The following is a 72,089-nucleotide window of genomic DNA, read 5'->3' on the forward strand; positions in this document are numbered from 1 at the left end:
GCACGACCCTTTTAAAAAATTTTAATATAAAAGTTGGCGTGTTCCTTAACCGATTTCGTTAATTTTGCTTGCCACACCAATTTTAAAAAAATGTTTAAAATTTTTATTAAGACTCTCAAGATCAGTCCACATGTCAAATTTCAACATTCTAGGTGTATTATTTACTAAATAATCAGGTTTTTTTGTGTTTTCCAAAATGTTATATATATAAAAAGTGGTAGCGGTTATCATTCGATTTCGCTCATTTTCAATACCAATCTATTATGGGTCCAGATAAGCTCATGTCACAAATTTGGTGAAGATATTTCAATATCTACTCAAGTTATCGTGTTAGCGGACCGACGGACGGATAGACGGATGGACATGGCTCAATCAAATTGTTTTTTCGATACTGATAACTTTGATATATGGAAGTCTGAATATATCTCGATTCCTTTATACCTGTACCACCAACCATTATCCAATCAAAGTTAATATACTCTGTGTGTAAAGCACGCTGAGTATAATGAAATATGAATATGTAGTGGAGATTTAATTGTTAGTCTGACACTACGGACTCGGGAACGAGGCAAGTAGAGGGTGCTTGATGCTGAATATGTATTAAGAAATTTCCAGCTAAAAGTAAGCACAACATACGGTTTTTAATCATCAATTAAATGCAGTGATTTGAAGTAAACGTTTCTGGATTTTTGTTCACCTAGTCCGTATCAATGCCTGTATTAAGATCAAAGAGCTTGACAATAAGGGCTCTTCTATTATTTACATTGCTAACACGTAAAAAATCACAATTTGGGAGCAGTACTTCACAATTATACTTCACAACCAATAGCGTGTTTAAATCAAAACTGATTAGTTATTACTCATCTGCGCTCCTTTTATACTCTCTGCTGCCTCGTTCGCATATTTCTACAAAAGGTATTAACGTTTCATCTTCTAGAACTGTTGTATCTCCTGCTTGGTAATTTAGTTATATGCGCGTGTATGTATGAGTAAGAACTTCGGCTGATGACTAAATGTGTGTGTGTGAGATATCTCTTCACTTGGAGCTGCTGGTTATGCGTGTACATGTAATTCTCGTCGTCTTCCATGTATGCGTGTAAATGATGATTGATGTGTTCATGATTAATGTGGCTTGCTTTAATGTTGATGTGTTGTGATTAATTACTAACAACTTAGTGTTGCTAAAATTCGCTATAATACGCTCTAGATTCCAACGCGATGAGCACGCTCCCACTAGACCGCGGCGGCCGAAAACATGTACAATCAAACCATTGAGCAGTACAAGGATTGGAGACAAAACCGTAGTTTAGTAAGGTAAGGTTAAGACGGCAAGTATGGAACTTGGCCGGAGATATATAAATGTTTATTGGAGATGTCCTCAATGAGTGCCGGTATTCTGCGAATTCGTCCAACCCAATTACTTGCTGTTGTTGTTGTTTTATTAACGTTAAAGGCAATCCTCAAAGGTTTTGGAGAGTGTTATCGATATTGATGGTCCTTTGCCGGTTATAGACCCGGTACGTTCCGCTAACAACACACCATTAGCCCGATCATACCGGGAACGATTAATATGACCAAACGACCAAATTAATTTCGGGTCGCCAGGGCCTCGACTATTAAGGAAACAGGTCGCCACGGGTAGGTGAGGTTGACAATTGGGTTGGAGAACCTACAAGTTGCATTGCGATGATACCCGTAAGCACTATCACTGCATTTTTGTTTGGCTTGAGAAAGCAGCTACTCCTTTCCTATTCAAACATGGCCGTAAGAACTGTGAGATTTCGGAATCATCCCGGAGAGTCCACTGAAAGTCCATTGTTTTAATCTCATATATCTCGAACAGCAGAAAATCCAGCGGCGGTCGTACGGAGCTGTCCTACTCGCCTACATTCATTTCAGAATATTACCTGGCTACCTTATTCGCGAATTCATTGCCTTTAGTGCCGCTGTACCCAGGGACCCAGCAAAAGGATACATTGGTATGCTTTATGGTCGTACGCAAGGCGTGACAACTCCGTACGATATTCGGATTTATCGTTGATTATAATAGCTTGAGGAAAGCCATATTGTCGACAATGATCGTAGCATTGGTGTCGGAGTGTCCTCCATTATCAGACATGTTACTTTTTCTATGGCATAGACCTCCGCGTGGAAGACATTGCATGACTCAAGAAGTCATTGCGACTGATGTAGCCGTGTACGCTTTGAGTACATTCCAGCTCTATTTCTTTTGTTCTACTCGATGAAGGTTACAACCGCTGTGATATTGTCTGTGTCGGACGTTGAGTAAGTCATTTTCCCGTTTAGTCGTCCACATGCGATATTGTGTAATAACAGCGCGTGCCCGTATGTAGTTGATTTCCACTTGTTGGGTACTCTCAGTCATGGAGCCCTTTTCATAGCCAATCGCTGCCCGAACACCTGTTGTGGCATCGAGTGAAAAATTACGTTTAGGGTTCGTGAGGTAGGCTGTCTAGTGCGCCTGATGTTCTCAACACTCTGCCGGTTTTGTTTTTGAAAAGCGCCTTCTATCAGATAAAAGCTTCAAACGCTGGTATCGGTCGCATCACTGTATTGTATATTCTATGGATGACATGCGGTCCCTATTTTCCCCCGGAAACTCTTTCGCTGGTGTGGAATGCTGCCAAAGCTTTCTTTGATCTTACTTCAACGTTCTTTTTCCAGTCTAAATTGACATCGATCACTATGCTTACAATTTTCCCCGTTATGGGAAAAGCTCAGTCAACTTGGTTTTCAACCCCGTCTTATAATTCGGATTTTTTCGTATCTTGGTAATCGCACGCAAAAAGTAATCTTTAAAGATACATTTTCTGGGGTCATCAATGTTTCTTCTGGTGTTCCTCAGGACAGCCATCTTGGTCCGATTTTGTTCTTGTTGTGCATAAACGATTTATCCAATACAATAAAATACCCAAAAATCTTGATGTACGCTGACGAGTAAAACTTTTCAAATCATGCGCGTGTTGAGGAACATTCCTTGCTTCAAACGGATTTAAATCACTTGCTTACTTGGTGCAATGTAAATTATATGCCGCTCAATCTTAAAAAATGTAAAGTTATGTATTTCATGTGAGTTTCGTTTTTCCGCATTTAATGTTTGTGTCATGATTTAACAATGTTTATGTTCCAACTTGTTTTTACAAATTTGTCTTTGTTATTGTTACTGTTTTTAAATAAAGATGTCCAGCCCCTGAGGATGCCAAGGAGCTTGGCGAAACGTCGGGTTTATAAGTGTAATATGTATGTATAAGTTTAATCTTGCACTGTTCAAATATCTGACCATACAAGCCTATAATAATTCTGAATTTAATAAAGTTATGTTTTTTTCTCGGAGAATGTCGCCGTCAGCTTCAGATACAATTAAAAACTCGAATCAATACAAAACCAATTTTGACTATTTGTCTTAAGGAATTTTCAATGTGACTCTTTATATAATCTTCCACCTTATAGCAATCGATAATATTTATGACAAAACTTTTAAATGGATCAATTTAAAGCCAATTCCTTCCGAGTGAAGTGCGCTTTTGTGTTCGCTTTCGGACTTCGAGACATTTCAAACCTCTCCTGCTGAAACAATGTACAACGAATTTCGAACTAAATGAACCGTTTCGGTGTTTATGCCAAGATTATAACTCTCACTCAAACACATTTGATAGCTCGGACTCCTTTTTTTCTATAAAAAATACTGTTTTCACCACTCTTAATAATCTGCAATATAAAAATAAGTCGGGTTTTCCTTCCTGACGCTATAACTCCAGAACGCACGGACCGATTTCCACGGTTTTGCATTCGTTGGAAAGTTCTCGGGCTCCGTCAAGTTTCAGCATCGACGCACAGGGTCTCAAGATATATGCCAAAACGTGGACCCGGGTACCCCTAGAATGTGTTTATAGAATATGGATATCAATTGAAAGCTGTTGATGAGTGCTTTAGTAGAGGGTAATTTTCATACACCTGGGTAACTAGGGTCCCGAGATATAGGCCAAAACGTGGGCCCGCGAACGCCTAGATATTGTTTTTACATTATGGGTATCAAATTGAAGCTGTTGATGAGTTCTTTAGTACAGGGTAGTTTTCATACCTATTGTTGACTAGGGTCTCGAGATATAGGCCAAAACGTGGATCAGGGTAACACTAGGATGTGTTTTTACATTATGGATGTCAAATTGAAGCTGTTGCTGTATGCTTTAGTACAGAGTAAGTTTTACACCGCTGGGTGGCTAGGGTCTCGAGATATAGGCCAAAAGATGGACCCAGATACCCCCTGAATGTGTGTGTATTACGGATATCAAATGAAAGCTGTTGCTGAGATCTTTAAAGCAATTTTCATTGTGATATTCGATTTAGTCGCATCAACCTGGCAAAACTGATAAATATGCATGCGAAGCCGAAATAAAGACATGAATTAATAATACCCACATACCTATTTACATACGTCCTATTCGATTTGCCTAAAATTTGGTATATAAATTTGCCTATATTAATATTTACGATGCTTTTTTCCGGGAAGTAGACCAGAGAGGGACAGAGACTGGGAATAGGACTAGGACAAGGACTGAGCCGTGACTCGGAGTGGGACTGAGACTAAGACTCGGAATGGGACTGGAATAAAATACGTACCACCCTCTGGGACTGGCAATAAGATATGAAGAAGAACGAGAACAACTTGAGAGGAGAGAAAAAGAGAAAGAGAAGGAGACTGAAAAAGGGATAGAATGAGACGAAGTTGGAGATAGATGAAGCGAAATATACGGAGGGAGGAGTGAATACATAGATTAGGAAAAAGTGTAGAGGGGCGAGGATAGTGATAGACGGAAAAAGCTTATTAAAATGTATGCAGATAGACGAAATTTAGGGTAGAACAACGTCTGCCGGGTCTGCTAGTTAATGTATAAAACGATTGCTTCTGTTCTCTTTAAGCATTACGCTTAGCTGACGATATCTCTTCTGTAGCTGAGCAGTCCCAGATCTCGAAGCTTGACAAACCGCTGCGCATCAAAAACTCGGCAAAAAAAAAATGTTAATCGATCGCGTGAACAGGATTAGCCTGGTTTCATTGGGCTACTTGAGGGCAGCGCGCTGCCACGACGTCCATTAAAAAAATAAAAAAAAGGTTACCACTGCCAAACACTATGCACACGCTAACTATGCTGGATTTTAATCCGGTATACTCCGCTAATAGTACCTTCAGATATTAACCCGATTGCCCCGGCAACGTTTTTTTTATACCCCTCGAACTTTTGAGCCTGTGAATTTGAATCGTCACTTACAACAGGCAAGCCTACCGCTGGATTATTCTTAGCCCCTTACCCTGACGCGTGGTAAGGCAATGAATCTTCTTAGATATTGTCCAAGGAATTTTCAAGAGGTCCTTAATTTCAAATATGCCCATTTTCTGTAATTTGCTCTTTAAAGATTTATATAATCACTTTCGTTTTGCTTGCTGAAAAGTTTTGACATATTTGAATGAAAGTTCATGTCAATGATGAGTTTGACGTTATATAAGTTGAACAAAAAAAGGGGCCCACCCATAAACCAAACACACTTACCAATACACATACAAAAACACAATGTCAATTATTTTGCTGATTTTTTAATTTCGTTCAAAATTATTCTACCACCCAATGGCACTCCAAATTCCGTACATTTGAAAAAAAAAATTGTCAGAATTTACAAAAGAATAAATGTCAGTATTAAGTAAATAAGTTAAATAAAGGAGATGGTTATAATACGGCTACTACGGTTGCTACAGTAAAGTACGCATAAATAGCTTATGAAACATAATAGCATTATTGCTTTTGTTACTTTTTTTGCTTTCATTATTATTGTATAATTCGTACAAATGTATGTATTTTATGTTTGGGTCAGTTGACTGTTGGTGGGCAGTTCAGAGGCTCGTTTGTCCCTTTCAGATACAGTTGTACTTATGCATATTCAACCATGTATGTATCTGTGTGGATGTATTCGTATTATGTCTATAAGAATGCTGTATATTAAGCTTGTTGACATGCTTATATAGACATCTACGTGCCCAACATTCAAGTTTGTATCTATGCAATTTATATATACACATACACAGTCATATAAACGCTTGGGGTGGTACAAGTAATGCTGACTTTTGAACTGGGCCTTTGTTTAGGTCAGCGATAACATATTTTCTTCTTAAATGTTATATTGTTATTGTTGTCAGTGTTGTTTTTTGGTTCTTGACGATAATAATGTGAATTTAATTCTATGTAGAAGCGTGATTTATGGTGACGAAAATTTCTTTTATTATTCTATTGGTTGCTACTATAGTGTTAACTACTTTGTACTCTTTACTTTAATTTTTAAAATAATTTTAATTGAGTTTTCGTGTTAACTTAAAATTTTGAATAACTTCAAAAAAAGAAAATTCTAATTAGTTAGAAAATATCTAAACTCAAAAATAAACAAAATATAAATTTTTAAAAACAAAATCAAAATAAAAGATTTTTTAAATATCAACTTGAATGTTGATATATTGGCGATCCTACCAACGGACCTAAAATTATTTGAACGTGCATACTTGTACAACGAATTTGGACTTAAATTAACGTTGTTAAATGCAGAACTAGTGAATTATAGATGTTAATGTGACTATAATTATCACATACATGTGCTTACACAATGATACGGAAATGTGATTAAAGAAAAGCCAGATCATTAAGGCAGTGATTAGTTTAAAACTCAAAGACTATTTTATATAGGAATTTGATTAACAGAAACATATTCTAAAATAAACTAAAAATGTGTATAGTGTAAAAACATCTAAAATAATTTAGACTATTATTTACAAAATAGTTTATGTGCAAAATTTTCGCTTCAATATCATTAAATTAATTGAACAAGAATCTTTAAATTTTTAATACAATAATGAACAAAAATAAAACAAAATTAAATTCTCTACTATTACAATACAATATCTATCAACAATCCATTATAATGTACATTGCCTGAATTGCTTCAACTTCTCAAGGACTGTGCTGGTGATTTGGTGTTTGTCAAGAATCAACTAACTAAAGTACCAGCATTTGTATCTCTATTTACACGCCTTACTTTGCTGAATTTGTCATGCAATCAACTTTCCGATCTGCCGAAAGAATTGGGTGTCTGAATACTACGCGCTGAAGAATTAACTAAATAAAAAATTTAATAAATAGCACTATTGAAATTCTTGTGCATATAATTTAACTATGTTTGTGTTCCCTATACATTTGTGAACAGGAAGCAATACAACAACATTCTGTGCAAATTTCATATAAAAGTCGCTGTAAATTATATATACGAAACATTAAAACAAAGAATAAGTGTTGAAAATCAAATTAAAAACATAAAAGTACGTATAACAGAAATTTACTAGTAAGCATTCTATGAATTTTATGCAACATAAACAAAATACAAAATAAAATTTGTTTACGATTTGTTAATTAATAAAGAACTCTAAAAACGTGTGTGTAAACAAAATAAAAACATTTACAACGATTGGGTTATGCAAGCCACAACAACAATTTTGCACGCAATACACACAAGAACAGATTAAAAATGAAGACATCACGATGAAAATTAAGAGATTTACAAAGAAAACAACAAAGCCATTGCATATTTTAAAAGCATTACGATATCAAATAATAAGATATTAATTTCAAGAAATTTTTAAACAATCATCAATCAACTACTTATTAATTTTAATATTTTTTTATTAAATTTAATTTTATGTAAGTATAATTTTTATTTTAATATTAAATTTAAAATTTTTCAATTACAATTAAAATTAAAATTTTAAACCTTTTAACTTTCAAATTTATTTTAAGATTATTTTTATATTTTAACAATTTTAATATAAATTATTTAAATTTACTTATTTTTTTATATAAAATTAAATATTTTATTTAAATTGTTAACTCCCTTTCCAAAAAAATCTTAAATATTTTCTTATTTTCAAATTTTTCATTTAAATTTCTTTTCATATGGTTCTACGTTCACCAATACGAACTCGTAATTTTACAAATTCAGAAAGTCAAAATATCAACCATACAAATAACATCATGACTCACAATACAACTCAAAATTCTAACATTAATACAACACAAAACAACATCTCTAAAACAACACAAAATACTTCAACACAAGATAACTTTACAAATTTTCATTCTACTAAATCTATTAAATTACCACAATTTTGGCAAGATTGTCCTGATGCCTGGTTTTTGCTTGTTGAAGGACAATTTGAAATTAACAATATCAATGATGATAATTTAAAATTTCAAAATGTTCTAATTACTCTTCAACGAGATACTATTTCTAAAATTTTAGATGTTATTAACCCTCCTCCTTTTTTTAATAAATATGATACAATCAAAAAAATTCTATGTGAAAGATTTTCTCTTTGCGAAGAAAAACGATTAGAACAATTATTTTCAAAAACTGAACTTGATGATCGTTTACCATCTGAATTATTCAGATTTATGAAATCACTTATAGGTTCTGACTCCATAGTTAGCCAAGAATTACTCTTTAAATTGTGGATTCGTAAATTACCACAAGAAATACAAATTCATTTGACTTCCAATAATAATCAAAACAGAGATGAAATTATTATTTTAGCTGACAAAATTTTTGATTTAATCAATAAACCTCACTCTTCCAAATCTCCTGTAGTCTCAAGTATAAATAATAATATTTTAGAACAATGCGTTAAAAATTTAACTGAATTAACCACGGCTATTTTTCAAAATTTAAATAAAATTTCTAATGATATTAATCAATTACAAATCCGTTCAAGGTCTAAAGATAGAAATAGATCTAAATCTCGAAATTTTTCAGGATCAAGAAATTTTTCAAACAATCGTAATTTTAATTCACAAACATTTCTTTGTTGGTATCACAAAAAATTTAAGAATAACGCTCTTAAATGTATACCCCCATGCAATTTTAATCAAAATCATAATTCAAATTGCGAACAAAATTTAAACTGAAACGATCCATTATGACGGTGACGGATAATGGAACTATTATTAAACCTACTCGTCGCCTATTCATATTTGATAAATTCAATAAACTTAATTTTCTTATCGATACCGGCGCAGTTGTATCAGTTATTCCTTTTTCTAAATTTAAAATTTATAAAAGAAATTCGGATCTTACTTTGACCGCAGCAAACGGTTCTTCAATTGAAACTTTCGGTACAAAACTACTTAAAATTGATTTAGGTTTAAGAAGAGATTTTGAATTTCCATTCATTATTGCGAACATTGATACACCCATTTTAGGAGCAAACTTTTTAGAAAAATTCGGAATTATTGTCAATATTAAAAATAAAGAAATAATGGATTCTACCACAAAAATTAAAGTTGCTGGATCTTCTGGATTTTCTGATATTTTCTCACTCAAAATTCCTATTGTCGAAAATAAGTTTTCAAAATTACTTAATGAATTTCCATGTATTACCTGCGAACCAGATTATACTAAAAAAGTTAAACACCATACGGTTCACAGGATAGAAACAAAAGGTATTTTACCATTTTCGAAACCCAGACGTCTTGATCCAATCAAACTTAAAATTGCTAAAGTTGAATTTGAATTTTTAGTTAAAACGGGTATATGCAGACCCTCAAATTCTCCTATTGCATCTCCACTTCATCTCGTTCCTAAAAAAGAACCAAATGATTGGAGACCTTGCGGAGGCTATCGAAGACTTAATTTTATTACTACACCAGATCGGTATCCTTTACCACATATTCACGATTTAACAATTGATTTAAAAAACAAACAATTTTTTCCAAAATTGATCTTGTGCGTGCTTACCACCAAATTCCAATGGCAGAAGAAGACATTCATAAAACTGCAATAACTACCCCTTTTGGAATGTTTGAATTCGTAAGAATGCCCTTCGGTTTACGAAACAGTGCTCAAACTTTCCAACGCTTTATTAATGAAGTATTTTCTGATTTCGATTTTGTATTTACATACATTGATGACATTCTTATTGCCAGTGATAATGAAGATCAACATAGAAATCATTTAAAATCAGTTTTCAAAAGACTTGAAGAATATAATTTAAATATTAAACCTTCAAAATGTACTCTCGGTGTAAATAAATTAAATTTCTTAAGTTACGAAATTTCAGGCGAAGGTATTAAACCATCTTTAGATAGAATTGAAATCATAACAAATTTTGAAAAACCAATTTCTATAAATAAATTACAAAAATTTTTAGGTATGATAAATTACTATCACAGATATATTAAAATGTTAGCAACAGAACTTAGTCCTCTTCATGAAATGTTAACACATGCAATTAAAAACAAACTCAAACAATTAAATTGGACAAATGAAGCCACAACAGCTTTCGAAAATGTTAAAAAACTTTTTGCTAAAAATACTTTACTTACACATTTCGACAAAAATGGTACTTTATCATTAGCAGTAGATGCATCAAATGTTGCTATTGGAGCAGTTCTTCAACAAACTAGCAATAATATACTAGAACCCTTAGCTTATTTTTCAAGAAAATTAACTACAACAGAAATTAAATATTCAACATTTGATCGTGAACTTTTGGCAATTTATAATTCAATTAAACATTTTAAACATTTTCTTGAAGGTAGAACTTTTACAATTTATACTGATCATAAACCTTTAATTCATGTTCTAAATTCTAAAGTAGATAGATCTCCTCGTCAACTACGTCATCTTGAATACATTGCTCAATTTACAAATGATATTCAATATATACGTGGAAAAGACAACATAGTTGCCGACACACTTTCCCGTATTCCAGAAATAAATGCAATTTCAACTCAAGATATAAATTTAGAAACTTTATATAAAGAACAACAAACTGATACATTTTTACAAAAAACCATTTCTGATCAAAATTCTAAAAATAATTTAAAGGAAATTCATATTCCAGTTATTAATTTAAATATATGGTGTGATGTTTCTCTACAACCTTTTCGACCTTATGTTCCACATTCTATGAGAAGAATTATATTTGAGAAAATTCACTCATTATCTCATCCAAGTATAAGAACAACTAGAAAATTAATTCAAAATAAATATTATTGGCCTAACATGCGTAAAGAGATTAACGATTGGACTTCATCTTGCATCAATTGTCAAAAATCCAAAATTTCAAGACATACTAAATCTCCTATCCAAAAAATTCAAATACCATCAGGCCGTTTTGAACATATTCATATGGATATTGTTGGACCTCTTCCAGTTTCAAATGGAAATTGTTATATTTTAACAATTATTGACAGATTTTCACGTTGGCCTGAAGCTTATCCACTTAAAGATATTTCAACAAATACTATAGTAAAAACTTTTATTCAAAATTATATACCACGATTTGGTATACCATTGAATATTACAGTAGATCAAGGTTCACAATTCACCTCAACATTTTTTACGGAATTAACTAAACTTTTAGGTTCTCATAAAATTCATACATCTCCTTACCATCCCCAAGCAAATGGCATGATAGAGAGATTTCATCGAACTTTAAAAGCAGCAATTATAGCATCAAACGACTCGGTTCATTGGTCTGACATTTTACCATTCATTCTACTTGGTTTACGAACTTCTATTAAAGAAGATTTAAAATGTTCATCTGCTGAACTTGTTTATGGCCAAACACTTAGAATACCTGGTGAATTAATTATTTCAAATAGTAATAAAGAACATGATTTTTCTAATGACGCTCTTCATAAAATAAGAGAATATTTTTCGCTTGTTCGTTCTAAAGTTTTTCATCATAACAAAGAAAATTTTTTCGTTCCTAAACAATTAGAAAATTGTGAGTATGTTTTTGTTAAAGTTCTTCGTAAATCTAATTTAGGATCACCTTATGAAGGACCTTTTAAAGTTATCTCTAAGAAACAAAAAACATTTACAATTCAATACAATAATACTATTAAAAATATTTCAATTGATTTACTTAAACCAGCAAACATACTTATTAACACTAATTTAAATACAAATACATTAAACAACAAAAAACAAAAAAAGGTTACATTTAATATTAATTAATAATTTGTTTGTTTCAAATTTTCTTGGAGGGGGAGTAAATATAGTGTTAACTACTTTGTACTCTTTACTTTAATTTTTAAAATAATTTTAATTGAGTTTTCGTGTTAACTTAAAATTTTGAATAACTTCAAAAAAAAAAAATTCTAATTAGTTAGAAAATATCTAAACTCAAAAATAAACAAAATATAAATTTTTAAAAACAAAATCAAAATAAAAGATTTTTTAAATATCAACTTGAATGTTGATATAGCTACCCAATTAGATAAGCTTTAAAAGCAAAAAATTAAACTAGCTCCAAGGAAATGTTGTACGTACTGTCACAACTGAATTTGTAGCAAGCATGCAACAGTTTGTACGTTTGTAGTTTTATTTCTACGTGTATAAAACTAATGTTTTTTGCAAGTTAAATCTTCAGGTAGATTGGGTTGAACTGGCCGGTCAATAAAGACCTCACATAGACTGAATGTGTCCATAGTATTACCAAAATTTGTTTGACGACTAACGTCAAAACCCCAATCAGGTGTCAGGACCTATGTTATAGAATAACTCCGCCTTCTTGGCAAACACTAGAAGTGCTTAATTGCTGCCTTGAGATCTGGGAGCTCTGCCGCCCGTAACAGCTGAAGCCTTGATCTAGCGAGCGCAGGACACAAACACAGAACGTGCCCAAACATTGCTTCCTGCTGCTTGCACTTCCAACATCTTTTGTTACTGACGAGGTATAACTTAAAAGCATGCAATACCAGCGGGCAGTGTCCAGTTATTATGTCCTATTATGCTCTATTTAGAGATATGAGTCACTTTGTGTGTCTTATATCGTAGGATTTTCACCTGGTCTTAGACATTTTTAGGCCTGCGCTTCACGCCTATCCTGCTTGATGTATCATATGCAACTCCTATCTTCTTTTGATTCCTCCCAAACGGATTGAGGCGTTTACCGTCATTTGAGTGAGCGCTGCACCCTCCTTTGTCAACCCGTCGGCCTTTTCAGTACCTGCTATCCTTTTATGACAAGTACCACAGTACAGATGTATGGTCTGGCCTTAGCGAATTTTTTTTTAAAGTTTCTTTGCATTCCTGATGAAGTGCTGTGTGAGATAATTGACTTAATTGCCGCCCGACTATCAATATATACACATTGACGCAACTGCAGCTTAAGCATGTTTCCTCAAAAATGTCTACTGCTTTCTTCACGGCTTTAATTTTCGGCTGAAAGACGCCGCTATAATCTGTTAGCCTGTAGGGTATTCTTATTTCTGTATGGACACAGTAAAAGACCAGATATGATACCTTCCGCTAATTGGGAACCATCGGTATATATGTGTATAGTATGTTCTGTCATTTTGGCACCCTGACGCCAAACCTTCGGTTCAGTTGAGGCCCCCCAGAAGCTACAGATAAAGGTGGGCATAATTTTACCTTACCACTCTTGCTACTTTGGCGCTCAAAGGTCGAGCTAAGCTCGAGTTAACTGAAACATTGCGGACAATGTATAGGATGAGCGGGTTTTTCTCGTTAAAAAAATAGGGTTCGTTTCGTAAGTATCGATCTTGTGCCAGTTCAATAGTAATGCGTGTTTGTTTCATTCTGCCGTCGAAGCTTCTTCCGCCTCATATTGGTTGCTGTACCGAGGGTTCCTACTTCCAAGGGATTGAAAATGCTGCACTGTACTATCGGAGGGCTCTCTGTCTGACCCATATTTCTTTCCAATCTTCTTCTCTGATTGGATTCACCTGCCAGTCCATCACATAGCTGATTTAATTTCCGCTAATTTTGCTCGTATAGTCTGAGGCATCGCTTTTAGCGCTTTTGTTTTCTCCCGCTAGTTACTCTATGTCACGCTCCCAATACAACTCCCTCTTGCACTCTCATTCCCTCTTAATCTCCTCCCATATGGAATCTATATATCTATAATCGAATACCAGCCTAATCTGGCCAACCGATTTTAATATCTTTGTATAATACCTTACAAAACTATATGAAACTGACGCAATTTTGAAAATGGTTTTAATTTTTTTTATAAATAAGATAAAGATATATAATTCAGCGTTCTCCTGTCCCGTAATATTCCTCCTTGCTATGTTATTACTCTACCAGTAAACATAGGCATTTGCCATATTACACCTTCTGCAAAAAAAGGTTAACTTCTTACTTCTTTCCATATTTGAAGCCGGTCCTTCCTCCGTATCTTCTAACATTTTCTCATCAAAATTCCCGTATGATTCTCGATCTCCTTCCTTGGCCATGCAGAAAGCTTTTGAAGTATAAAGCTTATCCAAGAGGAACCCCCGTATTAGATTTCAGGCAAAACGCATCATACATACGATATTTTCAAAAAGGTCGGTTCCCGGTCCATTTCCCGCAAAGAAAAGGTTTACAAAAAATAAGCTATTCACGGAAGAATGTGACAATGATTTCTCTTAGACAATGATTTCTCTTATTAAATTATTCTAATTTTTGTATGAGTTAATCGGGGATTGCCCGTATTGCTTTAAATGTATGAAAACATTTATTTCAAGCAATTTTTAATTTTATAATTTATTTAGTAATTTGGGAAAAATTTAAACAACGTGACATCAGGACGGACAAGGCGACAGCAATTTCGATTATACCTTGTAAACCTCAACAACACCAAGTTTCCCTGAAACCGCCTTACAAACATGCATAACTTCAACACATAATTACATATGAAGTATATGATGTGTAGAAGATTAATATATGCAAAAGAAGGCAATTGGGAAAAACTTTACAACAACTTGGGCATGACGTAGCTGAATGCGTTTGTAACCATTTCAACTATCGTAGGAGTGCGGGTTCGAATCCCACTCCCGGGAGAAAAGGCCTTGAAGAGATATACAAAGTATAATCGAAACAGCTGTCGCCTTGTCCGTCCTGATGTCACGTTGTTTAAATTTTTCCCAAATTATTAAAAAAATTCTAATTTTTATTATGGTGGAAAAACTAAAAGGAATTAAACATACAGACTCGAGCCCGGGTTGGGATATAATTTCGAATTTAAAAATACAAAGATATCTGAAGAGGTCTTTGGCTGGCTGGAAATAGCTATAATATCAGCCAGTATGTTTAATTCCTTTTATTTTTTCCACTATAACAAAAATTACAATAATTTATTAAGGGTTTTGGAATAGTATGGTCCTGGTCCACTTCCCATACCGAATTGTGAAACAAAGCGTCCTAATATCCCGTTAAGCACACATAGACAATTTCATCAAAATCGGTCCAGTCGTTTAGTAGGAGTGCGATTAAAAATTTTCTTTCCTCAGTTGAGAAATAACTGCTAGATTCTGGAAAGTAACTCACAAAATGCAGGTATTAACAGGTTGAAAAGTAATGCAGTTTGAACAAATCGAACCAAAATAATTTTAAGACGAAAAGTTATTTGTGAAACACAAATTTCGAAATACCAAAAAAAAAATATTTATTTATTATTAAAAAAATATGAAAATTAATTCTTTCCCACCTTCATTCACATATGTATGTGACCCGGCCTATAAAAAGGTGGCTTATGACTCAAAAAAATGTTTCCACTTTTTTTCTAGTTTCCATAGTTATTGAGACGCTCTTTCACGTGGTGAAAACTAGAAGTTCCTAACTTGTTTAGAAGTGTTCTGGAGATGATATTTTCACCTTCTTCCATTTGATCTTCAGTTTGAAACAATGCTTGTAGTTCGTCCTCGTAATTGATGTCAATATCATCGAAAGAATCATCATCATTCTCTTCGTTTTCACAGAAATATGTTTGAAAAACTTTGCTAAATTTTTCTTCAACAGATATTATTCACAAGCGACACACGTCCTACTCGTTCAGCATTGCTTTTAAATCTGAGCACACACACGATTTTTTTTCGGTCAGAAACTGGCTTGTGCTTTGCATTGAAAAAAGCATCGAGCACACGAACTTTCTTGGTTGCCTTTTGGGCATGACTGTTCATAATGCAAAAGAAAAACTACTAAGGCACTGAAGAGATGCATTGTTTATTTTTAACAGCTGTTTCTCGCAATTTCTTTTTTGAGTCATAAGTCACCTTTTCATAGGCCGGGTCACATATAATTTTATGCATCCCGAAAAAAATCGGTCGGTTGTTGGCTTCTAGTGTGTTTTATTTTGTGATGAATTGCAGATCGGGCATGAATTTTGGTGTAATAGTTGGCAATAGACTTAATCGTATTTAACAAAAATTAGTTGACTATTAATAAGTTGACAAGTAGTGCAGAAATAACCACCTTTGATTTTTTTGGGGTCATTGCCATACAAAATTATAATACTTTTTTCAAAGATATTAAGCTGAGAAGACACTTTAGTGGAAACCAAATTGCAGGTAGTTCGTATAAAGCTTATTTTCTCCTGGGTATTTAAGCAAGAAACCTGAAGAATGTAGTACCAGGGACAGCATTGTAGCACGAGCAGATCTTCAACTTTAAATTTTATTTACATCTAAAAAGAAAGCGACTTTTAAATGTGAGTGAAATTGTGCAAAATGACACAAAAAAAAAAAAAAACACTTCAAATTCGCCAGCAGCATTTGCAGAAAATTTGATCTAATATATTGTTTGACATTGGATGTGTAGCGTAGTAGCCCTGGGACATGTTATATTGATTGTTGTAAAAAAATTTCTCGCATTAAATAGCTAGTTTAGGCTGTTGTTGTTGTTATAGCGATAAGAACACTCCCCGAAGGCCTTGGGAAGCGTTATCGATGTTGATGGTCCTTTGCCGGATGCGAATCTGGTAGTTCCGGTAACAAGCGCCTATAAGGTACTAGTCCGATATCTTGGAAATGATTTGGCATGACCACATGAAACCTTCTAAGCCATCCCGGCCTTCCACCCCTACATCCATGAGGAACTTGGGATCAACAGAAGCTCGGCTATAACAGAACTCGCCACGTGCAGGTGAGGTTGAAAATTGGGTTGGAGAAGCTATATATTGCGCTGACAACACCATAAAAGGATTGCGCTAGTCAACCCCTTGAATCAATTTCGTATTTTGTTCGCCTCTTACGACAGGCATACTTGCCATGGGTATATTCTAAGCCCCCTAATCTGCTAGGGGTTAGGTTCTTGTGGCTTTTAGCGCTATCTATATAAATAGACGTGTCCACTTTTAGTTGTTGAATCATGATCAATTGAAATGTAGTAAATCTAAAAACGTAACAATACAAAAACTCAAATATATTTTCTAAAATAGGAAGATATATAACAAAGAAATTGGTCAGAAATTGCTCTTATAGACGCACTGTAGCAAAATATTTTCCATGACAGAAGTCAACTCTTAAAGCTCATGAATATATATGTTGATCCGTACCACACCCTGTACAAATTAAAATGATTGTTGTTGCTGTTGCTGCTTATATGCCATTGAACTACAAATAGTAGCTTTAGTAAAATGAGCGAACCACTAAATAAAAAGCTTAAGGACAATTTGTATGCTATTATATATACAAGGAGGTGTACTTATATGCAGTAAATTGGTGTGCGTTACTTATTAAGGCATTAAGGATATGCATGCTGTGTGTTTTTTTTTGCTCTAACTGTGAGCTTTACGCAGTAAAGTGAAGCACAGTTGGTGGTTGCCACCGAGACGATACGTCATTCAATGCTGTGATATTGATGCTGTGACTGTCTTTGACACTTATAGGGATGACAAAAAATAAATAAGTATGAGTCATTTAAATATATACATATATGTATGTGTATAAGTCTGTTTCGAAAAAAATACACAAAAAGCTGCCGTTAAGTTGCAAGTTTATGTTGTTTTCAAAAAAGTGTTTTATCCTTGTAAATAGCGCTGAAATATTAATATGATGATCTCAAATCTAGTTTCTGAAAGTAGCATACGATTTTTTTAGTCTTGAGAAACTTTTTAATTTTTTTTTTCAAACATTCACCCTCACATTTGTTTTTGTGCCTTTTTATTTAAAACAAACTTCTATAGATATATATTATATGTTTTCAATCCTAAATTGTGTGGAATATTTTTCGGCACGTTCAACATAACTTGATCACTTATTTTAGATTTATAGTACTGTATTTTATCTACTGTATCGTTATTGTTTTTATGTATTTGAATAGCAAATTAAGCTCGTACTACTTTTTAATATTGTTTGCTGTTGATATTAGAGAAATACTACAAAATTTGCACAAGGCGATGGTTACTGGAACATTTTTCTCTGTTTTCACTTCTTCATTAGCCAGCTTTTGGGTGCTGAGTTTTGAGCTCAAGCTCACCTCCACTCACACTGCCGTTAAGGCAGATTACTTTTATCCACTCCCTGGTAAGCGGCTTAGAATATACCCGCGGCATGTATGCCTGTCACAAGAGGCGAATAAGAATACCCAAGTAATTCATGGAGTTGTGTAGCACAATTCTTTCAAGAAGTTGTCAGCACAAATTACAGGTTCTCCAACCCAATTGTCAAACTCACCTAATCGTAGTGAATCCTGTTTCTTAGCAGCCCAGGCTCAATTGATCCCAAGTTGCTCATGGAAGCAAGGGCTCGAGGGCGATGTGCATAGAAGATGCAATGTAGTCACAGCAAATTGTTCTCGAGGTGGTCGGGCTTGTACCACTATGGTGCTTGTAGGACCATCAACATCGATAACAATCCCTAAAGCCGGGGTTGCTTATCGAATTTGTTCATTTTCACATTTCAAAAAAATCCTTTTGTGTCTTCGCAGAATCTTGTCAAAGCATCCCCTTTGGCCAATCTTGTCTGCACTTCAATTCTCTTGGCTTTATTCGAATTCCTACGGCTGTAGAAAGATTCCGACCACCAAGGGGGCTTCTCCTTCTCCTTATGGGTATTCATCGGGCAGGAATGTTGAAAGGTGCTGTTGCATGCTGCTTTCTACCAGAACGCCTAACGCAGTTTCGGACACGTTTTTATTTAGGGCAGTCGTCGCAGGTAATATCGCCCTGGTTTCAGTAGTACAGCATGGCTTCTAAAAGCTTTATTTCTAGGACACTTCATTCACAGAGAACAAATCGGTGATCAGAGACGGTGTGCCCGATAAGAACCCTTCAACCCGGTATCTAATATAATACTTCCATACTAACCAGAGTAAAATCGGCACCTCAATTACCTCCGAAGTAACAAAAGTTGGGATATCCTCCTATTACATATATGGAGCCCTTCATCTACAAAAAAAGTAAATAAAGACTTACCTCGAGTATTGCTATCCGACCTACCCCAAATGATATGCTTGTAATTTGGTTCTGTGCCCAATCATTGGCGATTACTCTCTGCTTTGCTTCGGCAGTGATTTTTTGATCCCTTTTTTATAACCATTGGCCATGTAAATGTAAAATATCCACACAATGCCGTCGCCCAGCCCGTGACTGAATTTTTAGTCACCGCTGTTGCTGCAGTTGAAAAACAACAAAATCCCTGTACACAGCACAAAGATACCTAGCCTTGCACCCTTCTCATGCCTCGTCCTTAATCCAGAAATTATCCACCTTACTACTCTGTCACGGCTCCTTCATAAGGTAAATATACATTTCGGCTCTTTCAAGGTAGAATAAAAGCTGAGCGGAAGCCAACTAAAGTCCTAAGATTGATCTGTCAGATATCCATCATATGAAAACTCCTCATCCATTCTATCTTAAATATGGCAACCACTGTTGACAGATCCCGCTGTCGAGGAGATGCCAACAGTGTTTAGGCTGCTTAAATTAGCGTGCTCGGCAATCAAATTCGTGAGTGCTGGCCCCCTCTCAAACGTCTGCACCTCCCGATAAGCCTCTGTGGCAGTGATGCCAATACCCCGGACAATAGAAGATAGCTCCCCTCACCTTGTTCAATATAAGCTTAAAATTTATTGGCGGTCTTTTCAAAATTCTTTATTTCATTTAGTGTCGAACCCGTCTAATGGATATGTAGAGCGTACATACAGATGCTCGTATATACCTACGATGGTGTTCTTAAGACAAGCGATACTGATAAGAGCACATATATATTGACGTATTCTTTTCTATTAGATTTCACATGAGTACACTTAATGATACATATGTACGTATGTACTCATGCATACATATACATATGAACATGCCCTCGTTTATGTAAATGCGTTTCTGTTTCATAAAATTCAATGTCGACACATCTACCTAATTTCATTTCATGTTCTTGCTCTCATTTCATTAGATGCGACACTCACACAAATCGGCTACCCATTCTCTATACACATGAAAAGCGTAGATTTCCCCTACTTTCTTTACTCTTGCCTGTATTGAGTCCTAAAGGTGACTTTCTTGCTGTTGTTGTCATGTCATTTTGGCCAATTTTTTATTCTTATTCTTGTGGTTCTCGTTTGTTATTTTGCTTGTTTCTGTCAAAGTGAACTTGTTGTTTTTACCAATGCTGTCATTGACATGTTTCGCACAGTTTTTTTTGTTTGGTTTGTTTTTATTCTTGTTCTTATTATGGCATTGCCCATTCTAGTCGTAACTTATAACGATCGACGGGTGGCTCAGTCGAATTCCTTGCATAAATTGATGTGGCATTCGCGGCTAAGCAAGGAATTCGTTGTTCTTTACTTTAAATGTCGGATAATTTATGTCTGTGTTTCGTGTAAAAGTATTCCCTTTGGTTATGCATCGATGTTACCGTTATTATTTATTTATTTAAAGCTTTCTTAGTATTATTGTATATCCTGTAGACACGATATTTTTAAACGGTTTTATTTAGCTTGACTTGACAGGGTGGCTGGCTGGCTGGCCGGCACGAATTATATAATTGAAATTTAAGTAACTTCCCGATAAGCTACAAGCTTGAAACTTGGAATATAGTTCAGGACCCGATCAAAATCCAATAATAAGAAAAAACTCCGATAGGTGGCGCATGGATCGAGATATTCAAAAAAATCATATTTGTGGTCCGATTTGGTTCATATTTGGAACACATAAAACACATGAATAGAAAGTGATCTCATATTTGGAACATATAATACATACAAGAATAGAAAGCGACCTATGAAAAAATCGCCGCTAGGTGGCGCAAGGATCGAGATATTAAAAAAAATCGTTTTTGAGGTCTGATTTGGTCCATATTTTGAACACATAATACATACATGAATAGAAAGCGACCTATGATGTCCGATTTGGCTCATATTTGGAGCAAATATTACATACAGTCCGGTAGAAATGACAGCAAAATATTTTAGAGTTCGAGGAGGGACAAACATACATACGTGGCGCAGAGTCGAGGAAAGTCTTTGGAACCATTATATATTGAGGATTTAGATTGTAACAAATTGTCAGGAAAGAGTCTTTGTAATAATGAGTCACTAAATGAACTAAATAGAATGAGAAAACCTGGGCAATTAAATAAAGACGAAAAACTTCAAAATAAAATAATTAAAACATAAATTTTAAGTTAAGTGGTATTATTGAAAACAATACTTACATGAAGTAATAATAATACTAAAAGCTAGAAAATAATTAGCTAGGTCCTAGGTACTAGTCATCACACTCCTCATCAATCTAGGGCGTTGATCAGACAATTAAATAAAAGCGTTGGACGCGTAAAATTTCTATTGATAGTCATATATAAGACCAATAAAAATTAAATTTTTTTTTTATTATTTTATTTAAATAATAATCTATATTATATTTTCCTGGCCAATAAAGCTCTTTCACATGATTTTAGCTAATTTTATATTAAATAAATAAATCTAAAGCGCGATTACCTTCGCAGAGATTTTAGAGCGAGCTTCTCTTCCAGCTTGCGTCGAGACCTTCATGTTTTTACACCGTTCTCAAACGGCACCGCAAAGATGAGTTCTCACTGCGCAGCTTTTATGGCAGAAATACACTCAGAGTGCTTGCAAACACTGCCGAGGGGCGGCCACGCTTAGAAAATTTTTCTTCTAATTGAAAAAAATATTTTATACATTCAGAGTCTAGATTGATTATTCTGATCTGATTAGTGTCTGACTTCGTTGATTTGCTGCTAATTTTGCTCCTCGAGTCAGACGCATCGATTGTAGCGGTTTTGTATACTCTCGTTTATGGCCTTTTTATCCCTTCCTCTACCTTGTTACCAACACAAGATATTGGAAAGATTGCATTGAAATACAGCAAGATATATCCTATGGTTTCGAAGCATCCAATAACCACAGTTCCTGGTCGCCGAAATCCTGCCGCCTTCCTTTTGGACAAACCACGTGGATGAAATGTCCTCAACTCACGGGCACATAGTCGGACGCTAGGGAGTTCGGCTAAGCCATGACATCATTGACAGGATGCTTAGCCTTGACTGAGCTAGTAGTAACAACAGATGAAAAAATCATGCGGTGTCGACTCAACCACAATATGATGAAATTTTCCATAAATTTTATAGGGCGTCTACATATGTTGGTCAAGAAAAGTTAGAATGATTTCACGCACTTAGTCGACTAAGAATTTATGTATAATCAGGAAGCAACTAAAACCCTCGCGCACTGTTTTTTTGTTTTTTTTTGAATTTGTTACAAATGTAGTAGACGACCAGACACATAAATATTTAATACTGAATTATCACAGAATTTTATATTATTTTGAACTAATATGCCCATTTTTTGCCGGAGTCCTAGTCGCGGTCAGAAGAAAAATTGTGTAAAATTTAATTACAATACATTTTTTTTGAATGAAAGTTATAGTCACAAAACATGTGAAGATGGTTCTTTTGACAAATAGTCTGCCGGACGGCCGATGAATGTATAAGCAACGCCATTTTTTTCGGTTGCCTTAAATAGGTTATTGAAAAAAATTGCTGGACGCTACCACCGATCCACTTGATAGAGGCTACCGAAAAAATCTGATTTGTTCCGTGCAAATCGGTGATATAACTCTCTGCAATATATGTACTTAATAGCCAGTAAACAGAAGCATTTTGATATTGTATCTGTATGTACCTTTTTGCCTCTCACTTTTCCTCGCAATGTTTTATCCCTTTCTTTCCTCGGTACCTTCCCCTTTCCGCATTCTCGATTTTTCTCTTTTCTACTCCCATCTCCTTTCATCTACCTCAACCTCCCACTATTTTTCTACACTCCTTCCTTCTGCTCTTGCTTACTCTCCTTTCTATCTTCTCCTCGCACTTTCTCCATTTTTTATCACCATTCCTACTCTCTACTTCCTTACTTTTTCTCACTCGCTGTCTATTTTATTCCTCCATGCTTCTTTTCTCCCCGTATCCAATTATCACCCCTATCTCTTATTCTCCCTATTTTAGGTATAGCTCCCGTTTCTCTCTCGCTTTTTTTCAACACATCCCATTTGACATCATATTCAATATTTCAGAAAGGGGTTAATATAATGTAACGAATTTACTGCAAATCCTCTTATTCGCAACCTTCTACTACCGTTCGTATCGCTAAACTGTTGAACAAATAACTCCAATATTTAGTAATGCAAAATGGCCTTTATTAAAATACTTCACAATAACACTGATAATTAAAAACCAATAGGTTACGTAAATGAAACTGATGGTCGCGCCTCTACTGTTGGTCCCTTTTATACTTTGTTTTTCCTCGCTCGCATCTTCTAGGCGCTTCCATTTCCAGAATCTACTAGTGGGCCAGCAGCTATAAAATTACTACGTTTATAGCTTCTCATACGCGCGTGTATTTGTGAGCGACACTTCCACAATTATAATTGCATACTTTTGGGAGCATCTCAGATAAGATATCTGCAGGTGTTTGTGCGTCTCTTCTCCGCTGCGTGTAGGTACATATGTGTAGACATAATGATTGATCTATAATGTGCATACAGGTCACTGCTTAGCATCGCTTAGAGATGACAGTACCCCTTAGTGTTGTTAATATTCGTAACAATATGGAACTTAAACTCGCTTACAAACCATTACCGAAACATCACGAAAACAGCACATCTAAAATTTTGAAAATTAGTCCGTCCGATCATGTTTTAAAAAGTGACCAACAGATTTCGCATTCCCTCTTATATATAAAATTGAACTATTCGAAAGGCTGCCCAAAGAATAAATTGCCAACAAACCGCACCGTAAATAAGATTTATTACAAAAGAAAGCGCGGATTCTGGTCAACTTTTCGTGGAGAACTGTTTATCAAATAATAAGTTTCTGAAGAACGTAGCGTTGTACCCGATCAGCCAATAGTCCACTTTCCGGAATGGAAAGTTTCTGAAATATTAACTCGATCAAATATCGAAGTTCAAGCAATTCGCACCATAAAATATTTTTTTAGAATAGGTGGTCCCCTGGTTCACTTCCCCGAAAGATAAGAAATAACAAACCAAAGCAAAATCAAGTCCGCCTTAACATATACACAAAATTTCACTCAAATCGGCGCTGTAGTCTTGGAGGAGTTTAGTCACAAACACACGTGCAGAAGATATATTTATTTAAAGATATGGGCAAATATGATAGGTTAAGTTGAATTTCCCGGTCCAGGAGGACCTCACATATATTGAATTAGTCCGTAGTATTGCCAGAAGTTTATTTAACGACCAAACTGAAAAACCCTATCAAAAACCAAGACCCATGTTTTAAAATAACTCCGTCCTCTTGGCATATACTAGAAGCTTTCTAGGACTTATGCCACTTGCTGCTTCTAGATCTGACAGTTGTATCACTCCTAATAGCTGGATTAATAGCCTGGAAAGTCAGGGCACAAGCACAAAATGTGCTCGATCGTTTTCTCCTCCAACCCGCACTTCCTTCATCTGCTATCACTGACCAAGCCTAGTTCAAAGGCATGTGACGCCAGAAGGCAGTGCCCAGTCAGAATACCCGTCATGAGTCTACATTCCTCTCTTTTTTTAATGATAGAAACAACTTTTTTAGTCTAAGGTTGTAAGACCTACACGTAATCTGGGAAACTTTATAGCCCCTCGTTAGAACCCACGCTTTCCCGCTTGGTCGATCATGTGCAACTCTCGCCTTTTATTAATTTCGCCCAATCAAAATGGGACGTCTACGGAACTAGATTTTTCATAGCCATCTATTCCCATATGCGCTGGGACCCAATATAGATGTATGCTTCTCCCTGTATCGATTCTTTCGAGGGTGTTTAGGCCACACTCTAATAAACTTCGATGCTGCGCTATGCGCGATTATTGCCTTAATTGCTGGTTGGCTGTCAATATAAAAGTTAAGGCGGCTGCAGTTTAAGCTATTCTCTCCCAGCGCTTCTACTGCTTTGCTTACGGCTAATACTTCCGTTTGGAAAACGCTACAGTGATCTGGAAGCTTGCAGGATCTGTTTATTTCCGGATCAGCACATTATACCGCAGACCCTACTCCGTCCACTACTTTGGAATTATCTGTGTACACATGTATCGCCTCGCCCACCATATCAGCAAATAGGATAAGTTCAAACCCTAAATTTTACAGACTAGTATTACTTTTACAAATGGTAAGGCTATTGGCATTCCAATTTTATATAACATCAAAGCCAACAACGAGTATGGCAAAAATTAATGGAGCCCTCGTTGTGAAACAGAAAATGAAATATAATTAGTAAAATTGGAAGGCGCCAGAAAAAAATTCTCTTCAACCGCCAACACCAGTTGCAACATATCCGCACATACAAATATAAGTAAATTCATCCAAAACATCAAAGTGTATGTATGTCCTTTATTCGCACTCTCTTCGAATTATGAAGATTGTTAAAAGCCAGAAATATTGATTTATGCAGATAAGCTTCATTATGCCAAAGTGGCAGGTAACAACGGAAGTAGGCAGTAAACTGTAAACAAGATGAAGGCATCAGTATTTGGATGAGTGTCGAAAGTGTACACGTGCTTGAAATGGCTGGGTCTCTAAGTTGCGTTTGGTAAGAATTATATAAATGCATTTGTATGGATTTGTTTTTGAGCGAAATATTAAGTAATAATTTGTGGAAAAGAAACATGTTAAAGCGGAGCTTTATAAATATGCAAATTGAATAACTAAAATTGAAAGCTACACTGGCACTCTTTAAGCAATTTTATTTTAATTGTAGTTTTTTCTTGCTCCAATTTGTATATTTCTTACATTTCAGTTGCGCTTCCTCTTTGCAGCCCATTATCTAATTTTTTTTCTTTTTGATAATAAAATTTGTGGAACTTATTTGGATTCATTGATTTTTGATGATAGATCTGTTGACGATCGTTACCCATTTATTAATTCGTAAAGGCTTTATCATGCCATTGCTAAATTTAATATAAATTTATAGTCTAAGAGCCCGTGACGGCCAGACATTTGTCATTTTATAAAAGATGAAATTTCGCCAGGGCATACTTCCAACTGAAGCAGGATCGTTGGTGTATTATAAAACTTGAGTCATGGTGGCTTTAACAGATATCGTGCAAACATCTTGCGGAAAAATAGAACTTTCTTTAGTCATTTTATAAAGACTCATTTTCATATATGGTCTTCGTCACGATATAAAACCCACTAGCCTCATTGCCAGACACTTTCCATAGTGGCTTTGATTAGCCAGACACTTTTAAGCCTTCTAAACTTCAAAGAACATCGAAGCAATTTTATATTCAAATTCGAATAAAAAAACTTTTGAAATTTTGTTTGCCGTAAAAAACTTTCAGCTTATGAAAAAGTACAGTTTTGCATTATAACATGTGTCTGGCTGGGCAAAGCCACTATGGAAAGTGTCTGGCAATTAGGCTAGTGGCTCCTTATATCGTGACGAAGACCATATATGAAAATGAGTCTTTATAAAATGACTAACGAAAGGTCCATTTTTCTTCCAGATTTTTACACGATATCTGTTAAAGCCACCATGACTCAAGTTTTAAAATACACCAACGATCCTGCTTCAGCTGGAAGTATGCCCTGACGAAATTTCAACTTTTATAAAATGACAAAGCTCTGGCAGTCACGGGCTCTTAGACTATTACCAAAATTTAAAATAACAAAATTATTAAGCTAGGATTGTTCTCACCTTTTGAATATATCGTATTTAAACACATTTTTGGGCAGATGAGCTTCAAGTTCGCATAAAAAACTGCGGCTTCCGTCAAAACAAATGATACTATTGGACAGACTTCCAAAATTTTGCTGAATGAAAGAGTTTCGAAACAATAGCCGAGAGGGGCGGTCTCTATTCAGCATTAGATGTGCTAACATAGGTAAAAAGCAAGGTTAAGTTGGGTTAAACTGGCTGCTCTGTGAGGATCACACATATACTGAATGAGTTCATGGTGTTACCAGAAGTTTGTGTAACTACCAAATCGAAAAACTCTACAAGAAACCAGAGCCTATTTTGTAAAATAAAGCCGGGTTCTTGGCAAATATCAGCAGCTTTCTAAGACTTAAGCTACTTGCTGCTCTTATATCTGATAGCTGTGCCAATGTTTTCCTCCTCTAACCCGCAGCCCTCGCCTTCTTTTAATCTCGCTCTCTCTCTCTGATTGGATCGTCTGCGGCAAAAGCTTCGAGCGATGGTCATATTTAGCTATCTCGTCCGAATTTTCTTTTCCAATTATTCCTTTATGCACAAGAATCCTATATAAATGGGTATTTCTTCCCATATCCACTCTTTCTAGGGTTCCTTACATTCTAAGCATCTTTAAGATGTTGTGCTTTGAGGGATTTTAGCCTTAATTGCTGCTTGCCTGTCAAAAAAGGTTTACGCGGCAGCATTTAAAGCTATTTTTTCCTCCAATGTTTCTACTGCTTTGGTCGCGGCTACTTCTTCTGCCCCAGAAACACTACAGTGGTTTGGCAGTTTTAAGAATATATTTTTTCCGGTTGTGCGTTGTAAACCTCAGAAACTCTTCCTTCCATTTCTTTGGAACCTTCAGTATACACGTGCATCGCCTTGGTTGTCATTTCAGCGTCCTTGCACTTACCTTCCACATCTATTGTGACTCTTAGAGACCCATCAAAGCACAGGTAGGGGACCCTTATAATCTTATGAAGTAAGTTCCTTTTAGAGTAGCCGTCCACTGCTGTAAATATACAAAGACAGAGAGAAGGCGTAACCCCTAGCATTAGTTTGCATGTATAAAGTACGAACGAAGCCTTTTTCACTCTCTCCTTGCGTTCAGCTTCCATGACAACTAGAATTATTCCTAGGTATCTGTTGTTGTTGTTGTTGTAGCAGTGCTTTGCCCCATCCAATAAGTGTAGCACAAATTGTCATCAACTTGCTGTTTGAACAGCGGAGGACCATAATGAGAGGAGTGTTAGAGGTGCTGGTTCCACAATACAGTTAAAAAGATGGTTGGTTGTTGTTGTTGTTGATGTTGTTGTAGTAGAGGTGCTTCGCCCCTCCTAATAGGTGCGAGCGATCACAAATTGTCATCAATATCCTCTAACTGGAGTCCAAGGAAACTTGATGTTTCAACAGGGGTGGACCATAATGAAAGGGGTGTTATAGGTGTTGGTTCCACATTACAATTAGAGATGGTTGGTGTCATGTGGGGACACATTGCAAGCGGGGCATACATTTCGTATGTCGGGGTTGATTCTGGATAGGTAAGAGTTTAGCCTGTTACAGTATCCAGAACGATGTTGAGCAGGAGTGACACGCGTTTCCCTGGGGAGTATGCATTCCTCTTCCGCAAGTTCTGGGTACTGTTCTTTGAGTACTAGATTCCTGGCATAAAGGTCCGACGCCTGTTTGTTTAGGTCACTGAGGACCTGCTTGTGTTTTTTTGCTTCATACAGCTGAGTTCTCAGTTGCCAAATTTCCTCATAATGCTTCCGGAGATGACTCCTTAAGCCCCTAGGCGGTGTTAGCTCATCAATCAGATGTCTATTGGGATGCCCAGGTTTCTGGGTATTCAACAGGAACTGTTTGGTTAGCATCTCATTTCTCTCCCTGATGGGGAGTATTATCCCCTCATTATGTAGATGATCTTCTGGGGACATAAGAAGACAGCCCGTGGCGGTTCTGAGAGCAGTATTTTGCCAGGCCTGTATCTTCTTCCAGTGAGTAGTTTTTAGGCTTGGCGACGCGTAGCATGCAATCGGCTGGCTAGTTGCTTTGTATGTGGTAATGAGCGTTTCTTTATCTTTACCCCAATCGATGATTTAGTCGGTGATAATATCAGGTTTCGCGAGGCGAAAAAATCTGAAGAAATCAGGGAGGTAGCCGTTTATTTTGTTGCAATGCTCATCGATCTGTGGGCCTGGACCTGTGGCCATTATTGTGCAGTCATCGGCGTAGGAAACGATAGTAGCTCATTCTGGTTACGAAGGTAGCTTTGATATGTAGAAGTTAAACAAAAGTGGGGATAGGACACCACCCTGTGGCACCCCTTGTTTAATTCTTCTTGGGGTTGATGTTGTGTTTCTAAATTGCATCGATGCCTGCCGACGACCCAGATAATTTGAGGTCCACCTTTTAAGACTTGGGGGAATGGTAGACCCTTCCAGGTCTTGCACTAACGTACCATGGTTGACCGTATCAAAAGCTTTTGATAGGTCTAATGCAACGAGTACTGTTTTATGGTGGGGGTTTTGATTTAATCGCAATTTATCTGGGTGCTAATGGCATTTAGTGCGGTGGTTGGGCTATGAAGTTTTCTAAAGCCATGCTGATGACAGGCTAGTTGCAAATTTGCTTTGAAATAGGGGAGCAAAATGGCTTCAAGTGTCTTGGCTACTGGATTCCTAGGTATCTCTTAGAAGGTTTCTCCTGCAGGGTCACACCTTTAAGCTTAAGCCTTGGTATGTCGGGGCTTCATACCTCGTAGTAAACAAGACCATATCCATCTTCTTTCGAAAGTTTTGTGAATTGTAATCGATATTGATTTTCCTATGTTGGATATACATATTTCCGGTGCGTTCCGCTAACAAGCGCCATTAAGGTACTAGCCCGACCATCTCGGGAACGATTTGATATGACCACATTGATTCTTCTAGGCAATTCATTTTTTAGATATCTTAATGAAATTCGGTATAATTGGGTGTACAATTAATCATTTGTCGGAACCGACCGGAGCTGACCACTAACGCATACATATATCTCATACAGCCGACTTTTTGGATAAGTGGATTTTGCAGTTTTTTCCTAATTTTATGAGCTAGAAGCATAAAATTTCACGTGATGATTAAATACAGGGCATATACTTTTGGCTGAAATAATCGTGAAGTTAAGTCGTACATATAATGGCCCATAAAAAAATATTAAAATTTCATCGGCTTATTGTTCAGTCCCGCCCTTACTCGTTTTTGTTGATTTTTTTGAGGAATTTCTAATATTGAGTCGAACTGAAACTGATGCCCACGTCCAGGGGCCGGTTCGTGTTATACGATCGGGGAGCGAATGTCATTTTTAATAATAATAATAATAATAATACCCAACGGATTAATATCCTCCAAAGCCCGCCCGACCGGCGCGAGGGGTGCATCCGCATGACGCACGGTGTAGCATTATACGTCATACCCACTGTAATGTAGCATTATGCTTCATACCCACTGTAACACACTTGCAATAATACGTATCATGAACTCCAAATATATTTTAGTAATAATCGTATTACAATATTTTCCAACATAAATTATTGAACTAACCCAGACGGTTAACTAACATCAATGGAATGCCGAATATGAAACCCTTATCCGTTCACAGCTAATAAATTACTTATTACATACAACCCATTATGGGAACTAACTAAAATACTCACATCGATATTCCAACGTTGCGAACAGGCATACAAACTTACAACCTTACGTATATGCATAGCATTAACCAAAGTACTCACATTGATCTGCTGACGTAGCTAAATAACATATACAAAACTACATGTATAGAGTCATGCATACAAAACTACATGTATACAAAGACTGTATACAAACTTACATGTACTCATACCCCATTTTCAATGTACATATTTTTAGTTATTAGTATTAAGATATTTATGAATGTATAGGTTAAGTAAATTACTATATAAGACAAAGAATTTATTGAATAAAACAGAGATTTAATATTTGCACATCGAAGTCGTAACTTCTTTTCATTTTCTCCAAACATTTCAACGGATTTGTTATTGCCGAGTTGTTGATAGGCGGGGGTTTGTTAAGCGTCGAGATACAAAACTGCTCAGCTACAGAATAAAAATCATCATGAGTACTATACATAACAGTTAGAAATTACATAACAGTTAGAAATTATACATATGCATACTACATTGTTAAATAAGTGAACATTTTTAATTTATTTGATTTTTTTTTTTTTTTGGTAAGAGTTAAGATAGGATAAGACAGTTTTCTTTATGGTAAAATGTGAATCCGTTATATCAAATGAATTAGAATGAGTGTTAAAATCATGACACAAACACCGAAAAGGTTCATTTAATTCGAAACTACTTCTACACTGTCTCAAAAGAAGAGGTTTTTAATGTCTTGTCACCCGTGATGGGACGTTAAATTTACTTCGTTCAAAAGAATTGGACTATAAATCAGTCCATTCAGGAGTTTAGCCATAAATATAACGCCTAGCATTTCTCTACGAATTTCAAGAGTTGGAAGATTGATAAGCTTCAACCGACTAGTATAAGGTGGAAGATTATACGCAGAGTCCCACTGAAAATTCCTTAAAGAGAAAAGTATAAATTGCTTTTGTTTTGATTCAAGTCTATCTGTATGAACTCGATATTGTGGATTCCAGACTATTGATCCGTATTCTAGTATCGGTCTAACGAAAGTGATGAAAAGAGCTTTGGTTACATAAGGGTCACTAAATTCTTTGGACTACCGTTTCACGAATGAAAGAACACCTCTAGCCTTACTGACAGTAGCATTAATATTAAAATCAAAGTAGCCCGAGTTTGTTAATCGGATTAATTAAATATGCACATTAAGGACAGCGCTTACTCAGTATACTCATAATCTGTTACTATTTTGACGTCCTCATATTACTCGCTTTAATCGAAATATTTTTTCATCCATCATGGTAAGTGCTCTGATATCGATCTGCACTAAAGGCTCAAGAAAAATTTAAAAAACTTTCCGCATATTTTTACGATATCTTGAGGTAAGCTAACTCATTTTACCTGTCAGGATACAGACTAGTACGATGCGTTGGCAAAGAAGAGTGCAACACTCGATGAATCAACGGTATATGGCACAATCCGGTTAGGGGAAATTAAAAGGAGTTGAATTTGGTGCGTCAACCCGAAAAAGCGTGGACAAAAGCGCGGAGCTGCAAAATGTCTAGTTAGAATTACAAGTTTACTTGTATCTCGTAAGAGAGAAAACTTGAAGCTCACGATGGGCATATTAATTGGACACTACCTTCTGGCGTCACGTCCTTATAAGTTGAAGTTATAAGTTATTAAAAACGACTGAGTACGTCTTCTGTTCATGCCCTGTGCTCGCCAGGTCAAAGCCCCAGCAATTAGGGCGGCAGGGTTACCAGGTCTCGAAGAAGCTATCAAGGTTGGTCATATAAACTTCTAGCATTTGCAAAGAGGACGGAGTTATTCAATAACATTAGTCCTGGTACCAAATTGGAGTTTGCCGTTTGGTCTTCGAACAAATTCTGGTAACACTATGTACACATTCAATCTATCTCAGGCCTGCATTGACCGGCCAGTTCAACCTAATCGTACATATTGTATCTTCAAATGCCTAAATATTTTATTATCTTCCAGGACCTGAATATTGATGTTTTTGTTTTAAATATGTAATCCTTAAGAATATATGTATATAAAAGCCCAATAATTGGTATAATTTATATAGCCTTAACGATGTGAATTATAGAACCGAAGTGCCAAATTAATGCAGTAAGCAAAAGCAATTAAATATATGGCAATACGAATATTTGTTCAAATTGAACCATTTCTGGCATATTTACTACATTTTTGCTCTCCACTTTTGATTACATTTTATCATATTAACTGATTTGGCTTTTCATGCGTTTAACTTAAGTTGAGCCTAAATCGATTATAATTGCTAAACTTTATTGACAGAAAACTTTGACTTTCCATTCTAAAAGCTGTCTACATCATTCACGCTGGAAATCAAGCTAATTATATAACTAATGTATGTGTGTGCGTGTGAATTGTTGAAATCTTCCCAGCAAACACAAAATGTGTCCAAAAAGTGTCATAAAAGATACGCAAAATGGAACGTTTACACTCATTATAACATCACTTGCGGTTCCCACTCTTCAAATCAGCAGGTGTTAAGTTGATGCGGCGAAGCAATAATAGCACCATGAAAAAGTTAAAGGGTTTTTTGCGAAATTTTCTAAGGCAACGCCTGGATCCCATGTAAGGTGACGTCGGAGGATTTAAAGGTGCTTCGTATACATTCGTCCTAAAAATAAACAAGGAAGCGGTGTATGTGTTCTAACCAGAGCAAATAGGGGACGTAGTTGCAATGCCCGAAATTTAAGAGGAAACAGAAAGCAAATGTCCTTGCGAGTTTTACAGATTAACCTCCGGCACAGTTAAGTGATGTCCAGCGAACTTGTATTCGCTCTTGAGTAGGGTACCGTGTGGTTCTACATAATGCACTTGCCCCTAACTTTTTTTCTTGTATCATGATTTGAAAGAACATTTTTTCAAAATCAAATATGAGTATTTGTTCTAAAGTTACTTTCTTTGCTCAACACTCTTGGCAAAAGGCCCATATCTTTCATAATATGAGAGTCATAAAAGATCTGGGCCCGTATTACGTGTTACGATCAGTGACTGATAACCATTTTCACTCAACCGATAACTATGCAACTGTCAAACCTTTTCTAAAAAATTATAATGAGTTTTGGATCGAACGAGTACTATTTGCCGCTCGTTCAAATATGCCATTAATCCGATCCACCATTAAAGGATAATGTGATTTAAAAAATTTGTTTCGATCACGGATTGTAACACGTAATACGGGCCCTGATCATATATTTCAGCCTCAAATTTCTGAGACTCGTTTTGGGCTCCTTAATCAGCAGCACTCCAAAAAAGTTTGTGGCGATGCTTTTGCAGATTTTCACGTTTGTGTGTGTGTTTTCCAATACATGTATTCAGACATCATTATCAGTATGCCCTAAGAACGGAAATATGTCTGTAATATTAGCAGAAATACTCACACCAACTTTACTTAAAAATCACTTCCCTTAGGCACTTTAAAGCCGCTGAATACAAAAAATTGCTGGGAAAAGTGCGAGAGTACAACTGAGAGACTAACTTTGGTGTAACTAAAATAAAATATTAAAAAAATGTTACTTTAAAAAGAATGTTTTAAATCTATATTCAGGCAAAAATTATTTTTTTGAGTCAGCCGGTAAGAGACGTTGAGTTGCCCACTATCGCCAACTTTTATTTTGCGCCATCTTATCAAATTTGTGAAATCTTTCACAAAAAAGGGCTAGATTTTAGACCCTCTTTCTAGTGAATGCGAAATGGGAAGCACAACCATGATTGGTATATCTCTACACATTTTCCAATAGTATTTTAGAAAAGCTCAAATTCATTTCAGAAAAGCCCAAAAATAAATTAAGAAAAATAAAAATGCATTTCAGAAAAGAATAAATCTATTTCAGAAAAACACAGTTGAAACTCAGAAAAGCAGTAAATGAATTTCAGAAAGGCACAAATGTATTTCACAAAAATTTTAATGTATTTCAGAAAAAAGAGAACATAAATTCAATTTACGTTTTCTGAAATAAGCATTACATTTGCTGAAATACATTTATGTTTTTCTGAATTTAATTTGAATTAAAAAAAATGTCTTTTCTGGAATATATTTGGGTTTCTCTGAATTTGATTTAAGTTTTTTTTTGAATCTCAGAAAAAATTTAAATGTATTTCAGAAAAAGAGAAAATAAATTCAATTTACGTTTTTTGAAATATATAGGGCATTTTCTGAAACACAGTTGAGTTTTTCTGAGATGCTCTTGGAAAAGGTATAGTAATGAAACTAGGCAGTAAAAATTTATTTGAAAACTTTTAGGTAATCTGTCAGACTATAGGAGAGCGCTATAGGTTTCTTCTTGATGACTGTCTAAACCTAATATTGTCCTTTTTTCAGAATATAAGCCCCTTTGCTTCCCTTGGTGAATACCGCTAATGTACCGCTACTGTACATATATATACTCACTAAATAAGCCTGACGTATATATACAAAACCGTGCATTATCACGCAATACACTTACATTATAGTCAGCTTATGGGATTTGTTTTCATTGATTTTAGACAAATAGGATTTTGATTTTGATTAATCGTTTGCAGTAAAAAGTTGGTTGATTTCTGGGTTGCTGGCTTTCATGAAGTTGTGATTATAGTAACATGTAAGCACGCAATCATACATGAGTATGTGTGTATGGGCACTTATTTTGCATTTTCTTTAGTTTCGTATATTTTTTAAGATACTTCATTTAGGGACTAGTTTTCATTCAAACTGATAGACGGACATGACTAAATCAAACCAGATTGTCAACGTGATCAATTCGGTATAATAGTTGGTGGGTTGTTCTCTTCTCCTTTAAGGACGTACAATTTTGAGATTCGTGAATAAACCATTTCATTTTCTTGAAAGGTATAAACACTTAAAAAATTTTGGAAACTAGGTTCATATAAATAAACCAGAAACATAGAGAAGTACTCCCTGAATAAAGAGATTCCCAATAAGTTTCGATTTTGAAATTTAAGCAATAGGACCTGAAAACATTAAATAACTCATAAGTACTATCTTTGCTCAAGGACAAACTTTCGTTTACTATGGTCCATTTATCATCCGATATACAAAGGACAAAGTAAAACGGTTGCGAAGATAAAGAGAGACAAGCGAAAGAAAAAAACAGAAGAGAGAAGATGGCAAAAAAGAGTAAGGTCAGAGAGGAAAGGAAATATTAAAAACAAAGTCGAAGTCAAAACCGAATCCGGTAACAAAATCGGACGGAGAGTTATCAGTTTCTTACCGGAATGTTCACGATTTGTAAGATATGTTGAGATATGAGCATGTTGTCCATTTCTTATCGACGAGGCACAGCCGACTTATCGATTCGGTTTGCAAGCACTATAAACTTGCTATCAATAACAAAGGTTATCGAAAAGTTTTCCATACTTTATTGACGACTTCCTGGTTTGTTATCGAAAAGTTATTGTTTTATTACCGAAAGACTATCGATTACTTGTCGTAAAGTTATCGATATGCTGTGAAAAAGCTATCGATTTGTTATCGGAATGTTATTGGTTTGCTATTGGCGTCCTCTCGATTTGTTAAAGAAAATTTATCGTTTGGTTGTCGAAAAGTTATCGAATAGTTATGAAAAAGTTATCGATTAACTATCGAAAAGTTATCGATTACTCATCAAAACGTTGGAGATTTCTTGTCGATAAATTATCGCTTTGTTTTAGGTGTTTGTTGACTTGTTACTGAAAAGTTATCGTTTTGCTATTGAAAAGTTATCGATTTGATATCGAAAAACTACTCATCGAGTTGTTACGATGGTTGTTCAGGCAGTTGATTGTGGCGATGATTAATCGGCGGATCGATTCTCAAGCAACCGTGGTGAAATATAGATGACGAATGGGTGAATTAGTGGATGTCGGTGGATCGGTAAGGATGAATTAAAGATCGATCCGCAAGCAACTGGTGCTTGGTGAAAGTGAAACCAGGTGAAAGCAGATGATATATCATTGGGTTGGCGGATGTCGGCAGATATACTTGGAATCATTGATGCGCAGATGCCGAATCGATTGATCGATTACGAAGCAACCGGTTGCTGGTGAAATCGATGTCCGGTGTTGCTCAGGTGATTTACTTATGTGATGGCCAGGCCAGGTAGGTACGGTGGCGGTTGACTCACCTGTGTCTGGGCGAAGAAGTATGTTAGAACTTGGTTCCTTCACACTCAATCTCTGGTCACACTAAAAGGTGCGAGCAACAAAGGTCATCCACAAATCGAATCGTTGCTATTTAAAATGGAATCGTTATTCAGAGTTCGCTTATTTCCTTGTAATACTAATATTTAATTAATGCCTTCAAAAATTTTTGGATAGCAGTCACAGTGGCTTGCAGTGCCTCAAAACTCCAAAATGTTTCTGCTAACAATTTCTTTTCCTTTATTCGATCTAACTATTATTATTTTTACAAACACAAAAAACATACACATGTGTGTACTTTCTTGTATACAAAATTCACACTATTCAACAAGTTGGTAGCAAGATGAATCGCATTGACTATAATCCGCCATACATGACTACAATTTGCAACAATTTGTCATGCCACCAAATCCAACCAAAAGCAACAAGCAAACTTAAATATATCCTAACAGATTCAGACAAACACATACAATAAAGAGTCGTAATGTGAAATCGTACACACATGAGTGCGCAACTTTGCTTCAAGAGCATTGTTAAATTTATGTGTGTTTACATATGTGTGTTTGACATGCCGAAGAAAACAGATTGCTTCTGCCATAGCACGTTCAAAAGATAAGTGGCAGAAAATAGTGGAAGAAAAAAAAAATATAGTCAGAAAAGCGTGGCGCTAAGGAGAGTTCCGCCAAGTTCATAGAAATGAATGGAGTAACTCAAGTGAAATAAAAAGTTTTGGTAAACTGAAAAGAATGCCGCAAATGGAGTGTGGCATACATAAGAACATTCTTCATTTTATCATTACGATCATATGAAAATATACCAAATATAAAGTAAAGCATAAGCCAAATGGCTAACAAATTTTAGTTTTAAATTAATAGTGAAGTTTAATGTGCTCGTTCGTAAACATATCGTCGGCATAGTGGAATATCACCTCATCTGGACTGCCATTTCGGAAACGCCCTATCCCATAATATTTTTGAAAATCGTTATATAAAAGGATTTCTTCCAAAAAGGCTTGTTCAGGATGGACATTTTTCCTGAATAATCTATCTTATGCTAAGAAGCATTCAATTTAAGTTTAGATTTTGAAAGTTCTCATAAGACATGGCGTTTTTTGGAATGTTTATTGTTAAAGTGTGTTTTGAAAACGCCAGCCTAGAAAGGTTAGACCTTCCAAACATAGATGTCCCCCAAGAGGTGGTACTGTGTCTATAAAAATAAAACGGCATCTATAAAATGTGTTCATAATTACCGATTATCGAAACAAAAAAAATTTATATGGAAATCTAGTTATTTAATTAACGATTAGGGATTAAGTACGAAAATGGAGAAAATCTCGTTATATGTAAGCTAGGATTTAAAAAATTGTTTTCAAACGAACAAAAACGGGATGTTGCTTTTCCCCGGGCCTGAATCGAGGACCTTTGATGTGCTACGAAAGCACCACGCCACGGCTCCCGCCAACCAACCAACATATCACATACACATCGTAGATGTATTGGAGTAAATGGCTGAACAACACTAAGACCACGTTTAACCCACAGCGGGCTAGGGGTTGAGAATATACCCGCGGTAGGTATGCCTGTCGTAAGAGGCGACTAAAATACCAGATACAAGGGGTTGCCAGCGCAATATATAGCTTCTCCAAACCCAATTGTAAACCTCACCTACACACGGCGAATCCTGTTTCATTAACAGCCGAAGCTCTGGCGATGCCGAACTCCTCATGGATCTAGGGGGTGGAAGAGCGGGATGGCCTAAAAGGTCGCATGTCGTCATAACAAATCGTTCTCGAGAAGGTCGGGCTTAGTACCGGAACGTACCGGATCTGCATCCGGCAAAGGACCATCAACTCGATAACACACCCCAAGGCCTTCGGGAAGTGTCCTTATTGCTACAACAACAACAACAACAAAACCACGTTTACACATGTACTAATCTATAATAAATCTACAGTAATCTACCCGTTTTACATGTCCTATCCCTAGGAGGTAAATTATTAGCTGTGGAATTAATATGTTTCTCGTTCGTGTCACGCTACCAGTTTGAGATGATACCCTAGAGGTGATATTTTGCTTATGAAAAGGAATCTCTAAAATGTGTTCTTAAATTACCGATTATCCATATATTTCAACTTGGTCTCGGAGTCCACTCAGTAGTCGATATGAAAAAAAAAAATATATATGAAAAAGTAAAAGTTAAATTAATAAAAGCTTGGTCACTGTTCATTTGAATTTAAAGACTTTCCAGTTTTACTTCGTGCAGTTTATAGTTTACAGTTTATAGTTTACAAGTAGGTCTCGTCCCGCCAATTTGTAGGAAAAATTAAAGCGAGTACGAGGCAAATTGGAATAGAAGCTCGGCCTAAAATCTTTTCGGAGGTTATCGCGCTTTACATTTTTAAATTTTTTTAAATTATTATGGACCCTTTTTTTAGGATCAATTGATGACGAAAAATTCCTGATGGTTACAAGCAGTTAAGAAACTCAACCGGATAATGCACAGCTTGCGATTCTTCTACAACTGTGTCAATAGATTGATAAGTTGTCTCGTTTGTTTGCATTTTACATAGACATATAAGATGTAGATAGTCTGAAGTTAACAAAAATTTTTAATAGCCGTAGATTACTAAACGTACAAAGGGAATAACAGCCAAACTCAAATCGGCAGTCAAACTTTAGCTGTTAAAATAACCTAAGTTTATATGCAGCCATAGTTCTGAAAAATTCGATTTGTAGAGAAGGTGCCACGCCCCCTTTACCCTAATTTCACATTTTATTGGAGGTGTTAGGACTTAACGTCATATACCAATTTTCATTATCCTATTATTACTACCTCCAGAGATATGCAGTAAGATATATTCCATTTTTATGGGAGGTGCAACGCCCCTTTTATATATCGAAATTTTTTTTAGCCTATGACCATCCTTGGAAAGTTTCTAGTGGGTTGTGTAAATTTGATTGTGATCGGGCTATGCGTATAGAACGCAACCCAATCTGTACCTACATACATACATAACTTGAATTTTATATATATGTATATAGAAATATAGATAGTTTGTAGTATATAGTTAATAGTTAATTGTTAATAGGTAATAGTTAATAGTTAACAATTAACAGTTAATAGTTAATAGTTAAAAGTTAATATGTTCTTTCCCATATGGCCATAGTAGTATAGCGTCATCAATCACAAGACGAACAGAATACCTGATTCCCTATCAGCGCTTCGAGGGAGGTCTTAAGGCCACAATAGAGGTGGACGGTTGGCGCAAGGGTGCGCAAATTGCGGACGAGGCGATACATGTGTACACAGATGGTTCGAAAGTAGTGGAAGGAGTAGGGTCTGCGGTATACTGTGCTTCCAAGCGGAACTATTAGCCGTAACCAAAGCATTAGAGATCCTGGAAGAGAATAGCTTAAGCTGAAACTGTTAACTTTTATATTGACAGTCAAACAGCAACTAAGGCAATAATATCGCATAGTACAGTATCTAAATGCGTGTTAGAGCGTAAGCAGTCTCTGGAGAGAATCGGGCAGGGAGAAGCATACATCAATATTGGGTCCCAGGGTATATGGGAATAGATGGGAATGAAAAAGCGGACGAACTAGCTAAAGTGGGCGCATGCCTTTAAGCTTGCTCTGTAGACATCCAAATAGGCTGGACGAGATTAGGCAAGGGCGAGGGGTGCATATGATCGACCAAGCGGGAAGGGCGTGGGTTCAAGCGCGTGGCTATAAAGTGTCGAAGATTATGTGTGGGTCTAACAATCTTAGACTAACAAAGTTGCTTCTATCTTTAAAAGGAGAGGACTGCAGACTCATGATGGGTATTCTCACTGGACACTGCCTTCTGGCATCACATGCCTTTAAATTAGGCTTGGTCAGTGATAGCAGATGTAGGAAGTGCGGGTTGGAGGAGGAAAAGATCGGGCACGTTCTGTGCTCGTGCTCTGCACTTGCCGGGCTAAGGCTCCAGCTATCAGGAGTGATACAGTTATCAAATTTAGAAGCAGCAAGTCAATTCCTTCTCATTCTTCTGCATCCCTTATTGCCTGTCCCAGAGGGTGGTATGTATTTTATTCCAGTCCTAGTCCCAGTCCCACTCCGAGTCAGTTTAATATATGTATATAGATTTTTATTTTTCAAACTTCACTATAATATTAAAACGAAATACAGATATTCGTTGCTCTTGAAATTCGGCTTAAAAATTGCACATAGAACAACTAAAGACTCTCCTGAATTAAAAAAAATGTCTTTGTACCTCAAATCGCAGGCCCCCTCAGAAACCCCGGCCCCCCTATCGCCGGCCCTGGTGATGTGCTATATATATATATATATATATATATATATATATATATATATATATATATATATATATATATATATATATATGTATGTAAAGTTAAATAAGCACGTGCACAAATATATCCATACCAACTGAAATGAGGTGCACCACTGCGTATATGTAACATTTTATTATTACGTATAAACAAATAAAAAAATTTGCAATAAAATAATATTGCGACTATAAACTGAGATATAACCTATCCTATATTTCAAGTAAGATCAAACTAAACACGGGGTGCAAAACAAATTCGAAAATCGGTTCAGTAGTTTAGGAGTCCATTGGCCTCAAACCTGTGACACGTGTTTTTTATATATTAAGATTTATAGTATATGGTTGATTGTTTATTATACAAATCGTTTTCGTTCGTTTTTACAAAATATTTTCATATTTCGCTGGAAAACACATTAAGGTTTTTAATCAATTACTTCTAACCTATTTTTGTAAGTCGTTTAGAAGAGGTTAAGTTATTATATGAAGAGATATACATATTATATAATTTCTTTCACAAGTGCTGATTAGTCAAGGATTATTAAGAGAGAAAAAATGAATATTACCAAGAGTGGTTGGCTGAAGTAATAGAAAAAAAATAAATAAGTACCTGGGGCTGTTCAACGTGTTACGATTAGTGACTGAAAATCATTTTCATTCAACCTGTCTTCCTGGATGAATTTAAATATTCCTAAGTTAAACCGGAACCCGCAGAAAACTTATTCGTTAGGTGTTAAATTTTGAGAAAAACTAAACTTAATGCAGTTGACCTGTGGACCTTTATACTCCAGCAGAATTTTGCTATTGAAATTTTGTTAAAATTACCTACTAGGCTGCTCATGCATTGTTGTAGTGATAAATACTCTACCCGAAGGTTTTGGGAGTACTATGGATATTGATGGTCCTTTGGCGGCACGTTTCGTTAACAAGCACCATTAAATTACTAGCGCAATCATTTCAGGAACGATTTAATATGGCTACATTGAACCTTGAAGGCCTATTATAAAGATGTAAAGAAGTGGGCCACAAATTATCTGGTAAGTCGTCTAGAATCTTTTGAACTGGGATACGGGCAACCTAAGCAAGAAAAAAAAATAAAATAAATAGCGCACAATAAGTGTGTTAACCCTACAAAATTTTAAAAACCGTTGAATAAAACTTTCATTCCGGACCAGCTGTGTACTGTCTGTGACTTTCTTATAATGACGACTTCATCCGACTTATGTGAATCTGATTACTGAATTGTTCCACCACCTTTTCTTCTTCGCCTATTCCCTACTGTGCTCGGACTTAAAATTCAATTCTTATTCATATTAAGGTTGGGTAAGATTGCACTTGCCGGTCAATAGAAACCTCACATTGACTAAATATGTCTATAGTGTTTCCAGAATGGTTTGACGATCAAAAGGAAACCCGCCAATTAGGTACCTGGGTTTTTTTTGTAAACAACTCCGTCATTGTGGCCAATACTAAAAGTTTTCTAGGACCTAGCTTAAATGATGCCTCGAGACCTGATAACTCTGCCGCTTATTGTAGCTGGAGCCTTGACTTAGCGAGCACAGGACATAAACGCAAAGCGTGCTCAACCGTTTTTCTTACATCTTGCACTTTCTGCATCTACAGTAACTTATTTTGCCTAATTTTTAAGCATGTGACGACAGAAGCCAGTGTCCAGTTAATATGCTGATTATGAGCCTTAAGTCTTCTCTCTTTAGAGACATTCGCAACTTTGTCAGTCTACACCATTACCAAATAACAGCGATTTCGTTTACTTTCATCTGCGCTGTATAATATAGAAAATTTTCTTTGTGCCACTAAATCAAAATCAATAAATCGACTTGACTTGGTTATGCATGAAATGTACACCTTCCTCCCAAAAACTCCTTCTACCCATTTATCCACTTGAATTTAAATTGCGCAATCGCTTTTGCAAATATTTTATGTGCTTACGTAAGTTTGCATGTGGGTGTGTGTGTAAATTAAGTATAAGCAGTAGCCCTAATAAACTTATACAAGAATAAAGCACAAGAAATCCCGACATCATCAAATGAAAATTCATCTTCATTTACAACAATATCAGCATATACATACAAATACATGCCAAGCGAACTTGCTCAAAGCCACAGCTGTGACCGTGTTTCATTGAAAGCAGGACAAAGCCCTTGACACGACTATGCGATAACAGAAGTCGTCAGCCAGTCAGGCGACTGCCTGTAGGCATTCATGTTCTTAGATGTTACGGGGGAATTCTATGCCAACTTGTCCTTATGATACTGCTTGCATCACGGTTTGATATGCCGTTTTCTGGCATAAATAGATTAAAAAAAGCGATGCAAAAAACTGCAAATTGTGTATGGTTTGTGATCATCTAAAGTGTCAAATGTTTTCTGGCATAATTTTTGCATGATACATCATTTTTGATAAAATAAAGTTGAAACTCCGAAAATTGCCCAAATAGTTATCGATTTGTTGGTGGAAAGGTATCGATGTTTTTTCGGGGTATTTTCAATTTTTTGTCTTCGTGTTATCGATGTTTTGTTGAAAATTTTTCGATTTGTTATCGAAATTTTATAGATTTGTCTTTGAAAAGTCATCGATTATCTATAAAATATTATTGTTATCAAAATGTTATCGATATTCTGTTCAAAAACTGGCGATTTTGTATCTGAGTTGTATCAATTTTACGGCATATCGGTTTGTATTGAACGACTTTTGAGTTTCTGATAATTATGCAGCTTCTGTTATCGTTCGAATCGCTGAACTGTCGAATAAATAGCTCCAATGTTCAGTATTGCAAAATAGGCTTTATTGCGACTACTTTGGGAGTAGTACAATTATATTTCAATATCATGTACTTTACAAAAGCATGTTTTAATCAAACTGATTAGTCACTCCTCTACTTGCGCTGCTTTTATACTCTCTGTTGCTTCGTTCGCATATTTATTCTAAGGTAAGTAATAACTTCGGCTGATGACTACATGTATGTGTGTGAGATATGTATGTACTTCGATCTGCTGGTTATGTTTGTGGAATATTCTTAAATAAATAAATAAATACATTTTTTTCGAAAATGCATAAAAAAACATGAAAAATTGTGTCGCATGCAATCTTTTGAAATGCTGTTCAAATTGGAAATTATAGCTCCGTATTAACTTAGCAAACAAGTTTTAATAAAAGCATTGGTTCTCCTTTCCTAAGGTGAAATATTTTTGTTTTCCGAAATCGACGAGAAAAATTGATGTGAAATCCATCGGTGGGTTGATTACACATGGAATGCCCCTTGTATACACAATGTGGCTCTCTGTTTTATCTGTATGTATGTTCGCGCGCATAAAGCTAGCCTATCATGTTCCGCAATTATGTATTTGTTTGAGGATCAAATTTCGTAGAATAAAAAAAAAATTATCTCCAGCCTTTGAAATTAGAGGAAGATAATACAATGAGGAAGACTCAAGTCTCTAACAATATATCGACTGTTATCCGAGAACAACCAGCTGGCTTGCAGTGGTGCCTATGAACCGAATGAAGCGCTCCCGTACAGGCAGAGAACTATTTCCGGGCCTATGTAATGCTCTCAAGTTCTCTCGGTGTATCTTTGTAAGTTGTCATGGTTATCTTCTGAAATACGCTTATATTAATTACTATAATAGGAAGGTAGGTAGAAAGCTAATCATAAGCCGTTTTGTTGTCACAGAACTCGTTTAAAGCAACTGATTGCGACAGCGGATTTTTTATAAAACCATGAACATTTGGAATAATAATTTCCAATAATAGATCCAGATTTTCCAAAAAGGCTTTGGAAGGTTCTGAAACTTGTTCTAGCTAGGCATTTCCATATTTTCTGCATTCATGCATAAGCACAATCATTGGTGCAGCCGCTGTAAGTTAATGGATATCGGTCCAATGCACTCTTTGTCATTTTTTCATTGTAATCTAACCATATAGCTCTTGAAGTCGCACAGTCACTTTTGCTGAGCGGGTTTCACGTAAAATTTCCGAATTTCTCCCTTGACTACTACCAGGGGTATGTCTACTTTGATGATGGTTATTCCCTCAGTTCACAAGTCATCACCAGATTATCGGTTAAGGAAGCTATAAGTTGCTTGCATGCCCTTACTAGCTTTGAGCTAGTGCATGGTAAAGCTGACGCCTTTATTGCTGCTTGGTGGTCAGAAGAGATAAATACTTTGCCAGTTATGCTCCGGATCTCAAGTGTTTTTCAGGCCTGCCAAATCCCGAGGAATTCTGCTTGAAACACTCTACAATATGACGACAGTTTGAATGATGCAGAAATCTCTAGGGAATGCGAATAGATGCCAGTTCCACAACTGAGTCCATTTTGGCGCCATCGGTGTAAATTATATAGATATATACTTGGTGCGATTCACCTCCGAGGAGATTAAGGTCGAGTTTTTCTTCCACTTTGCTTCGTTCTCCTTTTAATTTTTCTACAAATTGGCGTGACAGAACCTATAGGTTTTAAGGCGACTAAGAACGTCATATACTAGTCAGATGACTTTTCACTGAGAAAAACTCGGAGTATTTGCCAAGTCACTGATTAGAAAAACTTTACTCAAATTGAAAAGACATTGTTTATAAGTTTCTGATATAATTTTGCAACAAGTGTTTTAGCAAAAAGGTTATTACACTTATTTGCCTCAAACCTTTGGTCAGCTCGTGGAACACATGGTTTAAATTAGTTTTGTTGCTATACATAGCGGTTTGGCTTATTATTATTAAGTCTAATTTTTTGCAACAGGAACATTGTTTAAAATTTCGTTAAAATACTTATCTCTGTTTAAAACAAATGTATTACAATTAAGTCTTTTGTTTATTAAAACCAAACAAATACAACCAAACAAATCCCTACCAAATGGAAATATGGGTGCCTGGGCGTATACGTAACATAATAGGTTTTCCGATGTTAGCCTCAGTTTTTATTCGATTAAGGCGTAAACAGTATTATTGTGATATTAATTGGAGTGGCCATGCAAATGAGCGTCGGATTCGTGGTTGGAGAGAGATTTTGTGCCAAATACCGACGCTCACGCCTGTGGACGAAAATCTCGCCTGTGAACGAAAATCTCGGCTATAATCGAATAAAAACCACATTTTTAATATATCATCCATCTGAGCCCATGCACCGACTCAGGAGAAAGGCGATGAGGTGAAAGACGCTATCTATGAACACTTCGAACGCGCATACGGTAGGTTATGATATAAAAGTCATGCTTGGCAACATAAATGATAGGGTGGGCAAAGAAAGTGTTTTTGCTTGGAAAGCTCAGCATACACAATGAAACCTCCGCTAATGGACTGACGCTTATCGACTTCGCCGGTGCTCGAAACGTCGTCACATCAAGCGCAAGGTGCGTACATAAAAATATTCATCAAGCTGCATGTCTATCCCCGACCGAAATACACCCAATCAGATCGACGACGTTATGATAGACGGACGGCATGCCTCCAGTATTTTAGATGTGCGTGCGATCCGAGCATCTAACAAAGACTAAAATCACTATATCGTCGCAGTTAAAATACGAACTTGGCTTCCGCGACAGACGGAAGGTTTAAAATCCGTGGAAAATGCCTGCAGGAATGAAAACGGCGACCATGTAACCGATGTTCATACTTAATATAAGTGCTCTGAACATTAGAGGATACTTATCTGCTCTCCTAGATGGAGAAAATGAAGACAGCGATGTATGGCGAAGGGACGATGATCGCAAATCAGCAACCGATAATGATGCAACTAATATTAAATGCATATAGGCTCCTGCAAAACTCATTGTGCGAAAGATTTAAGCCCAATGTGAATGGGCTTTTGATCTTGTAAATCTACCATAAAACATATTTTCACTATGCGCAAATTATTGGGAAAATTTCGCGGAAAAAAATGACAAACATCACCTCTTCCTCCCTCCGCCGCCCCCCCCCCCCCCAAAGTTTTGAGGAGTGTTACCGATGTATCGGAAACGATTTAATATGACCACATCCCGCTCCACCCCCTTATTTCATGAGGAACTTGAAACCGCCGGAACCTCTCCTGCTAAAAATTTAAACGATTTATTCATGTTTGTAACAGCATTGGCTTTGCGTATGTGTGGTTGACATTGGGATTGCGGAAGCTGTGAATTGCGCTTATCAACCCCTTGAATCCCTGGGAAGAACCTCTTCGAGCCATTCGAAACCAAATGATGTTTAAGACAGAGTGACCTCTTTTGTGCAATTTCTTTAATTTGATTTCGGTGAAAATAATACAAGCTGAAAAACTTAACCGATCTGGAACAATATTCTATTAAAGCATACAATTACTGGCGTTTGCTGACGATATTGATATCATCTGCCTGAACAACCGCGCCAGCATTAAATCAAGAAACAAATTTAGCTTTGCGAAAATTAATTTTTGCAAATAAATGGTACGTTGGACTTGGCAGGCAATTGAAAATTAAAGTCCTCTCTAGGTAAATGAAAGTCATGCTCTACAAGTCTTTTATCGTACCCGTCCTGCTATATGCTGCAGAAGCATGAACCGTGACAGCATCAGGTGAAGTGGCTCGGGAGGTGTTCGAAAAAAAAGTTTTTAGAAAGAATTACGTACCTCTACGCGTTGGCAACGGCGAGCACAGAAGTATCACCTCGCCGTGTAGTGCGACATAAATAAATTACACTTAACTTCTGATTCGCTTACTATGAGGCATATCTGATATTGAACGAAATCCTGTTCCATAAAATGACTCATAATTTTAACTGCACCAGTTATGCACGAAAGTTTAGTAGTTAGTGTTTACGCTCAAATACTCCCAACTTACTATGTTCACGGCGTTAAATTTGCACCAAAAATTAGATAACTCAAATACGTGGCATACTTAACGACACGAAGCACGTACTTATGAGGTAGTTAACAAAACCATTCTACACAATTGTGTGCTAATTAAATTTTAAGTTATCTAAAATAAAAATTAAAGCATAAGTATTAAATGGCACTTAAAACAAGAACGACTTTTTTTGACAAACAGCTCGCAAGCGACATGAGAAAGGGAACGAAATGAAGTGAGGACGTGAGAAAATCTTTCTAGACTTAAAACACTTTAACAGTACTGCTGACATGCTGCTGGAAACTTTGCAGAAGTTGAAATTTAAGTGCTTCGTTTTTTGTTTTGTGACAGTTTGCCTTGGGGAATCAAATTGGACATGTCAGTAACTTGTCGGCCGCTTTAATATCCTGCCTTTATGGGATAATGTGACTGCCGTTAGGCTGACCTCATATAGAACCAAACCTGTTTTGGCGTAATTATATATTTGATGTGCCTATAAATGCAACTAATAACTCTGGACATTTACTGAATCTATATGTATATATATATGTATATTGTTACGAATATTAGCAACACTAATGGGTATTGTCATCTCTAAGCCGATGCTAAGAGTGACTTCTATGCACATCCATAAATCAATCGTTATGTATCTACATAAACGAATCAATCATTATGTCTACACATATGTACGTACACGCAGCGCAGAAGCAACGCACAAAACACATGCAGATATCTTATCTAAGATATGCAATTATAATTGTGGAAGTGTCGCTCACAAATACACGCGCATATGAAAGCTATACACGTACATCTGTAGTTATAATTATATAGCAGTAACTAAGTAAATTCTGGAAGCGCCTAGAAGATGCAACGAGCAAATCAGAGAGTATAAAAGGCAGCAACAGTAGAGGCGCTAGAATCAGTTTCGATTAAGCACGCTATCTGTCGAGCAATAGAAGTGTTATTTTGAAAGTACTTGAATAAAGGCCATTTTGCATTATTAAATATTGGAGTTATTTATTCAACAGGTTAGTGATTCGAGCTTAGCTGAAGGTTGCAGATAAGAGGACTTGAAGTAAATTCGTTACAATATATATATATATATATATATATATTCGGTATGTCTGTTTGTGACTGAAGCCATTCTGAACAATTGGACCACGGGTATGCTTTAGATTAATAACGGCGTAGGTCTTCTTTCTTATCCTTCCAGGAAGTAAACAAAAAAATAATAATTTAAATTACGATTTCCTCAAATTTTGGAACAGAAGTACTTCCGTGAATACCTTATTTTTTGAGAGGCGTTTCTTTCTGGGAACTAGACCATGCACCGATATATTCTAAAAAAACCATACTTATGGTGCCATTTGCGTGATAATAGATACAGGAGTTTCTCTTTATTAACCTTAATATTTGAGAAACTTTTGCTTTTGAGAAATGAACCAGTAAAAATTTAAATTTATAATGGTATTATTCATTTGAAGATTCATATTTAGGCAGCCTGTGGACCAGGATGATCTCAGAATGTGTTTTCACAAAGTAGTTAAGAAAAAGGGCGGAAGGGGAAAGAAAAGTTTTAGAAAAAGTCACGGGATGAAAGGGCGAAAAAGGAAAATAATAATAAGAAAAAGGTGTGGGAATTGGAGACAGAGAAGAAAAGAGAAATAGAGATGGTGAGGAATGAAAGTTGGAATAGAAAACAGAGATAAAAGTGAAGAAAGTGCGATGGAAGATAGGAAGGAGAGGCACTTGGAAATGGGAAGGAGATAACGAAAAATGAAGGGAGTTTGAGGAAGAAGAATAAAGTTGGAGTAAAACAGAGAAAAATCGAAAAGTGAAAAGGGAAGATACGGAGGAAAGACAATGATTGAATATGAAAATGAGTAAGGAGAGACAAGAATTAACTTTTTTTATTTTCAGAAGCCACAGTGTGAAAAATGCCTGTGTTAACTAAGGAAATAGAAACATCACATAAAAAATATCATAGAGCATGGGAACGAGAAAATTATCAATCAGTATCTTATAAGTAAAAATTGTAACTTTGCTAGAAGTACTCACTGTCATCAAGAAATAATCGGCGCATTCGCGCCATGGAAGCCACGTTACTATTGGCAGCTATTAATTCGAGCCTGGAAATGATTTCGTATATTTAGGAACTCGCATTAACAGCAAAAACAATGTCAGCTTAGATATAAAACGGAGAATAATGTTTGCCATAAAATGCTGCTTTGGACTGAGTAGGCAGTTGGAAAGTAAAGTCCTCACTCGACGAACAAAAATCACGCTCTACAAGTCGGTCAACAGACTTGTTCTAATATATTGCTAGGAATTAGGCACGGTGTCGGTGAAAGATAAGATGGCTCTTAGAGTGTTCAATGAAAAAGTTACCAAGAAAATGTATGATTCTGTCTGAGTTGCCGTCGGCAAGTATCGAAGGAGGTACAATGCTTAGCTGTAAGAAAATAGTGCAGCGAACAAAAAACACAAAGGATTTGCTGGCTATGTCATGCTGTGCGCATGGACGAATACTTTCCAGCCAAGAAAGTATTTCTGTCGTTTGGAAGCAGACCTCCACTGAGCTGGGAAAGTCAACGGTAGAAGAAATACCTGGAGTGGCTTTTAACGAAATGGCCAAAATCATTTAGAGAGTAGAGTGCCAATTAATAGTGATGATGATTCTTTCTGGTATGGTTTGTTACCTCTTTTGTTGTTCAATTTGCGAGCTCTCGTTAACTTATTAACATTAGTTTTTTAGGTGTACGCCTGTATGTTTACGGATCGAGTTTCGCGAGTACTTGATACTTATATCGAGTTTTTCTTAAGTCCTTAAATTTACTGCTTATCAAATTTGTAAATAAACTCTTTGAAAGCTTTAAATTAATATTGCTGTCTTTTACGAGACTTAAACGTAACATAAATTATCTTAATTTCAATTACAATCCCTCCCCTTGCAGTTACAAGAATTGCCATTTCATTTTGAAAACAATAATATTTACTTCACACAATCAAATTTCAAATTACCCATGCCCAACTCTCTAAAATACCATCATCAAATTAAACTTATTTACTTTCTTACTTAATGTGCTCAAATACACACACAAAACTATTCTACTAAAGCATACAGATAGACAGCTGTGGCAAGTTATTTTCAAATTTATTTACCTGTGTTTTTGGGTAAAGTAGCTCAAAATACAACGGTATACCACAAAATTATACCCCAGTTAATTAAAACGGTTTTCAACTGACTTCATAAATTTAACGAAGCAACAATGCGCTCTCCTACTCAATTGCAATTCTTCTCCTACCTTCGTACATATTTTGAGTAAGAAACATTTCAATGGAGCCGACAGAATGGCAGGTTTATTAAAACTGCAGAAGCACACCTACACCTGAAACGCACATACACACATAAACAAACCTACCGACACATGACCAGAAATAGAAATACATACGAACGCATATTTAAAAGTATTTGAGATGCTTTGGCGCCATTGCCACTCTTGATGTAAGCTATAAGCAACAACAACACTACCCACGTATAAAAACAATAACAATAACTCTAAGCAATACTAACTATAGCTACATTACTTTATAACTTCATTTAGCTCATTTATCCCGAAACTAACTAATTACGCGAAGCTTTAGTTCGGTACGCGATTAATGATTTCAGCGCGGGTTGACAGCAGCGTATAAAGGAAAATCGTTTGGAAGGGCGAAGCGCTTTGTAGTGGAGTATGCTGACGCATATAGAAATTTTGTTATGAATGACGTTGAGTCAGCTCTGGAATTTTAGCGAAAATATAGTAAAAGTGGAGTCAAATTAAAAAACAAAAAGTATGAGTGATGAAATGACTCGATATCGTTTTGGGTAAGCGTCAGCCTTAGCTACTTGTTGACTTATTGCCTGCCACGTGAATGTGGTGGCCACAAATAATGTTTCTAACTTCTTGGGGCTTGGCTGGTTTGACTTGTTGACTGTTAAGGAATGCGTGGTTGTCGGTTTGTGTGTTCCATTTGAGTTTGTTACTTTTATTACGAATTTAATGGAGGGAGTTTTGTGGTGTGTAGTTGTCAGCTGTATAAGCGAGTATGTTCAATTCTAACTCTTATCTTTAAATTCATATAAGGTAGCTTGAGTCACAAATGGGAGATAAAAGTTACTTCGATGGGGTTAGTCCGACATATTCGATATGGATTCGTGTTACTAAAAGGGATTTTTAGGTTATTGGAAGCCAGACTGTCAAGGTAAAAGTTAACGCGGATGCAACATATTTGCTACTTTGTTCATGGCTACGACTTCAGGCTGAAGCAGACTCCTGTGATATGTCAGCTTAAAGAATCTGCTTATTACCACATCAGCACAGTTCACCATATATGTACACTCTATTTTTTATAGGTTTGGAACCATCAGCCTATATGTGTGGCACATCTTCTTTAATACCTTTAAGATTGAGTCAAACCTTCCCTTTTACTGTGACGCTATGCTCGTTGTCCAATGGCAGATAGCCTCTTCGTAAAACTTTTTTGTTTAGTTTTTAAGAAAAAAGTGCATGAATATAAGGTATTTTTAAAGTTCTATAAGTGAAAGAAAACTTATGTTTGTAAGTTAACTAAAGCTCGCCGGATAATGAAGTAAAACCACAACAACAGTAATTTTACTATATACAAATAACTAGCAGACCCGTCGGACGTTGTTCTGCCCTAAATTTGGTCTATCTCCATACAATTAATAAGCTTTTTCCGTCCAACTCTGCCCCGCCCCCTCTCCTCACTTTTTCTTAATCCTTTTGTTCCCTCCTCCCTCCGTATTTTCGCTTCATCTATCTCTATTTTCGTCTCACTCTATCTCTTTCTCAGTCTCCTTCTCTCTTTTCTCTTCTCTAAAGTTTTTCCCATTCTTCTTCATCACTTATTGGCAGGCAAATCGATTAGGACGTATGTAAATAGTTATGTGGATATTATTAATTCATGTCTTTATTTCGGCTTCGCATGCACATTTATCAGTTTTGCCAGGTTAATGCACCTAAATCGAATATCACAATGAAAATTACTTTAAAGCTCTCAGCAACAACTTTCATTTGATATCCATATTACACACACATTCTAGGGGTATCCGGGTCCAGGTTTTGCCCATATCTTGAGACCCTAGTCACTCAGCGGTATAAAAATTACTCTGTACTAAAGCACTCATCAACAGTTTTTATTCGTTATCCATATTCTATAAACACATTCTAGGGGTATCCGCGTCCACGTTTTTGCTTATATCTCGAGCCCTAGTTACCCGCGGGTACGAAAAATACCCCGTGTCAAAGTACTCATGAACAGCGTACATTCGATACCCATATTGTACAAACATATCCCAGGATTACCAGGTCCACGTTTTGATCTCAAGACCCTATCTAGAACAGGATAAAAATTAGCCTATGTCTGTCTCCTGGTTCTAAGGAACCCCGCCACCAATTTTCAGCCAAATATGTTCATCCGTTACTTCCTCTTCAGTCACTCTTTATCTATTAAAAAAAAGCGCATCAAAATCCGTTGCGTATTTTTAAAGGTTTAAGCATTCAAAGGGACATAGGGGCAGAAAAAGCGACTTTGTTTTATACTATGTAGTGATGTACATCCACACATACCTATAAACTTACGCCCGAAGTTAAATAAAGCAGCGAATGCTATATATGTACGTATGTATGTGTCGCATCAAGCCTCACTCAAAAGCAATTAGCGCGGACAGTTAACAGCGAACAAACACACATACGCATTTTTTGATAAAAATGTTACTTTTGTTTAAACAATTGGGCTGATATAAGAAAGGAATCAATTTTTTTTTTTTTTGATGCAGATCGAAGGTAAATATTTCAAAGTTTTACTGAAAAGTAGAATCTTTTAAATCCATCCATCTGTTTATGAGTTATAGCTGTGTAAACAAAAATTTTATGATTTTTTCCTACATTTTGGCAATTTGCCACGCCCCTTTAATATATACCTTCAAATTATATTAACTGTACCATCTCACGTAGCTAAGCTTTCAAATGCAAAAAACCTTTTTAAAATCGGAGCATTCTGTGTGAAGTTATGTGCATACATGGCATTTAGCGACTTCATTTTATAGGATTTATAGATACATAGATATAGATTTCGGGGTTCATGAGAAGAGATTGGTTGGCTTATTTTCGATAGCGTATGATCGCAGAGTAATCAGATTGTTATCGCCGAGTCACATCGGCTTCTTATTTTTTCACTATCGGCTTATAGTCGCTGGATTGAAGATGCATAGATGACAAACCGATTACGTTTTGTTAAAATATCGATAACTTTCGGTAATTGATAATTTTTCCATGTAAAATCAATACACTTTTTATAACAAACTAAAGAGTTTTCAATAACCAACACGCCCATTACAAATAAGTAGTACACCGACAACAAACTTTACCTTTTGAATAATTAGTCAATAATTCATCGACCACCTTTGTTATTGATACAAAATTTACAAAATTTTGGTAGCAAATCGACAACTTGCATATCTATAGCAAATCTTTGATATCAATTTCTTCCGCTTTTTATACTCAGCGTGCTTTGCACACACAGTATATCAACTTTGATTGAATAACGGTTGGTTGTATAGGTATAAAGGAATCGAGATAGATATAGACTTCCATATATAAAAATCATCAGGATCGAAAAAAAATTGTATTGAGCCATGTCCGTTCGTCCGTCTGTGCGTTAGCACGATAACTTGAGTAAATATTGAGATATCTTCACCAAATTTGGTACACTAGCTTATCTGGACCCAGAATCAATTGATATTGAAAATGAGCGCAATCGGATGATAACCACGCCCACTTTTTATATATATAAAATTTTTGAACACACAAAAAACCTGATTATTTAGTAAATAATACACCTAGAATGTTGAAATTTGACATGTGGACTGATATTGAGACTCTTGGTAAAAATTTGAAAAAAAAAAATGTTTAAATGGGCGTGGCACCGCCCACTTCTGATAAAATCAATTTTATTTTTTATTATTAATCATAAATCAAAAATCGTTAAACCTGTCGTAACAAAATTCGGCAGAATGTTACCTTTGCTATAAGGAATACTTTGAAGAAAAATTAACGAAATCGGTTAAGGACGACGCCCACTTTTATACAAAAGATTTTTATAAGGGTCGTGGACGAATAAATATCTTTGCAAAAAAGAGCTTTATAACAATGGTATTTCATTTCCCAGGTGGATTTATAACATTAAATAGGAAAAACTTCAAATTTTAAAAAATGGACGTGGCACCGCCCCTTTTATGATTAAGCAATTTTCTATGTTTCGGGAGCCACAACTCGAAGGAAAATTAACACATCGTAATGAAATTGTGTACAAATATTTTCCTTATAGCAGAAAATATTTCTAGTAAAAATGGACGGGATCGGTTAAAGGCCACGGCAACATAGATATAAGACAAATGTAAAAGGGTCGTCGACTAGAATAATAAGCTATAACTTAGCAAATATAGTTTTGAATCAATGATATTTCACTTATCAAGTTTTAATGTAAGAGGAAATAGGGAGAAATTTTTTTTGAACGGGCGGTGCCACGTGTTATGTAGAAAAGTAATTTATCTGAAATTTAATGTACAATTGAAACTCACGCTGAGTATATAATGTTCGGTTACAACCGAACTTAGACACCTTTACTTGTTTTCTTTTTTCTTTTATTTTCTTTTCTTTTCTTTTCTTTTCTTTTCTTTTCTTTTCTTTTCTTTTCTTTTCTTTTCTTTTCTTTTCTTTTCTTTTCTTTTCTTTTCTTTTCTTTTCTTTTATTTTCTTTTCTTTTCTTTTCTTTTCTTTCCACACTTCACTTATGCTTACACTTACTTTACGGTTATTGTTATTATTATTATAATAAGGCTTGGAAGCACTGCGACCTTTGTGTAGATATATTGTGGATGACCCTTCAGCCTAATTTTGTATGCGGAGTCTTCTAATGTAACGAAGTACTTCTTCAGGATTTTTACTCCATATCACAGAGGGATTAAGAGTCACACCAACTAGATGGGAGATTCTATGCCTTGCCAGAGCGACGCATTCGTAGAGAATGTGAACCAGAGTTTCATTCTTCAGCTCACAGAAATGACAAATTTGAGTATTGGATAGATTTAGCTTACTTAGGTCGTGCCTTCTTTGAATTATGAGTTTTGCTTATACTTTCGTTTCCGGAAGTATATACAATTTGACCCGTTTTTGTCATGCGCAGTCAATCCAATGACGTCTGAATTGTTTTGTTTCCCAGTTACTTATGGTTTCCCTGGTGTGTGCTTTGGACCATAGAATGCTGCTGAAGCACCCTGCTTTGCTAGTTTGTCTCCGTGTCCATTACCTTCATGTTCCTAATGTCCGGGAACCCATCCAAACAAAACCCGGTTTTTGGGTCCCAGGTCATTAAGGATTTCAATGCAGTCCTCCACCAGCTTAGATGCTTACGGTTATACTCTGGATTTTCCCACAAGCAAAACACATCAAAATCCGCTGACCAAGAATTTTAAGCCTTACTTTGAAACTCTCTCAGTGTAGAACTCCCTATAGCTAGTTTAAGTGCAAGTATCTTAAACAATTTTCCTCGCCTCAGCATCATTCCACGAATATCCCAACAATTACATCGGAGCTCGATGATTTCTCTTTTGCAACTGAGCTATTAGCTCATTTAGGGCTCTAGTACTCGTTGACCGCATCCTATTGTGCCCAGGGTTAACTCAACGTATTTCTTCTATTATCTTTTGTTTTTTAGAAAAGTGATTGCAGGCGAAGAAAGTGTGTGTGTACTTCGTCTTTATTTCCATGGAACATTACATATTTAATCATGTCCAATTAAGAATTGGATCATGTAGAAGTCAAATTCTTAATGTGATCGCTTCAAGCATGGGTTCAGTTCGGAAGTTTGTTCCTTGGCCCTCCGAAGGAAGTTGCAGTACCCATCTGTGCTGTACCGAGTTGCCAGTGGTTCAGTACTTTCAATGTTTCATTAAATCAACACAAATTGCTGTACACCACGCCTCGGACATGGTTTTGTACGACACATATGTTTGGCATTAGTATACTGAGATTAAGAATGGTGCCTAGCAGCTCTTTTGAAGATTCTTCGAAAGTACTCTTAGAAGTAGAGCTTACTGAATAGACTCTACCCAATGTCGTGTAGCTTAGAACTGTCATCCATTTGCTTACTTCGTACTTTCCAAAGTTAAGTTTAAATTGTGCAAAGTAGTAGTTTCGTGCTGTTATGACAGCGTTGACATAGACTGCGAATGTGACGTCCTGTATGGCATCCATAAGCAAAGGGATCTCTCGTAAAAGTATAAGAACCAGAGGTCGAAACCGAATCCTATGGTGTTCACAATATTTTGACCGAAAGTCGTTTGGTTTATATACTAGGTAGTCCATCAGGGTATGCCTTAAAAAAGCATTCTAATGCCTCTAGCACATCATCTCGTCAGACGTCCAATTCATTTAAATTTAATTTAATCATTGGTTTAACTTAGTGGAACATTATATCGGATCCATAGTCCCCTGCAGCTAGTACAGCTGCTGTTACACTGCTTGAAGATACTCTGCATATGCGTTCATTTATATGTAAAACTCAAGTAGCTCATCACAGAACTTTCATTGAAACATTATGTTGGTTTCATGGGAACAAACATAAATCTGAGGGAGAACCTTTCGCTCGAGTGCTCCAAAGGCCATTCGGACTTCTCTTCACACTATTTAAGATGACGAGGCTCACACCCCTACAAATATCATGAGAGACTTCTTGAGTGTGATCTTCGTTTATCGAGGACGAGGTTTACATTCTATGTAATTTCCGACTCACTCGAAGCTGTCCTTGTGGGCAGGAGTGTTTTTGTCAGACTTTTAGGTGGAAATCATTTTCTTTTTAATTCTAATTCTAAGCTAGTTCAAGTTATTCTATATATATAAAAAGAAGTGTACATTTTGATTGTCACTCCATAACTCGAAAACGGCTGGACAGGGTGCCATGAAATTTTTAGGAAAGATACAGGAAGGAGAGATGATGTTTAGTTGATTTTGAAATCCGAAATCGGTTTAGCCATATATATATAAATAATCAAATTCTGTGTGTGTGTGTGTTCGCTATGGAAACGTAATTTAGATATATAAAAGGGGCGTGGAACCTCCCATTCAAATGGAATCTTTGGTACTGCATAACTTTGAAGGTATACATGCCAGAACATTGAAATTCAGTAAGGAGTTATATGAGGTCAATCCCTAACACCATCAAGAAAATGCGGAATTTGAAGAAAGGAGGGTGGCACCTCCCATTCAAATGGAATCTTTGGTACTGCATAACTTTGAAGGTATACATGACAGAACATTGAAATTCAGTAAGGAGTTATATGAGGTCAATCCCTAACACCACCAAGAAAAGGCGGAATTGGCAAAAAGGGGGCGTGGAACCTCCCATTCAAATGGAATCTTTGGTACTGCATAACTTTGAAGGTATAAATGCTAGAACATTGAAATTCTGTAAGGAGTTATTTGAGGTCAATCCTTAACACCACCAAGAAAATATGGAATTGGGAAAAAGGGGGAGTGGCACCTCCCATACAAATGGAATATATTATACTGCATATATCTGGATGTCGTAATGGTAGGATAATTAAAAATGGTAAGGAGTTATGTGACGTTAAGCCCTAAAACCTCCAGTAAAATGTGGAATGTGGAAAAACTATGGCTGCCGTACAAACTTAAGTTATTTTAACATCTAAAGTTTGACTGCATTGTTGAGTTTAGCTGTTATGCCTTTTGGACGTTTAGTAATCTGCCGCTGTTAAAAAAATTGTTTAGCTTCAGTCTATCTACATCTTCTATAAAAATCAAATTCTGTGTTTGTATTCCCTATGAAAACGTGTTTGCTATACTTCGATCATCACCAAATTTTGGCTCGAGGTTCCTTCGATCAAGACGAAAGTTTTTCATATTTCAGAATTAAGAATTTTAAATTTAAATGTTTTTGTTTTTTGGCTATGCGATAGAACTATCTTAGCTCCCAAAAATGATCATGTTAACAAAATCAATGATCGCTTTCAAAATCAATTTCCTGGTGAAGTGACGAAATATAAATCGATCGACACAGTTACAGATGAAGATAAAATTGTGAATTATCCAAATGAATTTCTATACTCCTTAGAACCAAAAGGAACGCCTGCGCATATATCAACTTTGAAAATTGGCTCACCAGTCGTGCTTCTTCGGAATCAAAGCAACAATAATCAGCGGTAAAGGCAATACAATAATATAAAACAAGATACAATAAGATACAAGAATAAAATGTTTTAACAGAAAATTTCACCAAATATGCGTACAAAATTCAATTCAATTTACAGAACAATAAATTAAATTATCAACAAACAAAACAGAAAAAATAACGCAACATCCATTCGATCTCGGGCGTTACAACGTGCGTCTGGTAAAGCTAGTATAGGTATAAATATAACGCGTCCTGTCATGCAAATGTATGAATCCGTTGTGGTCTAGAAAATATTCCTATTGGAACACGTTTTTGGGAACAGGGCAAAAGGCAGAACTCCACATAGTTGTGAGATATAAATGAAGAAAGACTTTATGCCTTTTGGTGCTTTCACATAAAGCTCTGAGGGTATGTGCCCATAAGTTCTGCCTATAATATCAGACTTGATATCAGGAAATGTTGATGTGACTGTGAGTGGAAACGGAATATTGCTAAATAATGGATGCCGTGCTTTGATCGCCTAATCTGCGAAATTTAAATTAGTAAGCATAACGGATCAATTAAAAAACATTTTCTTGAACAAACTTTTTATAAATAGGCAATCTAATGTTCCATAGAAAGTGCGATGCTGGCAGAACCTGCGAACTTTGACCACATACGCCTTTTTGAGGAGTCTTTATTAGTATGCTTCTACTCATGTAAATAAAAAGCTGTATGTGGTAGGAAGGCATAGAATATAAAAGAGAGTATTTTAAACGAAAGCGAACTGAAGCCAAACGAAAGACTAAACTTGATTTGTCTGACTAGTTCCGTTTAATCTAGAACATTGAACACCAAACGCAGAATATGCAAAATTTACTTGTATCCTTTAGCACAACACGCAACCAAGAAAAACTAAACTTTATTGTTGAACTGACAGCTCGGCTGAGTTATCATAATTCAGAGCGCAGCTGACAAGCTGACATGGCCGATAGCCGGCAGGCGGAAAAGTAAGCCTTGATAGTAGGTGGTCTATGAGGACAACCACATGACATGCCGCTGGGCGAAAAATATGATTGAGTAGTGAATGAAAATGTGTCGAGAGCCTCAACGCATTTTATAAAAGAAATGACAAGCGCGTATTGGGAATAGGAAAAGGGAAATCGCAAACTCATACAAATATACATAACAGTTTTATGTAACTACATACATACATACATACAAACATATATATGTATACAGAAAGGCTTCATAGTAAAGTGGGTTGTATTTACTTAAATTGTACATGCTTTTGAATTTATGCATTGGCTTAGAGAAAATATTCGATCATTCGAAGAGCGCTTGACTCCGTTTGGTATTGTATTATTGTCTGTCGATTGAATTGTGCATCCTGCGCAGGCAAACGGTAGTTACTCCAACCACGTCGATGGTAATTCAATGCGTTTCCGCTCACTAACACATTTTTTATTCGATTTGAATTTGAATTTCCAGTGTGAACTTACTACAATATACAAGCAGCAGTTGGTGGGTAAAAGCAAAGTATTTTTTCAAGGCGTTTTCAAGTACACGAAAGTAATTCGTTTTGCACTTTCGCATATTTCATTTAAATGCGTAGTGAGAAGTACAAAATATTATTGAAGTGAAAATCTTACATACCAGTGGCCATGGGTTCAAGGCCAGCAAACTAAAAATTCTAAAAAGTACTTCAGTTGAGTTGCTCTTGTCTAAATGTATCGCTGCCATCTCCACATAAAAGGGAACTTCGGCCTTAGAACAAGTTTATTTTAAAAACGTTTTTATTTCAATCCTTGAGTTCGCGCAATATTAAACTGTGTAAATGGAAATACCAAATAAGCAAAGAGTGAAAATAAAGAATAGTGAAAATAAAATCAGGAAAATTCAACAGAAAACACTTTCAAACTGGTGAAAGCGGCAGGAAGTGAAATAAAACAGAGATTCAGAATTTGATTTGGCATTAAACACATTTGGTTCCAATTTTTTTTTAAATACTGTGGTATAAGTGGAAGAAAGTTGTATTGGTTGGTTTCATCTCGTTTCAAATTTGAATTACAAAGAAATGACATACAAGCATACGTGATAAATACATTTTTAAAAATATATATTAGGTTTTTTATGATTTTGAACTGATAAGATTTAAAAAATAAGTATTCAAACTTACCAATAGCAGGCATATTCTTCCAAGAGAACGCTTAGAGCCAATGTCAAGCTGATGCGAAAAGACTACAGCTGCCGTCAAGCCAAAGATAGATGGTTACAATCTCCAGGGCATCGAATATCTAAGCAAACAGGATCAATATGAGACGCTAAGAGAACCCGTCTCGTTTAAGCACTAGGTAAGGTTGAACTGGCCGTACAATATAGTCCTCATACATACTGAATATGTTCATAGCGCTATTAGAATTTGTTTGACGATAAAACGGAAAAACTCCAATTAGGTACCAGGACTTACGTTATTTAATAATTTAGTCAACAAATGCAGGCATTTTAAGTTTTCTAGATCCTAGTTTGAAAGCTGTCTCGAGATCTGGCAACTATACCTTCCCTAGTAGCTGGAGCTTTAACCTCGCAAGCGCAGGACACGAACACAAAACGTGTTCTTTTTTTCCTGCAGCACGTACTTTCCACATATGTTCTTACTGACGAAGCCTTACTTGTAACCATATGATGCCAGAAGGTAGCGTTCACTTGGCATGCCCATCATGTGCCTTAAGTTTTCTGTCTTTAGATATATGGGCAATTCTGGGAGTCCAAAGTCGTAGGATATACACATGATCATAGAAATTTTGCAAGTTAGTGCTTCTGTCCACGCCTTTCCTCCTTTGCCAATTTTACAATTTAAGCAAGGATAAAATTTCCACGCATTTCCAAAGCTATTAATGCCCCATCGTCAATGATGAAAGATTTGCATGATGACGAAGAGCAAGAAACGGTGGATCACTTCATGTGTGACCACTCGACGTTAAGTGGTGCTAGACAGTACGGCCGGTAACTCCTTCTCTTTATAATCAACGTCAGGTCGTGGAGTACGACATGAAGAACATTGTAACTTTTATCAGGTCGTCGAAGAGGTTCTAAGAGAGGGCATAATGATGTATGTTTGGTGGCATTGAAACGGTACTCCTGACACTATGGTCTGTGTGAGCCTACGCTGCAGCTATTTTATTCAGATGAAAGCTTCTATCATCATTTAGTTATAGTTTTTTGGCACTAAGTAATCTCAAAACTGTGCATGTTCATGTTTATAAAGAAAAGGAAACAAATTTACAGAATTTTTCGCGTTATTAAAATTTTTCTTCCAGCGTTTGCTTGGTTTGGTGAAAGGATCCTGCGCTCGAGTATCGGAAAAAGCAACATCAAAAATTTAGAAAAATTCTTTCAGTTAGAAGGAATATTTTTTACACGGTGTCGTCCATTGGCAGTGATTTGGCGAATACTTCGAGTGAATTTTTTCCGCTTTTTGGCCACTTTTTCTACCAACGCATAAAGTTTGGTTATTGCAGCTGAAATATCAAGTTTTTTAGTTTTTTCATAAATTTTATATATAAAAAGTGGGCGTGGCTTTCGTTTGATGTCGCTAATTTGAAAAAGCAATGTTAGATGAGTGCCAAAAAAATCATTATAATCATTATAAGTTGGCGCCTAATAGATTTTGGCCGTTTCGTAACAAGTCACGCTAGTTGTCCTTGTTTTGCAAAACCTGATGCCAATTAGGAGCATCAAAGGAGGTCAAGTCTTCCTGCGCATGCGTCTCCCAGCTCAGCAAATGTTTTCCTTTTCGTTGCTGCGGTGCCGACTTAAATACTTTCTTGGCTATAGCGTCTTCGTCCATTCGCAAAACACGACCAAACAAGCGAATTCTTTGGGTTTTTATTCGCTGCACTATTGTCATATCTGCGTAAATCTCATACAGCTCATCACTTTACTTCCTTCGATGCTTGCCGTTATCATCACGGACATGACCATTACCCCGAGGGCTTAGAAAAAATGCTTTCCAATGAAAAATTACAATAAGTCAAAGAATTTGCACACCAAATTTCGTTTAAATATTTGACAATTTGCTCAGCTAATCGTGTACATAGATGGACAGGTGGCCGAACGGATATGGCTAAACGATTTCTTACCCTCATCATTTTGATATACGGAAGTCTGTATTCAACTAGAATATGATATTGTAACAAATTTGGGGAAACTCCACTTATTTTACACCTTCTACTAACGTTCGTATCGCTAAGCTGTTGAATAAATAACTCCAATATTCAATAATGCAAAATGGTCTTTAATAGACTACTTTGAAAGTACTTCACAATAGCACTTATACTTCGCAACCAATAGCGTGATTAAATCAAAATGCTTAATGCTTACTCAGCTTATGATGCTTTTATATTCTCTGCCCAAATGTCTAGACGTTTCTTCTTCTAGAATCCTCTACCTGGTCACCAGCCATACGCGCGTGTATTTGTAGTGTGTAAACATATGAATGTGTATATGTGAGTACTACTTCGGCTGATGATGACATGCGTTTTGTCAGTATCTCTCTGCTGCTTGTATGTATGTGTGTACATGATGGTTAATGTGCTTATGTAGCTTGCTTTAAGGTTTTTGTTGTTATGCATTTGTTTAGTGATGTGCATATTCGTCAAAATATGCCGTTATCATTATGCTACCATTATGCAGACAAAACTAGTGTACTCTGTGTGCCTTGCCCAGTATTTCCCAAGAGAGTGGAGTAATTTTTTTACGTGTGGTGTTTTTAGTTAGGTCGTTGAGTAAACTTCTCGCAACACATTGAAATAGTTTAGTCTAAATTACGTCCTCACTGGTCAACCTCCTCCCAATTCAACATATACCAACCTTTGCTCAGCTGAATTTAAAAAATGCGCAAGATTGAAAATCGGCCGACAGGTCAATCAGCGATGGCAAAAGATCAAGTGTCAAAACCACCTTAGAATCATTTACATCTTACCTGGGGTAATTTAAACTTTTCATCACAGTTCCTGTGTTAACCAATAAAAGGAACGCAATGATCAATATCACAGAGATTGAGAAAGACAGAAGAGCTGAAGTGTGGGGAGAGCCCTCATATAAAGGGTTTATCTAAGTGACACAATTTGTCGATAAAAAAACGAGACAAGAGAGTACTAAAAGTAAATTTAATGCTACCATAAATAACTGGGAAATTATGCAGCTCAGACAATACTGGAATAAATGCCCAGGGAAAAGACAAGCCAAATGGCTTATACTGCCAGTAACGAGCGCATCAGCCAAACTCATTTATCTGAGCAGAGATGATCTACGAACCCTCACTAAAAACTCTACGGGACACTGTAGTCTACAATATCACCTAAATAATTTAAATCTATACGACACACAATTATGCCGCTTTTGTGATTTGTGAGCTGGATAATGGCTAGGCACAGACTATCCCATTTAGGTGGCGTTCCTTTTAATCCCTTCGTGGTATGGAGTGAAAAGCATGAAGAGGTATTTTAATAGATTAAAAGCCTCCACAAACAGGAGCAGGCTGAAAACCCAAGCACAATAGATTCAAATAAAGGTCGCAGTACATTGTGGCCTAATAATAGTAAAGTATAAAGCACAAATGCAGCTGAAGCTGCTTTTAAAGCAACAGGTGCGACCGATCACAAGTTGTCATCAATGTCCTCTAACGGGAGTCCAAGGAAACTGGCTGTTTCAACAGGGGTGGACCATAGTGAGAGGGATGCCAGAGGCGTTGGTTCCACATTACAATTGAAAAATGGTTGGTGTCATATGGGGACATATTGCAAGCAGGACATACATTTTGTATGGCGGGATTTATTCTGAATAGGTTAGGGTTTAACCTGTTACAGTACCCAGATCGAAGTTGAACTAGAGTGACGCGCGTTTTCCTAGGGAAAGTGCGTTCTCCCTATGCCAGTTCTAGCTATTTTTGTTTAAGTACTGGATTCGCCGGCCAATTCCTGGCATAGAGATCCGACGCCTACCTGTGGATATCACTGCAGACCTGCTTGTGCTTTTTTGCTTTATACGGCTGTATTCTCAGGTGCCGTATTTCTCATAATGCTTCTGGATATGACTCCTTAAGCCCCCGGGTGGTGTTGGGTCATCAATCAGATGTCTATTGGGACGCCCAGGTTTCTGAGTATTCAACAGGAACTGTTTGGTTAGCATTTCATTTCTTTCCCTAATGGGGAGTATTCTCGCCTCATTATGTAGATGGTGTTCTGGGGACATAAGGAGACAAGCCGTGACGGTTCTGAGTGCAGTATTTTGGCAGGCCTGTAGCTTTTTCCAGTAAATAGTCTTTAGGCTTGGCGACCATATCGGGGACGCATATCATGCAATCGGCCAGCCAATTGTAAGCAGTGATGAGCGTTTCTTTGTCTTTACTCCAAGTGCTGCTGGCAAGAGATTTGACGACTTTATTGCGGCTTTGGATTTTAGGAACAATTGCGGTTGCATGCTCTCCGAAATATAGATCTTAATCAAAGGTCACACCCAATATTTTTGGGTGTAAGACAGTCGGTAGCGTAATGCCATCAACGTGGATGTTCAATATAGTCCACATTTGCCGCGTCCATGCTGTAAGTAACGTTGCCGGTGATTTGGTCGGTGACAATGTCAGGTTTAGCGAGGCGAAGAAACTGGAGAGATTAGGGAGATAGCTTTTTATTTTATTACAAAGCTTATCGATATGTGGGCCAGGGCCTGCGGTCATTATTTGGTAGTCATGGGCGTAGGAAATTATAGTGACTCCTTCTGGTGGTGAAGGTAGCTTCGGTATGTAGAAGTTAAACAGAAGAAGGGATAGGACACCACCCTGTGATACGCCTTGTTTAATTCTTCTTGTTTTGGATGTTATGTTCCACTCAAAGATATCGTTGTGATGTGCATATAAATCTCTTTTTTTTTTTAATATTCCTTAGTCTCCTTTTCCTAATTGTTCACACCTTCGCATTTGTCGGAAATTTTCTTTGCTTTATCCTATCTTATTCGTATTTTGGCTGAATATCAGCCTCTTATATGTAGGTACGGTGCTTGTCAACCTTACGCATTGATGTTATAGCTCGCTACTGCTATGTAGACATTTTTCTTCGCCTTTTTTCACATAGCAAAAGATATGTTGGCATTTTTGTTAAAGCAGTTATTTAGGGCTTAAAATGCCGGTTAGTTGACCCGTTGTCAGGCAATTAAAATTAATGAATTGCTTTTGTAATTTATAATAATGCCAAATATGTCGACAACAACAAATACAAGTTTATTAACAACTACAATGTATACAACATGAACAACCAACAAGCTACAGCAATAACAACAAGTGTTTGTTTTAGCTCATTAAATAGCCAATGTAATAATAAACTAATTGTGGTTGTTTAGCTGTCATTGGTTAAGGCAAATTAGTTTGGCAAATAGATGATGTAGGGATGCTACCGCCATACATTTTTAGGATTTTACTTAGTTTTGTGTATAAGTGCACTCACACATATAAGACATAGATTGTTTCATAAATCTCAAACTTAATTAATTCATTAATTAATTTATTGACGCTCAGCCCTCTAAAGAAGCTTAACTGCATTCTAACAACGTATGCCAATAATCACTACTCAATAGCTATACAAGCCCTTATTCAGCAGTTTTATTATTTTTTTCCACCTTTTTATTTTAAAATAGTAGGAGCTTCCCATTTCCATTGTTAGCATTGTCAGGGTAACATAGCATCACTTTTTAGGCATGCGAATTTTCATGCAAGACTTTTAATCGTGTGCTTATACTTGAAATTTAGTTGGCAGCACTATGTCTTTATCTTCGTCCTGCCATTTCTACCTTGGCATTGAATGTCTTGCTGAATATGCATCAAGTAGATATGGGGGGAAAGGTGACCGCGCGCAGGTCGTTCTTCATGGACTTTCGGTTTTCTGTCTTCGGGCTCTCTAGCCCTCTTACCAGATTCGACTTTATCCCTGTCAGGACGGACTATTAAGTGGCGATAGCTGCTTCCTGTGCAACTTTCCGTCAGTCGTTCCCCGGAGAGAGGTATGGGGAAGTGGACTTATCTGAGGCAGGGGATCAGCTAACTTGTTCACGGATGGGTAGAAGTGGTACGGTAAGGTTGGTGGGGGTCCTTTGTGAAGAGCTAAATTTAAGACACATGTTTAGGTTGGCTGGTCAATGCAGCGTTTTTCAGCCGGAAGCCTAGGCGATTAAGGATGAGGTAGATGAAATGCTCTACAGTGCCACTGCTATTAGGAAATTTCCCATCTACTCGGAATGCCAAGAGGCTACCAAGGCCTTGAGTTCAACTATAGTGCGATCGAGGGTTGTCTGGGAGGGCCCTCACTTGCGATTGTATCGTACTATTTTATGAATAAGAGTTTCTGATTGCCGGGACATAGTCATATCCTAAACTGTCAAGCGGACTTCGTAGCCTGCACCGGTTCAACTGGATGAAGATGGCTGTAGGGATTTCGGGTTTCCGCTGGCTAACTGTGGTCTACTCCTGCAAAGATGGGGCTCGAGTCAACTCAACAAGCGTTGGACGGACACCACCTCTTGCAGGGTAGCAAGATCTTTTGGGCCGGAGGTGGATGGCAGGAGGTATGCCGAAATGTTGAGTTAACTAAGATTCATATATCAATGGTCTTTGGAGTTTTGAATGGAGACTGTCCAAAGGGAATCCATGCAATACGTGTCAATATACTGGAAACGCCATCCTGCAGCAACTATAAAAACGAACATGGGGTGGAATCGTCGAGTCACCTTATGCTTGACTGCCCAGCTTTTGCTAGAAATTAGTTTAGTCAGGACTCACTTAGATCTCCGAAAGATTTATATATGTGAGCTTCCCTTACCAGGACACCTAACCTTACCTGCAATTTCTCTAAAACTCCACTGCAGATATTGCATCTGATGTTGATTCCGCTCCGCATATCAGAGGCTGTTTCGCTATTATTGAGCAGTGCGATTTCTAGTTGTCGAGCGCTATAATGTTATTGCTCAATTATAAAAAAATGTTAGGCGCGATATCCTCCGAAGAGATCTAAGGCCGAGCTTCTCTTCCAATTTGCGTCGTGATCCTATTTTTTTCTTTACAAATTGGCGGAATGGGACCTACTTCTTTAGCGCCGACTCCGAATGGCATTTGCACGGCAGATGAGTTTTCACTGAGACCTTTTCATGGCAGAAATACACTCGAAGTGCTTGCCAAACACTGCCGAGGGGCGACCCCGCTTAGAAAAATTTTCTTCTAATTGAAAAAACTTGTTTCTAAAGTTTTTTATGTTGCTTTTTCCGGGGCGTGAACCCAGGATCTTGGGTGTGGTAGGCGGAGCACGCTACCATCACACCACGGCGGCCGCAATTTGCTCAATTACATTCCCCATTAATAACAAGAAATGGTTCCATACCCGATTCTAGGTAAGATTTCAATGCTTTCGTTATTTTCGTTATAAAGTCTTGTTCTCAAATAGGCGCGGTACTTCACGGGTTAATATATGTAGCTCTTAAGAGTGACGTAGTAGTTGCAAGTATGTATTTTTATCGTTGAAGCAAACGGAGAAGGGTGGGATGCTGAGTATATGCGATAAGCCAGGATAAGGGACAAAATAGTCTGATCGCTATGTTCCAAGAAATTAGCGTACCAATTCTTATGCATGAACATCAAAGAGCTCACTACTTCTCAGCGCTTGCAATCAAGTTTTCGCATCATACTTAATATATTATACTGAATATCAGTTTGGGGTAGAGATAAGGCCAGAAAGCGAAAATCAGTCAACTCAACCATGTCTTGGACTTCTTAGAGCTATGATAGGAGTTTTATCGACAGGGTAAGATCACCGGAAATGTGTTGTATAAACTACTTGTGAAAACAGGCGATGTCACCTAATTACCTAGATTTAGTTGTAGATTTAGTTGAGACCTACGACTTAAAACCGTATTCCGGTAACAATATGAGTGCAAGTGAAAATATAAGTAACCAACAACTACAATGTTCATAGTATTGTTGCTGCTTTTGCCAATGGGCAAAAATCAACTCGTGCTGGTTCTTTACAAAAAGATGATAATAAAGAATTGACTGAAAAAACAAAGAAGTCAACGAATAACAACAAAGACAATAAATCTGGTGCGAGCGAAAAATCAATGCAGGCTGAATTGTCCAAAAAAATAAAGCATCCAAGCACTAAAAACAAAGACAATGACATGCTCTCGGGTGCAAAAGTAACGCAGCCTGTAAATAAATCGGCGACTAACAATGTCTCGGCCTCTAAAGCTAAACAATTAGCTAATATAGCTAAACAAAATGCAAATACCAGTTCGGCTGCAACAACAAATCAGCCTCCTTTAATTGATTTTTCTTTGACAAACACAACCAGTAATGACTCTCAATCGCCTGCCATGCAAATCAATAACACTATGACTGTAAAGAATGTGATGCCCTTGAAGTCTGCCAGTGAAACTGTGCCTACTTATGCTGACGTCACTATTATGGAAAAAGGTAATAATAAACAATCTGCATCTGATTACGTTGCTTTTGCCAATGAAACCGTGCCTACTTGTGCTGGGGTCACTATTATGGATAAAGGCAACAATAAGCAATCTGCATCTGAAGACGTCACTTCTGAAATTAAGATAAACAAATCCAAGAAGGCTGCTACTATCGTTGAAGGCAGTAATGTAAATGCTGATCTTGATCTAGCTGTTCGCCTTAAATGGTTGCATTTATCCTCATTCAAACCGTCAGTTAATGCAAGTGATATCATCAGTTATGTATCAAAAAATGCGAATATTTCGCCATCTCTTATTCATTGTTATAAGTTAGTAAAGAAAACACGGATTCTAGCTCGTTAGTAAGATGCAATTTTAAACTTGGGGTCTCGACTTCAATCTATAGTAAATTACTAGACTCTTCTATATGGCCAACCGATGTTAAAGTAAAGCCGTTTCGTTTTTTTCAAAAGGGCAAATGCCAAACGCTCAACCCCTAGTAAATAATCCGCAAAATTCAATTTCTAATAATATAAATATTTACTACCAAAATATCTCGGGGATGAGAACTAAAGCTAAGGATATTTTCTTAGTCACTTCGCGCTGTGAATATGATGTATACGTCATAGTTGAGACCTGGCTCAACAATGATTTCTTTGACGCAGAATTTGTTGATACTACTTTGTTTAATACCTATCGTAAGGATAGGGATCCAATCAAAACGGGATGTCCAAGAGGTGGCGGGGTACTAATTGCCATAAGACGTTCCCTCTTTTCTTCTTTCGTTCAGCTCCCCAATACTGACTCGCTATTGGAACAAATGTGTGTCTCTATTTGTGGGCTGTTTGGAAAGCTGTTTATTTGTTTCGTATATTCCGCCTTGTAGCAATGAGTCTTTGTACTGTGCGCTTGTGAATAATATTTTTGAAGTTTACGAAAAAAACGTAAACAGTAATTTTTGCGTTTTGGGTGATTTTAATCTGAACAGGGTTGTTTGGTCAAAATTGCTAAATGATAATCTATTAACACCTATGAATGTCAATTATCAACATGAAATATATTTTTATACTCAGTTGAGCAGAGCTCACAGAGTATATTAAATTTGATTGGATAACGGTTGGTTGTACAGGTATAAAGGAATCGAGATAGATATAGACTTCCATATATCAAAATAATCAGGATGGACAAAAAATTTGATTGAGCCATGTCCGTCCGTCCGTCCGTTAACACGATAACTTGAGTAAATTTTGAAGTAAATTGATTAAATTTGGTATGTAGGTTCCAGGGCAGTCATCTCAGATCGCTATTTAAAATGAACGAAAAATGCGATAATTCATTGCCAAAGACGGATAAAGCGATGAAACTGGGTTGACCTTATGACACAAAATAGAAAACTAGTAAAATTTTGGACAATGGGCGTGCCACCGCCCACTTTTAAAAGAAGGTAATTTAAAATTTTTCCAAGCTGTAATTTGGCAGACGTTGAAGATATCATGATGAAGTTTGGCAGGAACGCTAATCCTATTACTATATGTACGCTTAATAAAAATTAGCAAAATAGGAGAAGGACCACGCCCACTTTAAAAAAAAATTGTTTTTAAAGTAAAATTTTAACAAAAAATTTAATATCTTTACAGTATATAAGTGAATTATGTCAACATTCAACTCCAGTAATGATATGGTGCAACAAAATACAAAAATAAAAGAAAATTTCAAAATGGGCGTGGCTCCGCCCTTTTTCATTTAATTTGTCTAGGATACTTTTAATGCCATAAGTCGAACAAAAATTTACCAATCCTTTTGAAATTTGGTAGGGACATAGATATTATGACGTTAACTGTTTTCTCAAAATGGGCGAAATCGGTTGAAGCCACGCCCAGTTTTTATACACAGTCGTCCGGCTGTCCTTCCGCATGGCCGTTAACACAATAACTTGAGCAAAAATCGGCATATCTTTACTGAACTTAGTTCACGTACTTATCTGAACTCACTTTATCTTGGTATAAAAAATGAACGAAATCCGAATATGACCACGGCCACTTTTTCGATATCGAAAATTACGAAAAATTAAAAGAATGCCATAATTCTATACCAAATACGAAAAGAGGGATGAAACATGGTAATTGGATTGGTTTATTGACGCGAAATATAACTTTAGAAAAAACTTTGTAAAATGGTTGTGACACCTACCATATTAAGTAGAAGAAAATGAAAAAGTTCTGCAGGGCGAAATAAAGAACCCTTGAAATCTTGGCAGATATTACATATATAAATAAATTAGCGGTATCCAACAGATGATGTTCTGGGTCACCCTGGTCCACATTTTGGTCGATATCTGGAAAACGCCTTCACATATACAACTACCACCACTC

This window comes from Eurosta solidaginis, chromosome 4 (genome assembly GCF_040869045.1).
Source record: "Eurosta solidaginis isolate ZX-2024a chromosome 4, ASM4086904v1, whole genome shotgun sequence".
In the NCBI taxonomy this organism is placed as follows: Eukaryota; Metazoa; Arthropoda; class Insecta; order Diptera; family Tephritidae; genus Eurosta; species Eurosta solidaginis.